This window comes from Solanum dulcamara, chromosome 5, assembly GCF_947179165.1.
Source record: "Solanum dulcamara chromosome 5, daSolDulc1.2, whole genome shotgun sequence".
Classification (NCBI taxonomy): domain Eukaryota; kingdom Viridiplantae; phylum Streptophyta; class Magnoliopsida; order Solanales; family Solanaceae; genus Solanum; species Solanum dulcamara.
The window spans coordinates 8,358,697-8,430,785 of NC_077241.1; positions in this window are offsets into that span (position 1 = coordinate 8,358,697).

A 72,089-nucleotide genomic window follows, 5' to 3' on the forward strand; every position below is an offset into this window, starting at 1 on the left:
AGCATGTTTTCTTGTCGTTGATTTCCTTATATTATGAGATAAGTATCGGGTTGACCAATGATGCCTACCAGTATGTGTTGTTTGTACTGATACTAATCTTGCAATGCCACCTGGCATAGTCTGGTTGTAGGGTTAGTGATGTTTCTAAGGTGAAGAAGAAGATGATTCTCCAATAGCTTCTACTCTTCCTTCCTTATGGTTAGAGCTGTGTCATTACTTTATTTATGCTCTAGAAGCTCTTGTACCTATTTAGACTAATATTCTTGGGGGTGATAAAGTGTTTTTCCTGTAAACAAACTTGGAGTTTTAAAATTTTTATTTATGGTGTTTTCACTACTCTTTTTGGCTACTAATGGCTTTTTGGTCAAACTTCCGCATGTATTTTGTAAGGGTTCTCCTATCTAGGTGTTAGAGTAGGTGCCCACATCGCCTGGTGGGTTGGATTGTGACATAACTCAATATAATAAGGGGTCGTTTGGTACAAAGATTAATAATGCAGGAATTAGTAACGCAGGAATTAATAATGCAGAGATTAGTAATGTAAAAATTATTTTTTATCAAGTGTTTGGTTCATTCTCCCACCTAATCTTGTGTTTTATTTTTAAAGGGAAAGTAAGCAAATAAGGAAGCATATACTAGTTAATTAGTTAACATAGTTATAGTTTTTCTAATTTACAATTCGCGATTAACATTTAGCGTTAATTACTGTTTGAGTTTGTATAATTTGCACGTTTGTATAATTCGAAATTTGTATAACTTTTGTATAATGTAATTTTGAACAATATAATATGTATAACTGTTTAAAGTTCAAATGTGTGTGTTTGTATAAATTCGTTATTTTGAATTTATACAAAAATAGTTCAATTATCTGCGAATTATACAAATTCGCAAATTATACAAATGAGGCAGCTTAAACTGTAGTTATAACTCTAAATGTGCAAACTATAGCTAAGGAGCCTAATTAAGTTTATTATAGTGGTTATTTGCGAAATTTCTCCTTATTTAAAGCTCTACAAAAATCTTCTTTCCAATTATATCCATGAATTATTATGAGATTTTCTATTATTTAATTATCTTTATAATATTTAAAATTAAGGGGTCCTAAAATATATAATAAGAGAAAAATATAATTTAAAAATTAAGGAGTCCTAAAATATATGGTAAGAGAAAAATATTTTTTAAAAATTAAGAAATTCTAATATATATGATTAGAGGAAAATATATGATGAAGTATAACGTTAATAAAAATTGTCGTAATTTTTGGGCAAAAAAAATCTCTACTCCTGGAGGAGTGGCAGGACTCTTTTTTTTTGTTTTAACTAATCCTGTTCATAGTTTGAATTCAATTAAAATTTGGTATTCAGTACTCCTCTTTTTTTTAGCTAATCGTATTCTGCATTTAGGTACAAAGTGCAAAGTTCTAATTTCACTGAAAAATTGTAAGTAACGTCTCAAAAGGCAAACAATTCCAGATAAGATAATGAAGAACTACAAAACTAATGTTCAACAAAAGATATAATATCAAGATTGACCAATTCCAACATCTCATTCTTCCACCTCAACCTCATTGTCAGCAATGTTGAAGTACATCAACTCATAAAATAATTGTATGTAGTGTAACATTAAATATATTTTTTTATAAATAGATTATTTTCCTTATCATTTTATATGAATCAACGTTATGTACAGTACGTGTAAGACACTTATTCTGAATTAGTTATTAAAAAATGTAGTTCCTTTTTAAGGGGCAGTTTAGTTATTTTATTGCCCTATCTAAGTATTATTAAACCTGATATTACTAATTCCTAGATATTCTTGGTATTAGAAAAGACTACATATAGTGTATTAAGTGTAACGATCTATCCCCGTCGTTATGGATTGGCCAAGGGAAAAGGAATTTGGGCGAGAAAACGTCGAGTAATAACTTCGGAAATTCGAGCCTAGGTCAGACTTGGATGAATTCTGAGTCAGACGAGATCTAGGATGGCCTGGTGAAAGGTGGGGGATCGAATCAGTGATTTGATTAAATTAGCTGACAGCCAAGATGATACAGAGCATTTACGACTTCACGGAATCGCATTTGGTGAGTACAATTCTCGAAATTTGATTTGGCGTGAAGCGTATGATTTAAGATGCCATGAGATGAGGATGTGTTGTGAAATAAGAGTTTGGATCTCAAGTTCTGAGCTCTCTATTTTCGTGCAACTCGCCAGAGCTAGAATAATCACGCCAGAGTGGGGCCCCGCCATAGCAGGATGGTCCCGATATGGCAAGACAGATGGGACTTAAGTTGGGAAAAATCCCAAACTATTTATTTTATTCCAACTTCATTCTTGAAGGACAAAAAATGACCTAGGGCGATTTTCTATTGGTTTCTACCGCAATTTGTGCCAAAGGTAAGTAAATTACTCGTTAAACTTGTAAATTGATTTCTAGAATCCATAATCTATGGTGGGTAATCTTGAGGGATGCTTTTGGATTGAAAACTAACGGTGGAAAGTAGCCCTAGGATGGGGGTTACGATCATGGATTTGGCCTAGGATGAGAATGTGTTATAATTCATACTAGTTAGGCCATTTTGTTGATCATTTGTTTTTATTTACTCTTTTAGACCAAGAACAAGAACAAGCGGAACGAAACCGTAAAGGGAAAGCTCTTGCATCTTAGAGTTGTTGAAGCTCGAATTCGAGGAAAGTGATGATTTTGTTTCTCTATGTGTTTCATCTACTTGCTAAATTACTTCATTGTATGCATATGTGTATATGAATAGGGAAGCATGCTATGAACTATGTGAAATGATCACTACTGGTCTGTTTTGTGATGAACCTTTTCTTGATGATATAATGTTGACTAATGTTGGTAAATTGTGATTGCTTTGTATGTTTAGATCGGGTGTCACATTCCCATATATAATTGGATCGAGTGTCACATTCCAACACACATTTGGATTGGGTGTAAAATTTCGACATAAAACTTAGATCGGGTGTCACATTCCGACACAAATTAAGTATTTTTCGATCCCATGAGAGGACCTTCATGTGAAATTTCATGATATTGAAATTGATGGACTGTGATCTTATTGAGTAATATTTAAGATGAAAATGATTAAGTTATTCTGTATATATGTACTTATTATGTGGGGTTTACTTGTCCATGACTCGTTTACTAGCTAGCCGCGTGATTCTACCAATACACTGTTGATTTGTGTAATGATACTACACTTGCTCTGTCTTTGATGAGTACATGGCATATTCAGTCGGCTGCGAAGAGACCTCTCTTAGAGAAGTGATAGTATTTGAGTTAAAGGGTGAGTTATTTCTTCTAGGCTGTCGTAGACTCTCTTTTATTCATAGTCCTTCTTCCGGGAGTTAGACTTCAGACACTATTGTTATGTTTCTTTCGGGGTTGCATCTCTTTTTCTAGACTTGCTAGTTGTTTATAGTTTTGGTATAATTGACTTTCAGTTCCTAGGATGATTTCCACATGTTTGGGTTGATAACTAGACAATTTAGAGTTTATGGGAACTCAGCCTATGTTTTGTTGATTAAACCTGCTTCCACCTTTTAAAAATTGTTTATATCTTGCGATTGTTGTTAGTTGGGTTATAGTAATGGTTCTCCTACCGGATGATTAGTGTGAGCACAAGTCACGGTGGGTTCGGGGTCGTGACAAAGTTGGTATCAGATCCATAGGTTCATTGTTCTTATCGTAGCAAAACGAGTCTAGTAGAATCTTGTGAAATGGTATAGAGACGTTTGTACTTTTCTTCGAGAGGCTACAGGACTATAGGAAAAGTTTCTCTATCTTCTTTCCTTTATGCTATAACATGAGTCCATTTGGTATCTGGTGATCCAAATTGGTATCTAACTTCTTTCACTCTCTTGTTCGCATATAGTTAACACTCGCTACAATGGTGTTCAACCCATAGCTTCAGTTGAGCCGGAGTAAGATCTAGTCGCATGAGAGCGCGACTAAGGTAGAGGAAAGAGAGGAAGGCGCGACAGAGGACGAGGGAGAGAAGCATCCACCAGGGTGGAGGTTCCGCTCCTCAAAATGAGTTAGATGAGAACTTCGAGGTTGAGAAAGAAAGAGTTGCTGAACAAAAAGAAGACACCCAAGTTGGGGTTGCCGGTCTTTCCCCTCTGGACCCCATATTAGTGCAGCAGATCATGACTTTTCTAAGCGCATTGGCTAGTACTGGAGCCATTCCCACCATGCCTGCAGCACCAGCCCTGTTGCTCGTCCATTTGCAGCTACAACACCCTTGGTACATGAGATAGTAGGAACTGATGCCTTTTTCAAACCCCTCATGAGTCTAGTCATGACCGGCATAGAACACACCATGCTCACCAAGTTTTTGAAACTTAAGCCCCCGGGCTTCCATGGCTCTAAAAATAAGGATGCCTACGAGTTTATTCTTGATTTCTATGAGAGATTGCACAAGCTAGGCATAGTACATCAGCATGGGGTAGAATTTATGGCTTTCCTGCTGTAGGGCGAGGCCAAGAAATGGTGGAGGGCTTATGTGGAGTGTCACTTGCCAGTGTTGCCCCCACTTACTTGAGTCTAGTTTCATGCCTTTTTACTGGAGAAATATGTGTCACGCACCTTGAGGGACCATAAAAAGAATGAGTTAATGGCCTTAGAACAGGGTGGTATGTCAGTGACTGTTTATGAGGTAAAATTTCATGCGCTGTCTAGGTATGCTACTATGCTGGTAACTACAGAGGAAGAGAGGATCCAGTTGTTTATGAAGAGGTTGAACCTCGAATTGCAGGTGTTATCAGTGCACATGACTTCTTCATGTCAGAGTTTCAATGAAGTCACTGATTTTGTGAAGAAGGTAGAGGGTGTGAGGAAATATGGGAGCACAAGGCTTTGGCTAAGAAGCTCAAGAGAACGGGTAATTATCAGGGATCACATTGTAGAGGGTCAGGCAGGCCGATAATTGCAGCCTGAATGATTCAGTTGGGCAGACTTCTACTGGTAGCTTTTTAGGTACTTCACAACAACATCAGGCCCATGAGGGTCAAGGAACATCATTTCCATATAGCAGGCCATTTTTTGAGCGCGGTTGTTTTAATTATAGAGATCTAGGTCATAGAAGGAGAAAATGTCCTCACCTCCGTACGACAGTTTCAACACCGCAGCAAGCCATAACAGTAGTACCCAGAAGCAGGGGAGGCAATGGTAGAAGAAGTCTATTGAGTGGGCGAGGAGGAAACCTAAGAGGCCGTGGGGATGAGGTAATAGTAGTGCAGGTCGAGAAGTAGCACACCAGGCAGGGAGGTGGCATGTCAGGATGACCGGGCTCAATTTTATGTTTTTACGAGCAAGACAGAGACAGAGGCATCTGACGTAGTAATCACAGGTACTATTCTTGTATGTGACCGGATGACTACTATTTTATTTGATCCGGGGTCTACTTATTCTTATGTGTCCATAAAATATACCTTGGGTTTTGATGCACTATGTGATATACTTGATAACCATATCCATATTTTTACCCCTGTTGGAGAGTCGGTCATAGTCACCCATGTTTATTGCACTTGTTTTGTGATGTTTATGGGTTTCAGACTTGGGTTTACTTAGTGATTTTAGACATAACCGATTTTGATGTAATCTTAGGCGTGCCTTGGTTGTACCCCTATTTTGCTTTACTTAATTGTAATGAGAAAATTGTGGCTCTAGAGATCCCAGAAAGGGAAAGGTTAGAGTGTAAAAGGGTGTACAAGCCTAAGCTAGCTAAGGTCATATCCTTTCTCCAGGCTAGAAATATTATAGGGCAGGGTTGTTTGGCCCATCTAGCTCATATTCGAAATGTAGATGTAGATTCTTCTCCTATTGAGTCTATTCTGATAGTGTGCGAGTTTCCAAAATTATTTCCTATAGACTTGCCTGGTATGCCTCTTGACAGATACATAAACTTCTGTATTGATTTAGATCCAATCACCCGTCCAATCTCTATTCCTCCTTACCGTATGGCTCTAGTAGAGTTGAGAGAGATTAACGTTCAAATCCAAGGACTTCTTGATGAGGGATTCATTTGTCCCAGTGCTTCTCCATGGGGTCTTCCAGTGCTTTTTGTTAAGAAAAAATATGATAGCATGAGAATGTGCATTGACTACCGACAACTGAATAAGATCACCATTCGGAATAAGTATCCCTTGCCACATATTGATGACCCCTTTGATCAGTTGCAAGGTGAATCAGTCATTTCAAAGATTGATCTCAGGTATGGGCATATCAATTGAAGATCAGGCCAAAGGATGTGCCCAAAACAAATTTTAGAACCAGGTACGGACACTATGAATTTTTGGTGATGTCTTTTGGACTGACCAATGCACCTAAAACCTTTATGAGTTTGATGAATGGGGTTTTCAAACTATATCTAGATTTATTCATTATTGTGTTTATAGATGATATCTTGGTGTATTCAAAGAGTGAACATGAACATGCAAATCATCTTCGTATTGTTCTAGGTGTTCTGAGAAAGCAAAAGTTGTACGCAAATTTATCTAAGTGTGAATTTTGGTTTCCTTTAGTTGCCTTTTTAGTCCATGTTATTTTAAAGGAAAGGGTAATGGTAGACCCACAAAAGATTGAAGCAGTTAAGAACTGAGCTAGGCCTAGGTCTACGAATGAAGTTAGGAGTTTTGTAGGACTGGATAGTTATTATAGCTGGTTCGTGATGAAATTTGCTTTTATTGCTACTCATTTTACCAAACTGACTAAAGAGGAGGTTTCATTCGAGTGTACTGACAAATGCGAAGAGAGCTTCCAAAATTTTAAGACTCTTCTGATCACATCACCTATTTTGATATTGTCGGTCGAAAGTAAAGATTTTATTTTTTATTTTAATGCTCCACATTCAGGTTTGGATGTTGTGTTGATATAGGATAAGAACGTTGTAGCCTATGCTTCATGGAAGTTGAAAGTGCATGAGAAGAACTACCTGACTTATGACTTGGAGTTGACAACGATAGTGTTTGCCTTGAAAATCGAGAGGCATTATCTTTATGGCATCAAGTGTGAGGTGTTTATTGACCACTATAGTTTGTAGCATGTATTCACCTAAAAAGACATGAATTTGAGATACTGAAGGTGGATGGAGTTTCTCAAATACTATGATGTCACCATCCAGTATCATCCAGGTAAGGCTAATATGGTAGCAGACGCATTAAGCTGAAAACCGACTAGAATAGGAAGTCTAGCCTATATGGGAGCCTGCAAATGGCCCTTGGCTTGAGAGATTCAAGCCTTGGAAGCCAAGTTCATGAGACAAGGCAGCTTAGAGAAGAGTGGGGTGATGGCCAGTATTTATCTAAGGCCCACTTTTATAGAGGAAATTAAGGTCAAACACTTTGAAGATGTAAATTTGAATGAGATTAGAGAAAAAAATTTGATGGCCAAGGCCCACGATTCAGCACTTGATGCAGGCGGGGTGCTCAACTTTACGGGATGGATTTGTGTTCCCCGGGTTGATGGAATAATTCAGAAAGTTCTGTCTGAATCTGATGGTTCATGGTACTCTATTCACCCTGGAGTAACCAAGATGTACCAAGACTTGAAACGTCTATACTGGTGGACGGGTATAAAGAAATACATAGCCGAATATGTATCCAAGTGCCAGAACTGCCAAAAGGTGAAATATGAGCACCAAAGACCTACAGGGTTAGTTCAAAGAATGCTCATTCTTATATGAAAGTGGGAGATAATAGCAATGGACTTCGTGGTGGGACTTCCCAAGACCTTGGGGAAGTATGATTCCATTTGGTTGGGGGTTGGCAGGTTAAAAAAGTCAGCACACTTCATTTCGGTTAAAGTAAACTATAATGCATAATAATTGGCAAAGATTTATGTGAAGGAGATAGTAAGGCTGCACGGGGTGCCCCTTTCCATAATTTCAAACCGTGGTACACATTTCACCTCTAAGTTTTGGGGAATGTTGCATGAGAAATTGGGCACTCAACTCACTTTCATCATGGCCTTTCATCCACAGACTGACGGGCAGTCAGAGAGAACTACCCAAGTGTTGGAAGATATGCTGAGACCACGTGTGATTGACTTTGAGGGATATTGGGATAAGTTTTAGCCCTTGTATGAGTTCTCGTACAATAATAGTTCCATTCCAGTATTAAGATGGTGCCCTTTGAAGCTCTTTATGTTAGGGGATGTTGATCTCCCATAGGATGGTTTGAAGATGGAGAGGTAGAGCCATAGGAGGTAGACTTAGTGAAGGATGTTCAGGATAAGGTAAGAACTATCCAAGCTATGCTTCTAGCAGCTCAGAGTCGTCAAAAAGAGTATGTTGACAGTAAAGTGAGGAATATGACATTCTAGGTAGGTGAGTAAGTGCTCCTAAAAGTGTCACCCATTAAGGGGAAAATGAGGTTTGGTAAAAAGGGCAAGCTCAGTCCTCATCTATATTGGCCCCTTTGAGATTCTTGACTGTGTAGGGCCAGTGGAGTACAGATTCTCCTTACCACCTAGATTGTCTGGAGTACATCTGGTGTTTCATGTGTCGATGCTAAAAAAATACCATGGAGATGGGAGTTACATCATCAAATGGGACTCAGTTCTATTAGACAAGGATCTTTAGTACGAGGAAGAGCCAGTTGCAATCCTTGATTGTGATGTCCGAAAATTGAGGACTAAGGATATAAATATGGTAAAGGTGCAACGGAAGCATCATTTCGTGGAGGAACTTGGGAAATCAAGAAGTACATGTTAGACAAGTATCCTCAACTATTTGTCGAAGCATGTATTACTCTATCTCTACTTAGCCCTATTTTCCCTAGTTGGTCACTCGGGGATGAGTGATAGCTAATTTGGTATATATTGTAATGACATGTCTCCGTGGTTATGGATAGGCCAAGGGAAAAGGAATTTGGGATAGAAAACTTTGGGTAGCAACTTCAGAAATTTGAGCCTAGGCCAAACTTGGATGAATTCTGAGTCAGACGAGTCTATGGTGACCTGGTGATAGGTAGGGGATCTAACCGGCGATTTGATTAAATTAGATAATATACGAGATGATACGTATCATTTACGGCTTCATGAAATTACATTTGGGTGAGTAAAAACTCTAAAAATTTGATTTGGCGTGAAAGATATGATTTGAGATGCCATGGAATGAGGGTGTGTTGTGAAATAGAAGTTTGGATATCAAGTTTTGAGTTCTCTATTTCCATGAAACCCTTCAGAGCATAAATAATCCCACTAGAGTGGGGTTTCCAGAGCAGGATAGTCCCACTATTATGGGACAGACGGGACTTAAGTCGAAAAAACCCTAGAACAGTTTATTTTATTCCCACTTCGTTCTTGAAGGACCAGAAATGACCTAAGACGATTTTCTACTGGTTTTCATTTCAATTTGTGACAAAGGTAAGTAAATTACTCCCTAAACTTGTAAATTAATTCCTAGAACCCATAATCTATGGTGGGTAATCTTGAGGGAGGCTTTTGTCTTGAAAACTAACGGTGGAAAGTAGCCCTAGGATGGGGGTTACGATCATGGATTTGGCCTAGGATGAGAATGTGTTATAATTCATACTAGTTAGGCTATTTTGTTGATCATTTGTTTTTATTTACTCTTTTTAGACCAAGAACAAGAACAAGCGGAACGAAACCATAAAGGGAAAGCTCTTGCATCTTAGAGTTGTTGAAGCTCGAATTCGAGGTAGGTGATGGTTTTATTTCCCGTATGTGTTTCATATACTTCTAAATTACTTCATTGTATGCATTTGTGTATATGAATAGGGAATCATGCTATGTACTATGTAAAATGATCACTACTGGAATGTGTTGTGATAAACCTATTCTTGATGATATAATATTGACTATTGTTGGTAAATTATGATTGCTTTGTTGTGACACCCCAGAATTTTTTTTGCTAAGATTCGAACATTTTTTCACGATCTGGGTAGCCCACGACCTATTAAATTAATGGTCGTCGAGTCTTCTTTCCAACGCCACCAAGAATGTAAATTTTAGAGTTCGGGGTCGAAAGATATAGCGATCCTAAAATGAACTAGCACAGTAGAGATTTTCAGGCCTGGGTTGCAATTGCTGGAAAACCGGGCTCGGCGCCGCAGTGGTGCGATGCGCCACTATCGCGCCAGAAACATGCCTCAGTAGTTTGGGCTCTAGCGCGGCGCGCCACTAAAAGGTGTGCAGGGTTTTTCAAGCCAATTTCCAAAACCCAGAAAATATTGGCCTTGGCTCTGTAAGGGCGCGACGCGCCACTATCGCGCTAAGAATGTGCCCCAGTAGTTTGGTCTTTGGCGCGGCACGCCACTATGAGGTGTGCAGGTTTTAGGCGTAATCAGTCTGGCGCTGCAAGGGCGCGACGCGCCACTATCGCGCCAGGTGCATTTTTAGCCTATTTATAGAACTTTTGAGGAGGGGTAATTTGGGAACTTACCCAAATTATATATGTATCAGCCCTAACACATTTTGAGATCATTTTCAATCCCTCACTCTCTCTCTAAAAGCCCTAGGAGCTTCTCTCTCTCTCTCTCTTCTTCATCTTCTCCATTTCCAACAAGAATGGTCCAAGAGCTTCAAGATTTTTGTTCTCCATTGAAGACCCAACACAAGGTTTTCTTCAAAGTATTCAAACAAGGTATGTAAGGCTAACCTAAAATATGGATCGAGTTCTTCCATATTCCCCTAGATGTGTTGGTTAGGAGTTGTGAAAGAGTTGCATCTTTTAGAAATGTTTTCTTGAAAGTTTTTCCTAAACTATGGAATATTTTTAGATATAAATGGTTGGTTGATGATTTTAATGACTTGAGTTACTAAATAGTTATCTTTCATATTTTTGACTACAAATGTATCTTTGTATATAGATTTATAGATGTTGACGATATTCTTGAGTTGAGTTTTGTTGAGAGTATAGATTCATGTTTCATTCACATGAACCCAAGATGAGATTTCTTTGGTCATAATTTGTCTTGAGTTGAGGTGGATGGTTTTGTGTATATATGTATTGATTGGAATAAAAAGAATGAATTAGATAGTTAAGAATGTCCTTTTTGCTTCTATAAAATGAACATAGAACTAAAATAAGGATTTTGGAGTAGATGTTTGACGATTGATGTGATGATGATACTTGACAATGATGTGATGATAATGTTTGATGATGATGTGAATGATGATATATGATGATGATGTGATGATAATATTTGATGATGATGTGAATGATGATATATGATGATGATGTGATGATGATGTTTGGTGACGATGTGAATGAAGAGGTGATGTCGATGAGGATGTTGTGTGATGAAGTGGATTGGAGTCTAATGTGATTTTGTGGTATGTGAGGTGCATAATTTGAGTAGATTGGAGTCTTAGAAATATTTTGAAAATAAATGATCTTTTGAGGAGGTGCTTTAAATAAATTATTTGTGAAGCTTTTTGCATAAACTATTTATACACTATTTTGAGTCTAAAGAATTATTAGTTTCATCTTTGATTTAGAAAGGAGTTTAAGTATGAGTTGAGTATGAGGAGCCTTTAAATGAGTTGAGTATTTTTACATTAAAGTATCTATTTTGAGTTTGAGTTGAGGAGTTGAAATTATATTTTAATGTACATAATATTTTCTGCATCCATTGAGTTGAGATTGTATAAATTTTTAAAGAAAGAGTTTAATGATTTGAGATGAGTCGATTTGAAAGAAGGTCCAATGAGACTTGTCATTATGAGTTAATTGAGTTGAAATGAGAACAGAGTTGATGAGGTGGCAATGTGGAGTTCCACATAAAACTAGCCGTGAGGACTTGTTTGAGATAATTGGAGGAGTTTTATGAGCATGGAGTCATGGGAGGAGTATCGAGCACCGAATTGGGCAAGAGTATAGTCCATACTCGAACCCAATACCTATTTTACCAAACGTAGGGGGATTGAACCGTTAAAGTCGGATGTTTCCCCGAGAGATTTGTCCTGAAATGATAGGACTTGACTAATCGATGGTATCCATGATTAGGGAGGCGTTCATGCCCTAGAAAGGTATGGACGGACGTGGCAACAACGTCTGATTGTTGTACTATTACTGGCTCATAAGTGATGGTTGTCGGATAAGAGAAACTCCCATTTAGGTCTACTCTGAGTCAGTTGAGTTGAGTGAGTTGCTATATGCTTATGAGTTAGTCCTGTCTAAACTATTTCTTGTTAGACTTAGGACGCTTGAGTGAGTTGTTACATATTTATTGAGTTGAGTCCTTTGAGTTGAATTGTAAAACGTTGCATAATTTAATTTGTATATTTACTGAGTTGAGTCCTTTGAGCTGATGGTTGAGTTGAATGTTGAGTAGATTGTATATGGTCGGATTAGAATAGTTGAATTGTGATTGGATTGAATAGAATGGTATGTGACTAGATTGGATTTGATTACTGAGTTGATTGTTGAGTTGAGTGTATATAATCGGAGTGTACATGATTGAAAGGGATCGAATTGTAAATGATTTGGTTGAACTGTATTATACATAATTGGATTGGATTGTATGGTATTTGATTGGCCTCTGTCTAAACTGTATCCTTACTTTAGATTTACGATGCTTTATTTGAGTCCCTCTTATCTTTCTAATTTGAGATATGTGGACCGATGTTATTCTTCCTTAAGGTATGTTTCATTCTGCCATTTTACATACCAGTACATTCCACGTACTGACGTCCATTTGGACCTGCATCATTTCATGATGCAGAGACAAGTTTAAGAGATCGTCAATAGGAGCATCATTGGGGATCTATTCGCACCCAGCGTATTGGTGAGTCCTCCCCTACATTCGGAGGACACCGTCTGTGTATTCTTGCATCGAGTTAGCCCTTTTCATTTTGATTTGAGGTAGCCATGAATATGTCATTGGCACCAATTAGATAGTAGTGATAGAGGCTTCATAGACTAGATAGTGATGAGTCGATTGAGTATTTCTATCCTTGAGTATTTCTTGTCAAACTATTTTTAAATGACAAATATTTTAGTTGATCTGTCGGCCCATGGTCTTTATTCTTTAAGTTGGATGGGTTATTTGAGTTGCCCGCTAAATTACTCTTTATTTTTAAACTTTCCGCTGAATGAATGAACGGATGTGTGATCAGGCTATGTGGTTCGCTTGGGAGCCAGAAATGGTTTCTAAGTGTCGGTTACGTCTAGGGTACCCTCCCGGGGCGTGACATTTGTATGTTTAGATTGGGTGTCATATTTTGACATATAATTGGATTGGGTGTCATGTTCCGACATACATTTCGATTGGGTGTCACGTTCTGACACAAACCTTGGATTGGATATCACGTTCCGTCATAAATTAAGTATTTGGAAGTCCCATGAGAGGACCCTTATGTGAAATTTCATGATATTGGAATTCATGAACTGTGATCTTATTGAGTACTGTTTGAGATGAAAATGGTTAAGTTATTATGTATATATGTGCTTATTATGTAGGGTTATTTATTCATAACTCGATTACTGGTTAGCCGCGTGATCCTACCAATACACTATTGATTTTGTGCACCGATACTACACTTACTGTGTCTTTGTTGAGTACAGGGCATATTCGCCGGCTGCGGAGAGACCTCGCTTAGAGGAGTGATAGTATTTGAGTTTAAGGGTGAGCAATCTCTTCAAGGCTACCATGGACTCTCTTTTATTCATAGTCACTCTTCCGAGACTTAGACTTCAGACACTATTGTTATGTTTCATTCGAGGTTGCATCCCCTTTTCTGGACTTGTTTGTTGTTTAGAATTTTAGTACGATTGACTTTTAATTCCTAGGATGATTTCTGCATGTTTGGGTTGATAACTAGAAAATTTTAAGTTTATGGGAACTCAGTCTATGTTTTGTTGATTAAACCTGCTTTCGCACCTTTAAAATTATTTATATCTTGTAATTGTTGTTAGTTGGATTGTAGTAATGGTTCTCCCAGTAGAGGATTAGTGTGGGTACCAGTCACGGTGAGTTTGGGATCGTAACATTAAGTTATTCATGTATTAGGTGTGTTTGAGTTGAATTGTGTAATCCAATATTGTATTGAGTGGTCTAAATTTTGATACCAAAACTATTTTAATCAATACATCCTATCAAATGGCCCCAAAGTGATAACCATCCAAACAAGAAGTTAGTCACTACAAAGAACCATAGATAAAAGGACAAAAAGGAGACAAATTAAAGGGATAAGAAGAAGAATATATTGTAGGGTACTGAAAACTTTGCGTTATAATTTAACATTCAATTTTGTATGTTTTCATTACATACGAGATAATGTACAAGTATACTCAACTATGATTAAATTTTCAGCAACACACCTTAAGTTAATTAAGTCTGTTTTAATTTTTTTTCTTTTTTGGATTTTTTTTTTCTTTCATTAGTTTCTTATCTTTTCACTTTTAAATATTTTTAAAAAAATAATGTGTATTTTTTAAAAAAAATAATGAAAAGTGTCCTTTACTTTTAACATTTTAATTTTCTTATGTTTTATTTATTTTTGTTCACTTATTTTGATATTCATTCAAAATTAACTTATTTTAAATACAGTGCATTTGAAATCAAATCAAAAAGGAAGACCAAGAAAATAAAAGGAGTAAATAAAATCAATATAAAAATAAAAGAGAAAAGACAATGAATGAAAGTAAAAAGGAAATTAAAAAAGGTTTAAATACAAGAATTTTTTTAAAAAAAAATTACGTGTATTAAATTAATTTAAATACAAGATAAAGAAAATAAGAAGATTTAAAAATAATTAAAAACTTTTAAAAAAAACTAAACAAAAAATTTAAAAATAATTTTAAAAAATAAAATAAAAAAATAACGTGGCAGGTACGTGTGTACAAACACAACCAACTTACTTGGTTGAAGATGCCATGTCAGCATAAAAGATGCATAAAAGGTGTATGAAAATGTGAAAAAATGAGTTTAGGGTGTAATAATACCCTAGTTAAGTTAAAGTGTGTCGCTGAAATTTCGGTCATAATTCAGAAAATACTTGTGCATTATCCCTAATTTAGCATCCAAGTTTGTATATTAGTATTTTTATTGTTTAATAATTTAAGCTTCGTCTTCATATTCTGAATTAACTTTATTATAAAAAAACTACATAATTTGACATATATCCATATCATACATATTAATTCAATCTATACTTTTAAATAATTGTCTATTATCTCACTATTCATTAATTTTGTATTAGATTTGAAGTAGATACATTGCGATACATCACCCCTTAAAAATAACTTAAAATAGAGTCATACACACTCAATTATCTCCCTAATTTACTCATTCACTTCAAATTAGCCCCTCTCTCTCCTATTCCTTGTGTTCATCACCCAAAATACTTTTTGATCAGTTTAGACTTGATCATGACATTGCTTTTCGCCGGTGTTTTCTTGATATCTATTGGAGATGTAGTATCATTATGTTTTTGTGGCTCACCGGGTTTTGTTGGTAAGGACAAGAGCAGCGAGGAATGGAAGGTTTTTCGTTGTTTGGTGGAGTTTTCACTGGAGATGGTGGTTTCATGGTGGAGCTGGTTTCGGGCCGGAGAGAAGAGAGACAAGAATGAAAGAGAAGGAGATATGATAGTCAAAATATATATCTGATTAGATGTAAATTTATATGATAAATTATAGACATGTATCTAATTAAAAATTCATGTATTTGATAAAGTGTATATGAATCTGAGTTAAGATTATATGTATTTATGAAGAGAGATTTCTGACGGTAAAAAAAAGAGGAAGAAATATGAAATTTTTGATTGTTTTTTAACAAGAAATTCAGGGAAGAAGCAGTGAAAAGATTTTTGATGCTAAAAAAATGGGAACTTTTTAAAAATTCTTGAATTCCTTTTTTGGATCAGTGATATGACAAATACTTATATGCATGATCTGGTTGATGTGTTTCTGTTAGATCCCATTTTTAGATACACATATACATAATTAGATGTATATGAGATATATGTACTCGGGACGTGCATACATATATCTAGGAATCAAAATATGACAGAAATTATACAATTAAAAATTCACAAAAAATAAGTAATTAACCACTAAATTAGTAAAATTTGTACTATTTGCCTTAATTATTTGTTCTTTGTTTGTTTTACCATATCACTTTTTTCTTGTCTAATGAGTCAAAAGAAATTGTATAACTGTGAAACTCTTAGAATTCCAATTTTAAAAAAATATTACATAGTAGGTGAGTTTATTTTGTCTAATAGCAAGCAATACATGTTACGGAAAAAAAGGGGGAAAGTGTGTCCTCTGTCAAAGGCATAATATATAAACATGTCATTTAATTTAATTTTAATCGATATTTATATCCTTAAATTTTGGGTATGCACAAGTATATACTTGAACTTGTATAAAGTTTACAAGTAAACGCACACGTCCTACGCGATATATACAAATCCATTCAAGTGTTTATATTTCATGTGAATAATCACGTAGGACATGTGTGTCTACTTGTTCAACTTTATATAAATTTAAGTGCCTACTTATACAAACTCAATTTTGCTCCTTAATTTTTAGTGTGATATCATATCCTTTTTTAAGTACACTTTTATCTTAAAAATTTTATGTTATTTTTAAAAATAATATAACGTACACACAATAATTTTTTTTATACATTTATTATTAATTAACGCAATAACACGTGTAAAACATACATACTTAACTAGTACTCAAAATAATCCAATGGATCATTTCAATATATTTTACTATTATTTTCTTTAAATTTGAAAATTATTGTTTTTTAATATTCTTACCTCGATGTGGTATAATACACACTTTCTCACCACATCTCATGACTCAAAAATTATCAACTACAGAGTATAAATCATGAATCAGGATAGCAAATTTTATTTTTATTTTTTTAATTAAAAAAACTTAAGATCTCCTACTAAATTTGGGTTTTAGGCCAATTATTCTTGAGCCGCCCTTCTTGAAGTGATTCCAAAGCAGCACACTTCCAAAAGAATGAAACAATCACATGAGTTTAGTTGGAATCCTTTTGGAGTAAAAATAGTTTGCTCATCAAATTAATTAACTAGGGGTGTTCAAGGTTCAATTTGGATTGATTTTTAGTTATTTGCTTTCGCATATCGCTTTGAACTTCTTAGCTTTATCGGACCTCTTTTTATGTTTTTATTGAGTCGAGGGTCTTTCGAAAACAGCCGTCCTACCTTGATAGGAGTAAGGTCTGCGTATATTTTACCTTCCCCAGACCCCACGTTGTGGGATTTCACTGAGTTATTGTTGTTGTATTTTTTATAATTGTAATTATTATTGTTTTTGTCGGTTTGTTCTATTTTTATCGGGTTTTTTTAATATAAAAGATATGACAGTATACTTTCTATCATATATTAGATTTATTATATGCCACCATAACACTGCCAAATCGATGACACTTCAAGAAAAAAAATATATATATATGCATAGACTTTTATGCTTTTAACACATTTGAGTGCTCGGTCAAAATAATTACAGTCATTTATTAAAATATAAAGTATAAAATATTTTATATATAATATATTATATCAATATCTATCTATAGATAAAAGGATAGATAGATGGATGAATAGATAGCTATTTTATCTATTATTTTGGTTGACGGATATATATTGTCAAATTTCTTTTTTTGTGTGTGTATATTCATTTGGTATTCAATATTTACTAGTTTGACTAATTTTAAATTGTGACTCAAACAAAAGATCGATAAATGGGGAATCACTCTAACAAAAAATTTATCAATTTTTAAGAATCAAATTCAAAATATTTTATTAGAAAAAAAATATATTATCCTTCTCACCAGATATCTAGGTGATATCTGGTGAGAAAACTAAAATAATGTAATATCTTTCATTAGTAAAACAAAGAGAAAAGTAGTAGTGATTCTTTGTCGATTCTATGTAAGGATGTGGTACAGTAGATAGAACTGCTCTTCCATTAATCAAAGATTTCAGATTTGAGTTCTGAATATAAAGTTTTTTTTTTATAGATAGAGTTTTTCCTCAAATAAAAACTTATGCGGTGCGAATTCAAATTAATCGAGCTTCAATCTAGATGCTAAATGAAAAGATATTGATATGTTTATTCAACTCTATGTCATTTTCCTTCTACCATTACTTGACTTCCAGCATTATATCTATATTCAAATAGACAGTCCATCGTCAAATCTGACTCAAACAACATATACTATATAGCAAAAGGAAAGACGTACTAATTTATCAAAGAGTTAAGGTGGGATCCAATGTTATATATGTTAATAAACTATATTGGAAAATATTAAACAATAACAGAAACTTCTGAAAAATAATAAAAACAGAATCTGGAAATTTAATGCAAGAACAAAATCGAGCCCACTGACTGCACAGTGTGTCCTTAAGGAAATTATTCCCCTCAAAGTACCCGAGGTTTTGGAATCTTTTCTCCCAGGATAGAACGATTTACTCACCAAAGTAGAGGTACTGCAAATCTTTGATGACTTCGAACCACTTGATGGCAGTATTTCACACGAGTTTTAGGAAGTGCAGAAAGAAGAAGAAGATGGTATATATTCAAAATTTCGTATGGAACATTCTGAGGATTAACAGATATATATATATATATATAGACTGTTTACACCTTTTAAGAAAAGGCACCTGTTGGGAAAAGGTTTGCCTGTTGAGGAAAGGTTTGCAACTTTTCGGACAAGGTTGCAACCTTTCAAAAATCCATTGGAAAAAACGGAAGGAAATTTTAAATTAATCCGGGAAAGAAACGGGTCGCGGGTCGCAGGTCAGGATTTTTTCCACTTAATTAATTAAATAAATAAATAATATTAATTAATTAAAAATTTAAAGAAAAATTGGTCCAAAAAGATTATCAATCAATCATATCAATTGACCAAATCCAAATCCAAATCCAAATCCAAATCCGAATCCGAATCCGAATCCGAATCCGAAGCCGAAGCCGAAGCCGAAGCCGAAGCCGAGCCGAGCTGAGCCAAGTCGAGCGAGCGACGACGACGACGCGAGGGGAGACCTTCTTCTTGACCCTTTAGCAACATGAAGGAGTGCTTCTACTTTTAAATAGGAGACTTTTCATTTCCACCACCTATGTGGGACCAAAACTTATTTAATAAAGCAAGAGAAAACATATCATTTCCTCTCCACTTCTTTTTCCCTCAATTTCTCATTCAACCTATCAATTAAACCCAACAATCCCCCACATGAATGGGGAATGTCTACAAGATAAAGGAATGCACGGATAAGTGTGTGATATACAAGCGAAGATTAATTGCATCTGGATGAGTAGGTTTCCCTTTGAACTTTCCATAGTGAACTTATATAGGATATACTCGATCAATCGGTAGATGCGATATCTTTGAACCGTCGAACTTTGTTGTATAACTAGACAACATAAGTCACACAATCAATCATCAACCATCTATGGTTCTCACGGTTGTGTTCGTTTCAGCCATGAACACCGCCTGGTTTCGTGAATGCATAGAGAATGGGCCTTTACTGTCATTCCCCTTGAAGCGGCTTATACTTCACATTCACATAGGTGATTTCTAAACGTGTAGTCCTATAGACACACTATCTAGTCATTTTCCGTCAGATTTAGATAATCATTAAAAAACCTTTAAATCTTTATTAACTCATTAAAAAGCCTTAAGGTTTTATCCTTTGTTTCTGAACATTGTCATCATCACGAGAATGGGTTGAGTTATTTGACAATGTTGAACCGTCAATCATAACTTTGTTTGATCTCTTTGAGCCTAGTTCTTGGGATCTCCAGTCTACTAGGTAGAGTTACCGCCATGTTGACTTGTCCTAGGCCTTAACCCCATTCCCCTCGATGATCTTTCAACAACCTCTCTAGATAAGCCTTTTGTTAGTGAATCCGATATATTATCTCTTGACTTTACGTAGTCAATAGTGATAACACCACTAGAGAGTAGTTGTCTAATTGTATTGTGTCGCCGTCGAATGTGACGCGATTTTCCATTATACATAACATTTCCTGCCCTTCCTATTGCCGCTTGGCTATCACAATGTATACATATGGGTGCCAAAGGTTTGGGCCAAAATGGAATATCTTCCAAAAAATTTCGAAGCCATTCAGCTTCTTCACCAGCCTTGTCTAAAGCTATAAATTCAGACTCCATTGTAGAGCGGGCGATGCATGTCTGTTTTGATGATTTCCAAGATACTGCTCCTCCACCAACGGTGAAAACATATCCACTTGAGGATTTAACTTCAGATGATCCGGTGATCCAGTTTGCATCACTATATCCCTCAATTACTACGGGATATTTATTATAATGTAAAGCATAGTTTTGGGTGTGTTTCAAATACCCTAAGACTCGTTTCATTGCCATCCAATGAGTTTGATTAGGATTATTCGTGAATCGACTCAACTTGCTAATAGCACATGCTATATCTGGTCGTGTACAATTCATAATATACATCAAACTTCCCAAAACTCGTGCATAGTCCAATTGTGAGTCACTTTTACCTTCATTCTTTTGAAGTGCAAAACTTACATCAATTGGAGTTTTTGCAACATTAAAATTTAAATATTTAAACTTATCAAGTATATTTTCAATATAATGTGACTGTGATAATGCTAGACCTTGTGGAGTTTTATGGATCCTAATTCCTAAGATTAAGTCAGCAACCCCTAAGTCTTTCATGTTAAATTTGCTAGCAAGCATACGCTTCGTAGCATTTACATTGGCAATGTCTTTACTCATTATCAACATGTCATCAACATATAAACAAACAATGACTTCATGATTTGGAGTATTTTTAATGTAAACACATTTGTCACACTCATTAATCTTAAATCCATTTGCCAACATTGTTTGGTCAAATTTTGCATGCCATTGTTTAGGTGCTTGTTTAAGTCCATAAAGTGACTTAACAAGTTTGCACACTTTCCTTTCTTTACCTGGAACTACGAAACCCCCAGGTTGTTCCATATAAATTTCTTCCTCCAATTCTCCATTTAAGAAAGCCGTCTTAACATCCATTTAATGAATTTCAAGACCATATACAGCTACAAGTGCCACTAACACCCGAATAGATGTTATTCTTGTTATCGGCGAGTATGTGTCAAAGTAATCAAGACCTTCTTTTTGTCTATAACCTTTGACCACAAGTCTTGCCTTATATTTATCAATAGAGCCATGAGCTTTCATTTTCCTTTTAAATATCCATTTTGATCCTAAAGGTTTATTTCCAGGAGGAAGATCAATCAATTCCCATGTATGGTTATTCAAAATTGATTGAATCTCACTATTGATTGCCTCTTTCCAAAATGCTGAATCAGAAGAAGACATTGCAGCTTTAAATGTTTGAGGCTCATTTTCAAGCAAGAATGTCACAAAATCTGGTCCAAAGGAAGTAGATATCTTTTGACGTTTTCTACGCCTTGGATCCTCTTCGATTGGTTTACTTTCCTCTTGAACTTCTCTTGGTCGTTTAGATCTTTCACTTGAGGATTCACTTTTAGTTTTATACGGATAAATATTTTCCAAAAATTCAGCATTATCTGATTCAATTACCGTATTAACATTAATTTCAGGATTGTCCGATCTGTGAACCAAAAATTGACAAGCTTTGCTGTTTGTAGCATAGCCAATAAAAACACAATCCACGGTCTTTGGTCCAATTTTTACCCTTTTGGGCAAAGGAACTTGGACCTTTGCTAAACACCCCCATACTTTGAAATATTTCAAGTTGGTTTTTCTTCCTTTCCATAGTTCATATGGAATAGTTTGTGTTTTGCTGTGGGGTACTCTGTTGAGTATTCGATTAGCTGTAAGGATAGCTTCCCCCCACAAGTTCTGCGGTAAACCGGAACTTATTAATAAAGCATTCATCATTTCTTTTAATGTTTGGTTTTTCCTTTCCGCAACTCCATTTGATTGAGGTGTGTAGGGGGCAGTAGTTTGATGAATAATTCCATATTCTAAACATATCTTTTCAAAAGGAGATTCGTATTCTCCACCCCTATCACTTCTAATCATTTTTATCTTTTTATTCAATTGATTTTCTACTTCGTTCTTGTATTGCTTAAATGCATCAATTGCTTCATCCTTACTATTAAGCAAATATACATAACAATATCGAGTGCAATCATCAATAAAAGTTATAAAATACTTCTTTCCACCACGAGTTGGTGTAGACTTCATATCACAAATGTCTGTGTGAATCAATTCTAAGGGACTAGAATTCCTTTCAATAGATTTATAAGGATGCTTAGCATACTTAGATTCAATACATATTTGACATTTTGATTTATTGCAATCAAAGTTAGGCAATATATTTAAATTAATCAGTTTTCGCAAGGTTTTATGATTGACATGTCCTAAACGTGAATGCCATAAATTATTTGACTCAAGTAAGTAAGAAGAAGCTTGAACTTTATTATCATCAACAACCATTACATTTAGTTTGAAAAGACCCTCAGTAAGGTAGCCTTTTCCTAGATACATTTCATTCTTACTGACAACTACTTTGTCTGAAACTAGAACACACTTGAATCCATTCTTGATAAGAAGGTCGGCAGACACCAAATTCTTTCGCATTTCTGGAACATGATACACTTTGTTCAGCGTCACCACCTTGCCGGATGTCATTTTCAGAAATACTCTCCTATATCCTTCAATCTTTGCAGTTGCAGAATTTCCCATATAGATCGTCGCATCAGGTGCTGCAGGGGAATAAGTAGAGAAGGCTTCTCGGACTGCACACACATGCGAAGTATCTCCCGAATCAAGCCACCATTCTTTGGGATTACCTACTAGGTTGCATTCTGATAGCATTGCACACAGATCATCAATACCTTCTTTATTTTCCACCATATTGGCTTGTCCCTTTCTCTTATCCTTTTTCGGAAGACGACAATCTGGAGCTTTGTGTCCAACTTTCCCACAATTATAACAATTGCCCTTGAACCTTTTCTTGTTCTGCTCCTGATTCTTTCCAAAAGGTTGCTTCCTTTTCTTATTCTTTGGAGCAGCATCTTCAACGATGTTCGCTCCCATAATTGTTGAATTTTCACGCAACTTTTTTTCTGCTGTTTTGTTATCTTCCTCAATCTTGAGATGAATCACAAGATCTTCCAACTTCATTTCCTTACGCTTGTGCTTTAGATAATTTTTGAAATCTCTCCACGAAGGAGGCAATTTTTCTATCATCGCAGCCACTTGAAATGCTTCATTAACTACCATACCTTCAGCAATAAGGTCATGAAAAATAAGTTGTAGTTCTTGAACTTGGGTTCCAACAGTTCTGCTATCTATCATTTTATAGTCTAGGAACTTAGCAACCACAAATTTTTTCAAGCATGCGTCTTCAGTCTTGTACTTCTTCTCAAGTGCATCCCATAATTCTTTAGAAGTTTTCATAGCACTATAGACATTGTACAAATCATCATCCAAAGCACTTAGGATGTAGCCCTTGCATAGAAAATCTGCTTGTGTCCATGCCTCAGTAATCATAAATTTTTCATTGGCCGGCATATCAGCAGCGGGCACAGGAGGATCTTCGTTAGTGAACTTCTGCATACCAAGAGTGGTAAGCCAAAAGAACACCCTTTGCTGCCATCCTTTGAAGTTGGCTCCAGAAAATTTTCCTGGTTTTTCTGCCGGTGGCACAGAAGTGCGGCTTGTTGCAGCAACAGTTGCAGAAGTAGTAGCAGTATCACTTACCATTTCTTTTCACTGTCAAAATAGACAAACTGTCTTAATATTTCAGAATATCAGACCTTTTACAAAAACAACGACGAAGTTTTTATACTCTTCAAATCGTTGTACAAGTAAGAACTTTAATATTCCAACGAAGTTTTTATACTCTTCAAATCAGAATATTTATTTCATACGGAGTAGAAAACCACACAGGTTTTAGTCTCCAAAGACAAAATACAGTTTGATTAGAAAACAATAATAATAATAATTTCCTTAAGATTGTTAGTAAACTGTATTGGAAAATATTAAACAATAACAGAAACTTCTGAAAAATAATAAAAACAGAATCTGGAAATTTAATGCAAGAACAAAATTGAGCCCACTTACTGCACAGTGTGTCCTTAAGGAAATTATTCCCCTCAAAGTACCCGAGGTTTTGGAATCTTTCCTCCCAGGATAGAACGATTTACTCACCAAAGTAGAGGTACTGCAAATCTTTGATGACTTCGAACCACTTGATGGCAGTATTTCACATGAGTTTTAGGAAGTGCAGAAAGAAGAAGAAGATGGTATATATTCAAAATTTCGTATGGAACATTCTGAGGATTAACAAATATATATATAGACTGTTTACACCTTTTAAGAAAAGGCACCTGTCGGAAAAAGGTTTGCCTGTTGAGAAAAGGTTTGCAACTTTTCGGACAAGGTTGCAACCTTTCAAAAATCCGTTGGAAAAAATGGAGGGAAACGGGTCGCGGGTCAGGATTGACCAAATCCAAATCCAAATCCAAATCCGTAGCCGCCGAAGCCGAAGCCGAAGCCGAGCCGAGCTGAGCCATGTCGAGCAAGCGACGACGACGACGGCGCGAGGGGAGACCCTCTTCTTGACCCTTTAGCAACATGAATGAGTGCTTCTACTTTTAAATAGGAGACTTTTCATTTCCACCACCTATGTGGGACCAAAGCTTATTTAATAAAGCAAGAGAAAACATATCATTTCCTCTCCACTTCTTTTTCCCTCAATTTCCCATTCAACCTATCAATTAAACCCAACAATATATATATATATATATATATATTTTATGCAGCTCTATAGCCACCTTATAATGAGGGAGTTTATTCGAACTCCATTCGGCGAAAATTTATACTATTTATACATGGTTAAAATAAATATCATGTGTTGCATTGTATCAGAATTTACACACACATATCATGTGTTGCATTGTGTTCATCTAGGAAGCCATTAGAGACCATAGGAAAAGCTTCAGAAGAAGATATTTTGGGAATGACTTCAACTGCTTCATTCAGATGATTAAGGTACTATATATATATATATATATATATATATATATATATATATCAATCAGCTAAATCTCATCATAACAGACTAACAGAGAGTGCCAGCTGGATAAATCAGCTAACTAACCATTCTAACTAACTGACTACTGACTATCACTAACTAACTAATACGATAATTGTAACTACCATTCTGATATTCAATACTCCCTCTCAAGCTGGAGGGTCAAGGACGTTAAACGCTCCAAGCTTGCCAAGTAGATGCTTGTGCTGGATGCCAGTAAGGCTCTTGGTCAGTAGATCAACCTGTTGTTCTTTAGTATTCACATAGACAGCCTTGTCAGTTCCTTATTTGATTTTGTCTATAACAAAGTGACAATCAATCTCAATATGCTTGGTCCTCTCATGAAAGATTGGATTCCCATCAATTTGGATTGCAGATTTGCTGTCACAAAAACATTTTGGTGGGTCAATATGTACATTCAACTCCTGAAATAACCCCTTCAACCAATTAACTCTGTTGCAGCTGCATCAAGGCTTCTATACTCAGCCTCTTCTGAGATTTTGGACATAGTTTGCTGTATCTTTGATTTTCAAAAAATTAAAGAGTCCCCAAACTTGACTGCAAAATCAGTAACTGATCTTTCGGTGTTTGGACATGCAGCTCAATCAGAATCACACCAATAAGAGAGTTGTTGAGTGTGTCCAGATTGCAGCAATATGCCTTGCCCAGTGCATTCTTTAGGTATCTAAGACATCGTAATGCAGCCTCCCAATAAAACTTCTTGGGCATATGCATAAACTAACTCAAGGTCTGCACTGAGAAGCTTATATCATGTCTTGTTATGGTCACATAGAGTAGTTTCCAATCAGTCTTTGATAAACACTGACATCACTCAATGGTTCAACTCTTGTGGTATTGGTGGCTATATCATACCCCTGTGTAGTGAGTTTTTGGTTAAACTCCAAGGGTGTAACAACTGGCTTTGATCCACTCAGTCCCATTTTAAAAATTAGCTCCATTAAATACTTCCTTTTATTTAGTAATACACCTCTTTCAGAGAACTTCAATTCCAAGGAAATATTTTGGTTCTCCCAAGTCTTTCATTTTGAACTTATGATTGAGGACATGTTTGGCTTTCTCAATCAAAGCATTGCTATTGACAGTGATCAGGAGGTCATCAACATATACTAACACAATCACAATGTCATATTATTCCTTCATGGTAAAAAGTGAATAATCATGATTACTTTGTGAGAACCCTGCATCCACCAAAGCATCTGTTAACTTGATATTCCATTGTTTTAAAGCCTTCTTCAAGCCATATAATGATTTCAACAACTTGCATACTCTAGTCTCCCCCTGGATTTTAAAACCTTCTAACATTTCCATGAACACCTTTTCTTCAAGATCACCTTGCAAGAAGGCATTGTAAATATCCATCTGCAATAGGTTCCACCCTCTAGAAGCAGCCGGAGCTATGACAGATCTTACTGTTACCATCTTGGATACAGGAAAGAAAGTGTCATGGTAATCTAGGTCTTCCCTTTGAATGTATCCTTTGGATACAAGCCTTTCTTTGAACCTTTTAACCTTACGACTTGATTTGTATTTGATTTTGTAAATCCACTTGGATCCCAATGTATTGTTTCCAGCTGGTAATGGTACCACCTTCCAAATTTTGTTATCCTCCGGGGCTTGCACTTCCTGTTTAATGGCATCTATCCATCTTGGGTCCTTGGCAGCATCTTTGAATTAACTGTGAAAATTTTGCCCATAGCATTGGTACCTTTTTGATGTCTTCTCATAGGAGATGCAATTTGCAATGGGGTATAAACTAGTATTTCCTTTCTTCTTGACAGCATAGTCTTTCATCCATATGGGTTCCTTCACTTGTCTAGTTAATTTTCTGATACATGGAGCTGGTGTTGTGAGCTTATGTGATTGTGTTATTGTATCCCTTGTTGTATGTTCAACATCTTGTGTACTATCAGTCACAAGATCAGCATCTTTTGTATTATCAGCCACAAGGTTTGGGGGTGTTGTATTATCCTGAACTTCATCAACTGGTAATCACTACTTGCAGCATCTGGTGCATGGGGAAGTTCTGCAGATCCAGATCCACTAACTTCCACTCTTCCTTGATCATCTGAGACATTCATTAATGGAGTGAATTGCACCAACTCCTACTCCACGGGCACGTAATGACTCTCCAGTAATACTTCATCTTTCTACTTCCTAAACGGAAATGTATTTTCTCTGAATTACACATCCCTGCTGATAAAGAAAAGGTTGGTGGTGACATCTAACAGTACGTATCCCTATTATGTCTCTGAGTATCCCATTAGGGCTGCTTCTCTAGCTCTTTCTACAAATTTATCATGCTTGATCAAGTTTGTAGCATAACACAAGTAATCAAACACTCTGAGATGCTCAATGTGGTTCTTCTTCTTATACATATGCTCATAAGGAGTGTGTCCTTGTAGCACCTTGGAAGGTAGCTTATTAATAAGGTAAATTGCAGCCTTTACACGTAGACCCCAATATCTAATAGGCATACCTGCTTAGAATCTCAAGGCCCAATCTATGTTCATGATGTGTTTGTGTTTCCTTTTAACCCTTCCATTTTGTTGTGGTGTGTGAACACAACTACTTTAATGCACAATTCCATGTTCATTTAACAAATCATTACACTAAGTATTGAAGAATTCAGTTCCTTATCGGATCTTAGAACTTTAACAGCTGCAGCAAATTGATTTCTCACCATAGACAGAATTTTTTTAATGCAACTATGACTTCAGACTTTAACTGCAATAAGTACACCCAAGAAATCTAGTATGATCATCAACAGCTGTCAGAAAGTAGGATTTCTTATCAAGTGTTGCAGTTTTATAAGGGGCCTATAGGTCCAAATATACAAGTTGAAATGGATATCCACTTCTTGAACTACTATTTGGGAACTGAAATCTAGTTTGTTTAGCCTGGGGGCATACAGAACAATTCTCATGTACATAGAGACTACATTTACCTTTTATTACATCTACTTGTTCCATGACAGACTTGGAGGGATGTCCCAGTCTCATATGTCATAGGTTGTACTTTTCTGAATTGCATCTATTATTGTTGCTTCATTTATTCCTGCAGACCACTTATTTATTTTTCTCTCTCATATCTGTTTCTTGGCTCCTCCTAACCTAAAAATGTACAGTCTATATTGTTCCTTACCAATCCCTCTCACCTTGCCACTGAATAGATCATGAAATATACAAAAATCAGGGAAGAAAGAAACAAAGCATGATAGTTCCTTGGTTAGCCTTGACACTGACAATAGATTAAATCTAAAGTTAGGCACAAATAGCACATTCTTCATGAAAGACTCATCAAACACATGAGCCTCTCCTATGTATGTGATGTCTGCTTTATCTCCTGTAGAAAGGTGTACCTTATCATTTTTGGACTATTCTACTTGCTCAGATCTTAAAATATTTTCTAAGCTTGATATGATGTGGTAAGTAGCACCAGAATCCACTATCCATTCATTATAAGGAATATGTGAATGAAAGCATGTAATGGTACCTAATGGATTCATAGCTTGTTGTCCTTCTGTAGCATCGTTGCTTAGCATATTCAGGATCTCTTGATATTGATGTTCACTGAAGTATTGGCCCTTTGCTTCCCATAGCCTTAGCTCCAGGGTTGTGACTGTCATAAACATTTGTTCTTAAAAGGAGTACCAACACCATATACATTGTTCATGTTTGCAGCAGACTGACCACCAAACTTTCCACCTGTAGAGAACTATGGAGGTTGAGGTGATTGACTGTAAAGTCCCTTGGTATTGAAATTTCCATTTCCACTTCCAGAGTTAAATCTTCCTCTAGACTTATAGTCATCGGGATAGCCTATGATCTTCTAGTACTGCTCCTTGGAATGTTCTCTCACATGACAATGCTCATACCTTAGGAAAGGTTTCTTTCCTCTGTACGCCTGGTCTCTGCTAGCTTGAAGGACAATAGGATCATTAACCCTATATTGACCACTAGCTATTTGAGAACAACTGATTTTCCTTTCACTTTCATCCTCGGATATCATATCATAAAGTTGACTCACGATAGGAGCAATTGTCTTCATTAAAATCTGCTTTCTAGTTTGATAATATGAGTCATTCAAGCCATTCAAAAATTGTAAAAGTCTTTGGTCTTGCAGGTGATTATCATATTCTTTTGATTTAGGGAAATCATATTTAGGAGTCGCAATTATAGTGTTGTACTCATCCCATAACTCCTTGAGTTTAGAATAGTAAACAGATACAGAGTTAGTACCTTGTGTATGATTAGTGATTTCTCGATGCAGTTGAAAGACTCTCACTTGATTTACCTTGTTGAAGCATTCTTCCAGATCCTCCCAAACGACATTAATACTGGATCCAAATATGATTTCATTCTGCAAATGCTTCGAGATTGAATTCATAATCCATGAGTGTACTATCGCATCACACTTCTCCCATGCATCACACAAATTTTCACTGAATTTCTCCTTCCTGCAAGTTCCATTGACGAATCTCAATTTGCCTTTTCCAAGTAAAGCATGAAGATTAAGAGAGAGGGAGGGGGTGAATTTGAAATTTATTTCCTTAGTCGACTACTCAAGTCTGAGAATCGATTATCCTGTAAGTTAGTCACAGTAATAATAAGCAAAAGACAAGTGCAAAAATATAAAAGAGACAAAAGTTTTATCCTGGTTCGAATTACCAATATAGTGCCTAGCCCAGCCCCTTTGGGTTACAACAGTTTCCTTTAGAGTTTGAGTGATTGGAAAGGTACAATTGTAGAATGGAATAACTTAGTGTGATGTGCAAATCAGATTTCCTTGACTTGACGTCTCCTCTACTCGTATAACCTATGCTAGAGATAGTTTTCTCTTTTCTGTTATAATTGTAACCTTAACAGAACACAAAGCTTTCTGAAAGATGAGAGAAAATAATAGTATAAGTTCAAGTGAAGTGAGTAACTATCTAAATAGACGAGGGTGACTTTATATGGCTGATATAAAATCGACATATTTGCTCTTAAATGAAAACCCAAGGGATTTACTATCAATCAAGGATTTGTATGGATCCCTTGATTGATGATGCACGTCCATATCAGATATGTTCGTGTGATTTCTTCTTCCTTTATTGGAATGGTTCTCTGCCTTGTACAGAGGTCTTCTTCTTGACTGGCACCTTGATCTTCAATCAGTGAGAGGTAAGTCTTCTTTCCTTTCTTGATTGTTATCCTTAATAAATCTTCAATCAGAATCCGTGAATCTTTAATTAGTGAGTGGTAGTACTTGTTTCCTTCCTTTCTTGATTCTTGTTGTCTTGATTGGCATCCTTAATTTATCTTCAATCAGTATCCTTAATCAGTGATAGGTAATATCTTTATCTTTTTTTCCATTGCTGGTCCTCAAGCAGTGACTGAATTTCATACATCTTCTTCCATGTAAAGTTGTCAACTTTTTTCCTTTTGGTTTCCCGCAAAAATGAGTCATTATCGAAATAAATTAGTGCTAACAATATCCTTCTTTTTGATAATGACAACTAACTATGTAACTTTTGCTTTTTAACTTACGTTAACTGATTTCTTTTGATTGTATCTTCAGTCTCCCCCTGAGTTGTAGCTGACTCCTTTCGTGTCATAATTATCTAATTTTCTCCACCTTTGGCATAATCAAAAAGGAAAACAACGAATAGATAGAGGAAAATAACAAAGATATCCACACATTCATGCAAGCCAAAACTTAAAGCAATCCAAAAAAATGAGGAAGTATCCTCAATATTACAAACCAAAGTAAGGAGGGACATATCCCTCGCAAAAAAAGTCTTAAAAAATGGAGATAGAGTTTTAGCGACGATCAAGGAAGTACTTAAGAGTGTTCAGAACATTCCTACAAAATGTATTGTAGTATTCTTCAATATTTTTTAAGAAATTTGAGTAAGAGGCCAGGACGGAGACTGCAAGATCATTGTTGGAAGAGTCGGCTCCAACTTTGACTGAGTCAACTTGTTTGATCAACCTGTTGACTGTCCTAACCCCATCCTTCTTCAAATTGTCCAAAGACAGCCGCAGCTTACCAACATTAGTACTTGGTTCCCTGCATACCTACAAAATCTTACCAATAGATTCCTGCATAGAAAGCATACCAGATTCTAGAGTAGCCAACCGTAGTTTCAGTTCCTCTACTTTTAGAAGAAGAAGGACAGCCGAATCAGCAGAGACCCTATAGACTGTAGGCGCATCCATCTTTGCCTTCATAGACTCCTTCGTATGCCATTTTTTCTCAACAAGAACATATCCCATGCTTAAGAAAGTTCTAGTATCATACGTGGCAGCGACCTCAATAGGCTTGTACGGAGAGAGATCAAGCAGGGAGTCGACTATGATGCAAGAGACAAGCAACCCATACGGATAACTGGTAGAGGAATTAGGATCGTTGGAACTTTCCCATATATATTTTGTAATCCAGGTAGCCCAGTTAATTCTGTACTTTTTTAGGAGGCAATAAAGAACAAAACATCCCTATTAGATATGCTACTGAGAGAGCCCTTTCTGGGAACCAGAGTAGTAGCAATAATATGGGCTAAAATATGATTTTTAAAATAGAGAGAGGACCAAAATCAGATAGGTCACAGTTTCGCTCAAAGACAGTAGCTTTAGCTTCATCCAAAGTAACCTCAAAATTATCAAGCCAGACACCATTCATCCCAGAAAATTAAAAACCAAACACTTCTTTAAACAAAAACTCATTAACAACAACACAATTTTCCAAGACTAGGTTTCCAAGATCCCCACTTTCTTTACAGATATGTAAATTTTGCATAGAATAAATGAACAAGTTCCTCACAGTACTCAAGACCACACAACCTCAATAGAAGAGAGAGATTTTGAGTTCTGAAGAAGGAACGGTGAGATTCTTCCACTTGTTCTAAGTTGACTACCCATGCATGAACTACGAGTCTTTTCTTGAAAGCTTCGAACTTGCGCTTTTGATCGATACCCCAGAACTTGTGCATGTCCTCTGTAGCGGGGGATACTTTAGGATCAGGTCTCACTTTTTTGGGTTCCTTTTTTTTGACAAAAGGAGGTCGCTTCTTGGAGGTGGAAGCTTTGCCAGGAGACTTTGCTTCAGAAGAGTTGCAGGAGAGGGACATGAAATTGATTTAGAAAGACCCAGACTTTTCAGTAGAGGGTTTCAAAGTGGACATAGATCTTGTTCGAGTCATAGTGAGAAGAGAGAAGTTTTGAGAAAAGAAGAAGAGGGGAGTTCTATTTAAGAAGAAAGAGAGGTACTGAAAGGGTTTGATGGAAATCAAAGTGATGGCTGATGAAAGGACGGAAATGAAAAGAGTCGTCTGAATAAGGAAGGAAAATATTGAGGTAATTATTAGACATGCAGAGGAGTACACTCAAAAATTTAAAATAAAAGAAATGCGGAAAAGTAAACATGAAACATTTACACTTAATTTAGAAAATTAATGATGCCAAGACTTTTTCTAAGGAAACAAAACCTTTCCTCAGGCTTCGTAAAAATATCAGCGAGATGATTTTCGAAATCAATAAATTCAAGCAAAAAATATTCATTTTCAACATGATCTTTGATAAAATGATGTTTAATATCTATATGCTTGGCTCTAGAATGATGCACATTGTATTTAGATAAAATAATAGCACTAGTATTATCACAGAAAATAGGAACAACTTCGTAAATAAATCATAATCAAGTAATTGATGCATCATCCATAATATTTGTGTGCCACAACTTCCAACAACAAGATATTCAGATTCAGTGGTTGACAATGCAACTGAAGTTTGTTTTTTATTATGCTAGGAGATTAAGGATTGTCCTAGCAGTTGACATGTTCCACTTGTGCTTTTTTCTTCATTCTTATCACCTGCAAAATCAGCATTTGAACAACCAATTAAATCAAAATTTGATGAGTGAGGATAACATAGTCCCATCTCTGATGTTCCGATGAAATATCGTATAATTCTTTTTACGACAGTGAGATATGACTCTTTTGGAGAGGATTGAAATCTTACACATTTGCACACACTAAACATAATATTCGATCGACTAGTTGTTAAGTATAGTAATGCGCAATCATTTCGTGATATAATTTTTCTCCACGTCTTTTCTAGTATTGTCTATTTCGACACATGTTTGTCGGACTCATAAGGGTTCCAAAAGTTTTTCCTTTCTCCATTATGCACTTTTGATTAACTCGTTTACACACTTACCTTGACTGATAAAGGTTCCTTTTGTTGTTTGCTTAATTTGTAATTCGAGAAAGAATCTGAGTTCTCCCATAAGACTCATTTCGAATTTTTCTTTCATAATATTTGCAAAATTCTCACAGGGAAAGGTTAGAGCTTCCAAAAATGATATCATCAACATAGATTTGGACAATGAGTAAAAATTAAATCATGTTTTTTTGTAAACAAAGTGGTATCAATTTTTCCTCGTTGAAAATTGTTGAGGAGTAATAAAGAGCTCAATCGTCCATACCAATCTTTAGGGGCTTCTTTAAGACTATAGAGAGCTTTAGAAAGTTTTAAAACATAGTTAAGACATGAAGGGTTTTCAAATACAAGGGTTTTTGAAGAAATACTTCTTCATTTATGAAACCATTTAAAAGGCACTTTTGACATTCATTTGAAATAATTTGAATCTATTAAAAAAAGCGTATGTAAAAAGAATGTGAATAGATTCTAACCTTGCAAAAGGAACAAATGTTTCATCATAGTCAATACCTTCTTGTTGTAAGTATCCTTGAGCCACCAATTTAGGATTATTCCTGATTACCTTTCCTTCTTCATTCAATTTATTTCGAAAGACCCATTTGGTTCCTATTCCAGAATAATTATTTAGTCCCTATTACAGAACAATTCTTTGGTCTTTTAGTGAGGACCCAAACTTGATTTCTCTCAAATTGGTCAATTTTTTCCTTAATGGATTGTACCCATGATTTGTCTGTTAAATCTTCGTCAACATATTTGAGCTCAATTTGAGATATTAGGGCTAACGATGCTTGATTCTTTAATGAGGCTCTAGTCTGCATTTTTTCATTTGGATCATCAATGATAAAATCGTTTGGAAAACTTGCACTATGCCTCCATTCTCTGGGAATAATTATTTTCTCTGTTATGATAGTTGACTAATCTTTAGTGTTAGTTGACTCTATTTGAGTATTGTTATCTGTAACTTTAGAAACATGTTAAGACGATGGAATTGGCAGAGAAATTTCCTCCTCAGAGGCTAATATATATCAGAAACCTGCATACTTGGACTAGTATCATCAAAAATAACATGGATATACTCCTCAAAACTCAAAGTTAGATTATTAAAGACTCTAAAATCACGACTGAAAGGAGAGTATCCAAGAAATATACCTTCATCATTTCTGGGATCAAAATTTTCTAAATTATTCTTATCATTATTATGAATATAGCATTTACAGTCAAAGGGATGAAAGTAGCTAATGTTAGGTTTGTTTCCTTTACACAATTCATATTTCAATATGGGTCTGATCAAACACATGCTCAAAGTATGATAGGCAGTACTTACCACTTTAGCCCAGAAGTGATCTGGGAGACTTCGATCGAGCAGGAGAGTTCTTGCAGTATCTTGGAGAGATCAATTTTTTCTTTCTACAACTCCATTTTGTTGTGGTGAACGGGGAGATGAAATTTTTTGAGTGATCCCATGTTTATTGCAAAATTCCTTAAAGGATTTATTTTCAAGTTCTCCTCCGTGATCACTGTGAATGGTAGAAATGAAATAACCTGCTTCTCTTTGAATTTTTTCAAAGTTAGTAAAAGCTTCATGTTTATGCGACAAAAAAATAACCCAGGTAAATCGAGAATAATCATCGACAATTACAAAAGCATATCTTTTACCACTAATACTTGTAGTTTTAATTAGTAGGTCCAAATATTACCATATGCAAAAGTTGAAGTGGTTTAGAAGTAGTTACAATATCTTTAACCTTGAACAATGTACAAGTTTGTTTACTATGCTGACATGAATCACAGATGTGGTCTTTTTCGAATTTGAGTTTTTGTAGTCCAAGGACTAATTCTAGCCTTAAAAGTTTTTCTATAGCATGTATGCTTGCATTTCCTAGCTTTCTATGCCAGATCCAAGGAACACTGACATAGTTGTGAGACAAGTAAGTGTAGGTAGATCTACATTATTTAGGACATAGATGTTCTCTACTCGATCTCTAATAATTGTGATGTTCTTTTCTGTGCTACTGATGATAATTTAACAGCGTTAAACCATACATCAAATCCTGCATCATATAGCTAACTGATATTCAGAAGATTGTGTTTTAGTCCATCTACCAGATAAACTTCAACTAAGTCACACAAAGGACTTATAGTAATTGAACCAATTCCAGTGATTTCTCTTTTAGCATTTTCACTGAATCTAACATAGCCTCCATAGATTTTCTCAACTTTCTTAAAATTCTCTTTCTTGCCCGTCATATGTCTGGAACATCCACTGTCAATTACCCATATTCCTTTTTTATAGGTCTTCTTTGAATGTTTCTGCAAAATAATGATTCAGTTTCACTTTTGTACCCAAGTTTTCTAGGGTCCTTAAAGGTTAGGATCAAAATCTTTTAGGTGCCAAACCCATTTTCTGGAAGAATAGTTCTTGCAGTTAAATGATTTGTGTACAATCTTTCCAAAAGTATAACAACGAGGTTTGAAAGAAGATTTAGCACTATAAAAAGATAAATTATGAGAAAGATTTTGAGAATATCTATTTGAACGAACTGGGCTACAACTTGTTGACTTCTTACTTTTATTTAATAGCATTTTGAGTTCACCAATTTTTTCATGGAGTAAGTCGACTTCCACTTGACTTACTTCTAGACAAATTTGCCAGTTCTTCTTTTCTTTAGCGAATTTGTTATATTCATCAATAACCTTTTGAAGTTCATCAACAATAATGTCTAAAGAATATTGTAAATCAATGCCATTTTGACAAATGGAATTTCTTACCTCACTTTACTCATCTATTTCCATAAAACAGATGCTCGTTGTCTCTGCAGAATCTTCTTTTGAGATATCTTCCTCACTCCAGGCTCCAAGAGATTCTGGGTTTTCATTTCTACAATAGTTTTTCTTCTTTATATTAGGAAATTTTTTCCTAGTGTGACGTGGTTTCCCACAATGATACATCTGTCATCATTTCTTGAATAGTTGTTTCTGAAATAATGTTGAGGTCTTTGTCCTCTTTTTCTCAACATTTTTCAGACTCCTCAATTTATGAGAGTCATTCTTTCATTATTTGTTTCATCAATTTCTTCTTCAGTCTCATGAACCTCTGCATTGAAAGCAACAACTTTCTTCTTCTCATCATTATTGTATCTATTAATATGGTTTTGTTCATACGCCATGAAGTTTCCTCTCAGTTCATTTTAGGATATTTTTTATAAATCTCCATCTTCAAGAATGACAGCTTTGGTTTCCTAAGATTTAGAAAGAATCCCGATGAGATTCCTAACTTGCAGTCCGTTTGAGTATAACATACCAAGAGATTTGAGTTCACATATGATTTTACTGAATCTTGAAAATATGCTTTCAACATTTTCATCATCTGCCATTTTGAACAATTCATGCATACTCACTATATAGCTGAAGTGTGCTTCCTTCACTTTGTTGGTTCCCTCATATGTAACTTTGAGTTTTTCCCACATCTGCTTAGAAGTTTCGCAAGTTGAAATTTTGTTGTATTCATCTCTACTAACTATACAGTACAATAAACTTATGGCTCTAATATTAGTTTGAATTGCCTCTTGTTGTTCCTTTGTGATGTCAAAAGATTCAAGATCTAAATCCTTTTTACTGATCTCCTTCTCCTTTAGACCTATAATATGTTTTGGTCCTTTCTTCATTACCACCCATGCTTGAAAGTCATTTAATTAAACAAAGATTCTAAATCTATCTTTCTAGTGGCACTAGTGTTGTCCGTTGAAATAAGAAGGATGATTTGAAGAGTGTCTGTCATGAAGGATTGCACCTGGAATTTGGTAATTTACCATAGATATTTTCTCACGTGTGGTTAAACAAATAAAATGTGAGGACCTGCTCTGATACCAACTGAAGATTAAGAGGGGGTAAATTTAAAATTTAATTCATTAGTTGACTACTCAAGTCAGAGAGTCAATTATCCTACAAGTTAGTCACAATAATAATAAGCAAAAGACAAGTGCAAAATTATAAAAGAGATAGAAGTTTTATCCTGGTTCGGATCACAGATATAGTGCCAAGTCCAGTCCTCTTGAGTTACAAATATTTTCTTTAGAGCTTGTAATGAGTGAAAGGGTACAACTATAGAATGGAATAATTTAGTCTGATGTGCAAATCATATTTCCTTGACTTAACGTCACCTCTACTCGTATAACCTATGCTAGAGATAGTTCTTTCTCCATTTTGTTACAATTGTAAACTTAACACATTACAAATCTTTCTGTAAGATGAGAGAAAAAAATAGTACAAGTTCAAGTGAAGTGCATAACTATCTAACTAGACAAGAGTGACTTTATATGGCTGAGATGAGATCACCATATCTGCTCATAAAGGAAAACCCAAAGGATTTACTATCAATCAAGGATTTGTATGGATACCTTGATTGATGATACACGTCCATATCAGATATGTCAGTGCAATGTCTTCTTCCTTTCTTAGAATGGTTCTCTGTCTTACACAGAGGGCTTCTTCTTGACTAGCACCTTGATCTTCAATCAGTGAGAGGTAAGTCTTCTTTCCTTTCTTGATTGCTATCCTTATTTGATCTTCAATCAGAATCCGTGAATCTTTAATTAGTGAGTTGTAATACTTTTTCCTTTCCTTTCTTGATTCTTGATGTCTTGATGTCTTGATTGACATCCTTAATCTATCTTCAATCAGTGATAGGTAGTATTTTTATCTTTTTTTCCATCGCTGGTCCTCAATAAGTGGCTAAATTTCATACACCTTTTTCCATGTAAAGTTGTCAATTTTTTCCTTTTTGATTTCCTGCAAAAGTAAGTCATTATCGAAATAAATAAGTGCAAACAAAGCAATCCTCATTAATCTACTCCAAAGACCGTAGTTCTCAGTTCTTGTTAACTGAAAATGAATAAGCATGGAACCATGTGTAGTTGATGGTTATAGAAATATCAGGTTTTTGTGATCGATTTGTTCTTCAATTTCCCCCCATATTAGCTTCGAGATTTTTAGAGAACTTAGGATCAAATAGTATTGCGGAAGCGAATTAATCAGGTAGCTCAAATTTGGATCATGAGCTTTGATACCATATCAGAATTCATACACGCAGATCATGTGTTGTAATGTGTTCATCTAGGAAGCCATTAGAAAGCATAAGAAAAGTTTTAGAAGAAGATATTTTGGGAATGAATTCAACGGCTTCATTCAAATAATTAAGGTCATATATATATATATATATATATATATATATATATATATATATATATATATATATATATATATACACACACACACATTGGTCATCTACACCTCATAATAATTGACTAACAAACTCTAACAAGAAAGTTACAGCTTGAGTACCAACTGACTTCTGACTATCACTAACTAACTGATACGATAGCTTTAACTACCATTCTGATATTCAGTACTATGTGTGTGAAGTTGATTTTGAAGCAGCATTTTGTAAACCAACATTCACCACTCTTAGAGGAGTTAAAAAGTTTTGGAGAGTTTATGTTTAAAAAAAAAGGAAAAAAAAGCAGTGGTCAACAAATCGGTTATCTATGCACTCCAGCAACAAAACCCATAACATATACTCCCTCAGTTTTATTTTTTTTCTCTAATTTTGACTTGATCTAAAATTTAAGAAAGTAAAAATCAATTTTCCCTGAATATGAATTTTAATTTATCTAATAAGTGGATAAAATACTCTCTTCTCTCGTCTACACCATGCACAAACCCTATTGATGGCTACAAACCCTAATCCATGGTATCATCGGCCATTGATCGGTGGGTCAGCCCATTACATTAGCTTCTACTTCACAATTCCCCTTCCTTACTCGTCCAAAAGCTCCACAAAAAACCAACTCCCAACACTCTTCTAACCTTTTGGTACCCTCAATTCCACTCCACCTCCTATTATGAACTATGCTAGCCTAATTAACAGCATAATCCTCAATACCCTTCTAAAAGTGACTTCAAATTTGTGATCCAATTTTTATTTTAAAAGTGATTTTCGTTGATGGTGAAATTACTAAAAATGAAACATCATGCAAGAATGTTATAGAAAATATACAATACACAATAATTGATAAGTTCTCTTATGGTTGGCCGAACCTTGAAAATCTAAGGAAATAAATTCCAAAGTAGTGTGGGATTAAAGGTGACTATCGCTAGGTATCTTTAGAAATAGACATATATTGATGTGATTTGTGTTACTAGAATAATTCATCAATATTATATCCAGGAATGTCTATTATATCAAAGCTTGTGAAGATCTATCATATCATATGATACCTCTGATTTATGATGCTAAATTCAAAATTGAAGAGGAGCCCACACAAGCGATGACTTAGGTCTCTTTTCCTAACTTCTTACCTACTTTCTTTGTTGGAGAATCACCTTTTATATTCACTTCACCAATAGAAAAATCTCTTTACTTAAACATGTCATTGGTTAATAAAATCAGACCTAGATATGCTAGGGTTAATGTTCAATTTAATCTTATGACGGATCTACAAAAGACTGTTAAAGTGGAGATAGAGAATAAGAAATTGGGGAGAGACATATTAAAAGAGTGAAAATACACTATTAATATGTTACCAAAGTACAATAAGAAATGCAAACTACAAAGACATGGTGAAAAAGAATGCAAAATATTACACCTAGAAGTACGGAAGGAGACTGTGGATACTAAGAATAAAAGAGACCCTGAAATGGTTCAGGCACAACCAAGAAAAAGATTCTCTCCATCCAAAGAAAAAAAACTCTTAGAGTAGTAGAAAAATATGAATTCTAGAACCCCACTAAGGATAGTCCAGAAGACACCTAATATATTTATCAATGATAAGCCTATTAATAATGACATTGCAGGGAATTCAGTTCGAACCTACAATAAATTTGATACTCTTTGAAAAAGAAATTAATAGAAAGAACTTGGGAAGGGAAAACAATTATGAGAATAAAATTGGTGATCCAATAACATTTAATAAAGATGTAGACATCAACACTTAGTCACATATCAAGAAAGAAAATTCTATCATATTTAGCTATTCTAGCACCAACCCAATAATAGTAAAGAGAAAAGGTACTCTATCAACAAACTACATAAGATAAAGACATATAATAGAAGAGATGAGACGACAAAGGAGAACAATGAAGAGGGAAAAAAGAAGGTGCATGATTCAGCACAACCAACACAAGAACATGAACTAAAATAAACAGCTAATATAGGAATAAATTTCTCAAAAAAAGGCAAAAAATAATTTGAGTCAAAGAATTAGTGTACCTACACTTATGGTCATTTTATAATTTTTTACCTCTTTTTATCTATTTGTGTGGGGTCCATCCCATTAATTGTTTAGTTAACAATTGCTGCTACGATTGTTGTCAAAAGTTGTAGCTTAATTTTTCGAAGTCATAAAAGGGTTGCTGTCCATTTTTTCCTTTGTCAACAAAATACAACTAAAAACTTTCATCTTTGAATTTGGGTAGGTTTGGTGAACAAAAGAAGAGTTCATTCACCCCTATAAATAAGAGCTCTTAGCTCATTTGATATATACATCTAGAGAAAAAAATTATTTAGAAAGTTGTGAGATTTTCATAGACTATATATAAGAAAATAGTCTATGAAGAAAAATAGAGTGTGAGCGATATTTTAGTAAGGTGGTAAATCAAAAGAGTGTTATTCCTTTTGAGAGTGTGGTAGTTATTTTGAGTATTGTACTTGTGACTATATGGTGTAAAATTTCTTACTATAGTGATATCAGTTGCTCCTCTTGACCCATAGTTTTTTTCCTTATTTAAAAGAGTTTCAACGTAAATTCTAGGTGCCATTATTTTTCCATTTTATTTCCACTATTTTGACCATTTATTTTTGTGTTAGTCCATATTTTCCCAACAAATTGGTATCAGAGCAAGGTTTTATCTGAGTATACTCTGTGGTTGCAGCATAGTTTAAACTTCTACATCAAAAAAGATTTACTTTGATTTGCAATAGTTATATATTTTTGGGGAAAAACTATGGAAGCCAACACTAGTAGAATGGTTATTATGAACGGTGTTAATTATATCATTTGGAAGGAGAAAATAAAAAATTTATTTTATGTCAAAAAATTTTATCAACTAATTTTTACCACTGTAAAGTCTGATAATAAAATAGATAAAGAGTGGAATCTGTTGCACAGACAGATTTGTGGAGTTATTAAGCAATAGGTTGACGATAATGTGTTGAACCATATTTCTAGAGATACACATACTCGTATCCTATGAGAGGATCTTGAAAGCTTATATGCTCGAAAGACTGAAAATAATAAAATATTCTTAATAAAACAAATGTTAAGTTTAAAATATCATGATGGTTCTCTGATGACAAATCACCTGAATAACTTTCAGGGAATCATGAACTAATTATCTGCAATGGGCATCAAATTTGATGAAGAAATTCAAGAATTGCTTCTACTTGGTTCCGTACTAGACTCTTGGGAAATATTTAGAACTTAATTATCAAATTCTGCTCCGGATGAGGTGATCTCAATGGATTCTGCCAAAAGTAGTGTCTTGAATGAAGAGATAAGAAGAAACTCTCAAAGTTCTTCTTCATCGGATGTCCTGGTAACTGAATCCACGGGGAGAAATAAAAATTGTGGTTCTCAGAACAGAGAACATAGTAGGTGAAAATCCAAAGGCAAACTTAAGGATATTGAATCCTATTATTGTGGCATGAAAGGATACACAAAGAACATCTGCCGAATAATAAAGAGGGAGAACAAAGATAAAGAGGAAAACAAAGAAGATGGCAATAAAAATTGCCTAGCCACCCTCTCCTCCAAAGATCTTGTTACAGTGCTTGATGCAGAGCTAATAAATATTACTTGTAATGAGTTAATATGGATTGTGGACACTGATGTCACATCTCATGTGACATCAAGGAAGAATGTTTTTCTCTTCCAATATTACTGGCGACTTTGGAACCTTGAGTATGGGTAATGAGAATGTATCTACAGTGATTGGTGTTGGTACAATTTCTTTGAAAACTAGTAATAGAACTAAACTAGTTTTGAATAATGTAAAAGATGCACCTGATGTTTGTCTGCACCTAATTTTTATTGGTTTTTTATATTTGGAAAGATATGTTAGTACCAATGATGGTAGAAAGTGGAAATTGATTAAGGGTTCCTTAGTTGTGGTTCATGATAACAAACATCGTGGTATATACTGGACTGCAGCTTCTACTTGTGCCAATATGATGAATGTCGTTGAGAGTGATAACTCTTCAACATTGTGGCACAAGAGGCTTAGCCACATCAGTGAGAAAGGGCTTAATGTTCTAGCCAAAAAGAAATTATTGCCAGATTTCCAAAGTGCTAAATTAGAAAAGTCTGAGCACTGCTTGGCTAGAAAACAAAATAGAGCTTCCTTTAAGTCTAATCCTCCTTTAAGAAAGACAAAGTTGATTGAGTTGGTGCACTCTAATTTGTGTGGTCCAATAAAGACAAGGACTCTGAGTGGTGCACTCTACTTTGTCACCTTCATTGATGACTGCTCAAGAAAGCTTTGGGTCTATGTCTTGAAGGTTAAAGACCTAGTGTTGGGTGTGTTTAAACAGTTTCAGGCTTCAGTTGAAAGAGAAACTAGAAAGAAACAAAAATGTATTTTTACTGATAATGGTGGTGAATATTGTGGACCGCTTGATGAATACTATAAGTATCAAGGTATTAGACACAAAAGACTCCTCTTAAGACTCATTAGCTTAAGGGATTGGCTGAGAGGATGAATAGGACCTTGATGGAAAGAGTTAGATGTTTGCTTTTTGAAGCAAAATTGTCGAATTTCTTTTGGGATGAGGCCTTATTGACCGCTGCATATGTTATTAATTTATCTCCTGCTGTTGCTTTGCAAAGTGATGTTCCAAATAGAGTTTGGTATGGAAATAATGTTTCCTATGATCATTTGAGAGTATTTGGTTGCAAATATTCTGTACATGTGCCGAAAGATGAGAGGTCAAAGTTAGATGCAACACAAGGCAGTGCATTTTCATTGGATGTGGCCTTGATGAATTTGATTACATGCTATATGATCCAATTGAAAAGAAGCTTGTGAGAAGCCACGACATCGTCTTCATGGAGAATCAAATTATTGAAGATATTGACAAAACAGAAAAGTTAGAATCTTCAAGTTTTGATGGCGTAGTCCACACTGATCAAGTTACTCATAAAAATATGTATGACGTTGGTGGGTTTGATGATTATGGTGATGCTCAAAATCAAATCTTGGATCAATATGTTAATGTTGATAATAACAATGATGTTATTATTGATGATGCTCTTTCTCATGAAGTTGTGGATGAATCAAATATTTCAGTTAGAAGGTCCACAAGACAACATATTCCTTCCTTTCGTTATGCACCTAATGAGTATGTATTACTCACTAACGGGGTGGACCTAAGTGTTATGAGGAGGCCATGAAAGACTAGCATAAAGATCAATGGATTGAATCCATGCAAGATGAAATAAAATCTTTTCATGAGAACCATACTTATGAGTTGGTGAAATTGTCTAACGACATTAGAGCTTTGAAGAACAAGTGGGTGTTCAAAGTTAATATTGAAGAGCGCAGCTTGAAGCCCAGGTACAAAGCTAGATTGCTTATTAAAGGATTTAGTCAAAGAAAAAGTATTGACTTTGACGAAATATTTTCTCCTGTTGTGAAAATGTCCTCCATTTGTACAGTTCTTGGTTTGGCTACTAGTCTTAATTTAAGATGGATGTGAAGATGTCTTTTCTTCATGGTGACCTAGAAGATCAGATTTATATGGAACAACCTAAGGGATTCAAAGTAAATATTAAAGAAAATTTTGTGTGCAAACTCAAAAAAAGTCTCTACGGGCTAAATCAAGCTCCTACATAGTGGTACAAGACGTTTGAATCTACTATGAGATAGCAAGGCTACAAAAAGACTTCCTCAAATCACTGTGTGTTCGTACAAAAATATTTTAACGATGATTTTATCATCCTCTTACTATATGTGGATGATATGTTGATTTTGGGCAAGAATACTTCCAAGATTGATGAGTTAAAGAAAGAATTGTGTAACTCTTTTGCCATGAAAGACTCGTCTCAGAGATGAAAGGAAGATTTATCTGTCATAAGAGAAGTACATTGAACATATACTGGAGAGCTTCAACATGAAGAATGCTAAGTTTGTTAGCACACCACTTACTGGTCATATGAAGTTGAGCAAGAAAATGTGTCGCATTGTACAGCTTGGGAGGAAAAAAAGAGCATGGCCAAAATTTTATATTCCTCCATTGTCGTATGTCTAATGTATGCAATGGTATGCACTAGACCTGATATTGCTCATGCACTTAGTGTTGTCGGTAGGTTTCTCGACAATTCAGCAAAACAATATTGGAAAGTTGTAAAATGGATACTCAAGTATATGAGAGGAAGCTCAAATAAATATTTGTATTTTGAAGGATCAAATCTAATTTTGAAGGGCTATACAGATGCTTATATGACAGGTAACCATGATAATAGAAAATTTACTATTGGATATTTGTTCACCTTTTCAAGGGGAATTATATCATCGCAGTCGAAGTTGCAGAAGTCTGTTGCACTATCTACAAATGAACCTAAGTATATTGCGGCTACTAAAGTTGGCTGACACAATTTCTCCAAGAGCTTTGCATGTATCAAAAGGAGTATGTCGTCTATTGTGACAGTCAAAGTGCAATATACTTGAGCAAGAACACAATGTACCATGTAAGGACAAAACACATAGACATGAGATATCACTAAATTCGAGAAAAGATAAAAGATAATTCTATGCAGGTTAAAAGGATCTCTACAAATGAGAATCCTATAGATATGCTGACTAAAGTGGTAACAAGAAACAAGTTCGAATTGTGCAAAGAACTTGTTTGTAACACCTCCCAAAAAGTTTCCCTAAGATTCGGACATTTCTTGTATATGTGTAGGGTCGAACTTAATTAATGTGAAGTGTATGCATGACTTAGGATGAGTTCCCAAGTAATTAAAGAGTGTTAAAGGTGATGTGGGGTCATAAAGGATCCCAAGAACCAAGCAAAGTCCAAAAGGATTCATCTTGGGTAAGTTGTTGAGGGAGTTTGTATAAGGGTCGACTTCTAACGGCCATATCATTTGAAATATGACGATCTGGGTGGCCCACGACCTACTAAATTAAAGGTCGTCGAGTCTTCTATCCGACGCCACCAAGAATGTAATTTTTGAAGTTCGGAGTCAAAAGCTATTTAAAGCATGGGTTGAGTCCACCTATATGCCCTACACCTTCTTTGAGATTTATTGTTCATAAGAATGAAGTTTATTGATAGAGTTAGGTCTAAATAGGTCATTTTCATCTATTACCCTAATTTCTATTATGTTGATGTTGTGGAGTCAAGAAAGTGATGTGCTACATGTTGGTATGAGTTGATTGAGATGAGAGGTTGAACATATATTGTTAATTTCATAGCTATGTTGATTATGATAAAGAATATTATTTTTCTTAAATATGTTGCTTATTCTTGAATTTGTTGATTTAAAACCTTGGAGTTGTGTTGATTCCCAAAAGGATTGTTCAATGAATAGAGGAGCAATTGGATAGATTTATATGTTGTTATAAATGCATATTTAATCTACTCTTGAAAGATGTGATTGGGATTGATCGGATAGTATGATTGGGAGAGATTTGATTGTGATAGAGTTGATGAGTTGACAAGGTTTTAAATGAGACTTGTCGATATGATTTTATTGAGTTGATTGGATGGAGTTTTATAAGCATTGAGTCTTAGGAGGAGTATCAAGCGCCGAGTGGGTAAGAGTATAGTCCATACTTGAACCCCATGAACTATTCCGCCAACGTAGGAAGGGATTGAAACGTTAAAGTCGGATGTTTCCCATGGGATCGAACTGTTAAAGTTGGATATTTCTCATTTTATTATCCTGAAATGATAGGACTTGACTGATCGATGGGATCCATGATTAGTTGATTCATTTATACCCTAACAAGTATGAACGGACGCGGCAACATCGTCAGTTTGTTGTACTATCACTGGCTCATAACTGATGGTTGTCGGATAAGAGAAACTCTCATATAGGTCTTGATAGTACTCTGAGTTAGATTGAGTTGAATGGTATGTGATTGGTCCCGTCTAAACCATATTCTTGTTTAGACTTAGGACACTGGATTAAGTTGTTATTTATCTTGAGTTGAGATTTCGAGTTGATTTGATTCTTCCTTGATGTTTGTTTCATTCGGCCATTTTACATACTCTTACATTCCATGTACTGACTCCATTTGGCCTGCATCATTTCATGATGCAGAGACAGATACTAGAGATCATCAACCGGCACACCGCTGAAGATCTACCCACTCCTAGCTAGTTGGTGAGATCTTCCTTATAGCTTTGTTTTGTTTCTGTTATTTTGATTGTTGGTAGCCATGGACTTATCATTGGAACCTCCTAAATTGTTGATAGAGGCTTCATAGACTAGAGTGTGGGAATGTTGGATTATTCTTTTGAGTAGTTCTACTAAAGCTGTTTGTCGATTTGATAGTTGTTTAGCCTTCGACCCTAAATTATGAATAGTATTCCTGTGATTGAGTCTTTCGCAGAGAGAATGTAATTGAATAAAAGTGTGACTGGACCAGGTGGTTCGCTTGAAGGTCATAAATGGCTTTCGAGTACCGGCCACGCCTAGGGTACCCTCCCGGGGCGTGACAAACATGGTATTAGAGCACAGAGTTCAATTGTCCTAGGGAGTCTATAAAGCCGTGTATAGTAGAGTCTTGCTTATGGGTTTGTTGTGCACCACACTTATAATCCGGAGGCTATAAGACATTAAGAATTGTTTCACTTCTTTCATACTCTGAATTCGTGCGATAGAGTTACACTCTATAAAACTTCCTTTCTAATTCGTGCATTTATACGTTACAGATAGTGCCTCCTAAACGTACTTCTATCCAGAGGAATGCTGATAACGCAGAGATGCCATAGTCAGAGGTATGCCCATTGAGGGATAGAGGCCGACCGGCGAGGTATGCGGAGGCACCTCAAATGCCTACTACTCCACCTGCACCAACTCCGGAGACAGATTTTCGAGGGGCGATTGCCATGCTCACTCAATTAGTGGCTGCCCGAAATGGTAACCATAGTTCGCCAACTCTTATCTCTAGTTCCCAAGAGCCATCTGCTGCCACCAGAATTAGAGACTTTTTGAGAATGAATCTGCCGGTATTCACGGGGTCTAAGGTTGATAAAGACCCCTAAAATTTTATTGATGAGATGTGGAAAATCCTGAAAACTATGCATGCTACGGAGATTGAGGGGGTTGAGTTGGTGTCTTACCAGCTCAAAGATATGGCAAACATTTGGTATAACCAATGGGAACAAGGTAGAGGTGATGATACTGAACCTGCTATGTGGGATGAATTTGAGGGAGCCTTTCTTGACCATTTCTTTCCCAGAGAATTGAGGGAAGCAAAGGTGGAAGAGTTTGTGAATCTGAAGCAAGAAAGTATAACTGTTAAGGAGTATAGTCTAAAGTTCATCCAACTATCCAGATATGCTCTAGAGATGATCCCAGATGTGAGGTCGAAGATGAGGAAATTTGTCTTCGGCTTGGGAAGACATGTGAAGAAGGAGTGCAAAGCGGCATTGTTAATCTCCAACATAGATATTTCAAGATTAATGGTGTATGCTCAACAGGTGTAGGATGAGAAAAGGAGAGACAGAGAGGAGCATCTGAGCAAGAAGGTAAAATTAGCGGGGCATGAGAATGAACAAAGGCAAAACAAGGGCAACAGGTCTTTCTTCTAGAAGAGGCCTTCCAACTATGCCTCATCTACCGCCTGTGCACCTATGCCGCAGAACAGGTATGATCGGCAGGGACAAAGTCGCCCAAATTTTAGACCCCAAGATTCTCAATCTCAGGTTAGCGTGGGTCAAGGTTCGAAAGGGAAGCCACCATGCGGAAAGTGCGATAAGCTCTACTTAGGAGATTGCAGAGAGGGAAGGGTTGCTTGTTATAAATGCAGCCAAATAGACTATTTTCAGAGAGAGTGTCCAACAGAGGGGAACAGAGCCCAGTATTCTACCACCGCACCACCTACTAGAGGTAATTAGAGGGGAACTACTTCAGGTTTGAGCGGAGGTACAAATTGTCTATATGCCATGGGTAGTCGCCAAGATCAGGAGGACTCCCCAAACGTCGTGACGGGTATGATTCGAGTCCTTTCTCTTGACTGTTATGTTTTGATGTATCCAAGTGCCACCCTATCTTTTGTGACTCCTTACGTGGCTAGTAAATTCAATAAAATCCCTGAGTGTCTCTTTGATCCTTTCAGTGTAGCTACTCCTGTGGGTAATTCTGTCTTAGCTGAGAGAGTCTATAGAGATTGCACTGTGTCAATTCATCACAGGGATACCTTGGCTGACTTAGTTGAGTTGGACATAGTTGATTTTGATGTGATCCTTGGCATGGACTGGCTTTATGTCTGTTATGCTTCTATTGATTGTAGGACTCAGATTCTTAAGTTCAAATTCCCGAATGAGGCTGTCATAGAGTGGAAGGGTAGTCTTGTCGTGCCTAAGGGTAAGTTTATTTCATACCTTAGGGCCAGAAAGCTAATCTCAAAAGGGTGTATTTATCACCTTGTCCAAGTGAAAGATGACAGTATTGAGTCTTCATCCCTTGAGTCGGTTCCAATTGTCAATGAGTTTCCTGACGTCTTTCTTGAAGATCTGCCTGAAGTCCCTCCTGATTGGGAGATCAACTTTGGGATTGATGTCCTTCCTGATACCCAGCCTATCTCAATCCCTCCATATAGAATGGCTCCGGTTGAGTTGAAAGAGTTATAAGAACAGTTGAAAGACTTGTTAGATAAGGGATTCATTAGGCTGAGTGTCTCACCATGGGGTGCTCCGGTCCTATTTGTGTGAAAGAAAGATGGTTCCTTTAGAATGTGTATTGACTACAGGCAGCTGAACAAGGTCACCATAAAGAACAAATACCCTCTCTCCAGAATAGACGACTTATTTGATCAACTTCAGGGTGTCACTTATTTCTCAAAGATAGACCTAAGATCGGGCTACCATCAGTTGAAGGTGAGGGAGTGTGATATCCCAAAGATAGCTTTTCAGACTCGCTATGGCCACTTTGAATTCTTGGTGATGTCCTTCGGGTTGACTAATGCCCCCGCAGCTTTTATGGATCTCATGAACCAAGTATTTAAACCATATCTTGATATGTTTGTGATTGTATTCATAGATGATATCTTGGTTTACTCCAAGAATGAGGAGGAGCACGCCCATCATCTTAGAGTCGTCTTACAAACTTTGAAAGACCAGGTATTGTATGCAAAGTTCTCCAAATGTGAATTTTGGCTTGCGTCAGTGGCTTTTCTAAACCACATTGTATCTAGAGATGGTATTCGAATTGATGCTCAGAAGATTAAGACAGTGAAAAATTGGCCCAGACCCGCATCCCCGATAAAGATCAGGAGCTTCTTGGGTTTGGCCGACTATTATCGAAGGTTTGTAGAGGGATTCTCATCCATATCATCGCAATTGACCAAGCTGACCCAAAAGAAGGCTAAGTTCCAATGGTCTGATGCTTGTGAGGAGAGTTTCCAGAAATTGAAGACCAAGCTAACTACTGCTCATATTCTAACTTTGCCCGATGGAACAAAGGGTTTTATGATCTATTGTGATGCATCTAGAGTTGGTTTGGGCTGTGTACTGATGCAGAGGGGAAAGGTGATAGCCTATGCTTCAAGACACCTTAAGGTTCATGAGAGAAATTACCCAACTCATGACCTTGAGCTGGCAGCTGTGGTATTTGCCCTTAAAATTTGGCGCCACTACTTGTATGGAGTGCATGTTAATGTGTTCACCGATCATAAGAGTTTACAATACGTCTTCAGCCAGAAGGAACTCAATCTGAGGCAGAGGAGATGGCTCGATCTACTCAAAGACTATGATATGAGTATCCTCTACCATCCAGGTAAAGCTAACGTTGTTTCTGATGCTCTTAGCAGGTTGTATATGGGTAGAACTACCCATCTAGAGGAGGGAAGGAAAGAATTGGTGAAGGAGGTACATAGGTTAGCTCGATTGCGAGTTCCTCTTGAAGAGAACAATGAAGGAGGAGTTAATGTTCAGGATGGGTATGCATCCTCACTTATGACAGAGGTAAAAGAGAAGCAAGACCAAGATCTCATCCTTCTCCAGCTGAAGGAAGTTAGTCATAAGCAAGAGGTGATGGTTTTTACCAAAGAGGGAGATGGTGTGTTGAGGAACCAAAATAGATTGTGTGTTCCGGATATCGATGATGTTCGAGGAAGAAATATGGCCGAAGTGCATAGTTCCAGATACTCTATTCATCCTGGCTCTACAAAGATGTATCACGACTTGAAGAAAGTTTATTGGTGGAGTGGGATGAAGAGAGATATCACGGAGTTTGTTTCCAAGTGCCCGAATTATCAACAGGTAAAAGTTGAGCATTAAAGGCCATATGGGTTAGCTCAAAATATAGAAATCCCGGAATGAAAATGAGAGATGATTAATATAGACTTTATTACAGGTTTATCGAGGTCCCGAAAGCAACATGATTCAATTTGGGTGATTGTGGATAGAATGACGAAATCAGCTTACTTCTTGGCAGTTAAGACTACTGACACCACAGAGGATTATGAAAAATTATATATACAAGAGATTGTCAGGTTGCATGGGGTCCCCTTGTCTATCATCTCAGACCGAGGAGCTTAATTCACTTCCCAATTTTGGAGATCCTTCCAGAAAGGACTGGGTTCAAAGGTGAACCTTAGTATGGCCTTTCATCCCCAGACATATGGCCAAGTGGAGCGCAGTATTCAAACATTGGAGGATATGTTGAGAGCTTGTGTGCTTGACTTCAAAGGAAATTGGGATGATCACTTACCTCACATAGAGTTTGCATATAACAATAGCTATCATGCAAGCATTCAAATGACTCCTTAAGAAGCTTTGTATAGGAGGAGGTGTAGATCGCCAATTGGGTGGTTTGAAGTTTGTGAAGTTGAGTTGATTGGGCCTGATTTTGTTCACCAAGCCATGGAGAAGGTGAGAGTTATTCAAGATAAGCTAAAGACAACCCAAAGCCGCCAAAAATTTTACATCGATGTGAGGAGGAGAGACTTAGAATTCGAGGTGGATGATTGGGTGTACTTGAAAGTGTCACCCATGAAGGGTGTCATGAGGTTTGGAAGGAAGGGAAAGCTTATCCCCCGATACATTGTTCCTTACCAGATTGCGAGGTGGATTGGGAGTGTCGCCTATGAGTTGGAGTTACCCCCGGAGCTCATCTCTATTCATCCGGTATTTCACGTTTCGATATTGAAGAAGTTCTTAGGTGATCCCTCGTTGGTAGTCCCCATTGATATTATTTGAATTAAGGATAGCTTATCCTATGAAGAGGTTCTCGTCCAAATTTTTGATCGCCAAATTTGCAAATTGAGGAACAAAGAGATCGCCTCAATCAAAGTCCTTTGGAGAAATCAGTTTGTTGAGGAAGCCACATGGGAAGCGGAGGAAGATATCCCCATCTATTTATGCCTACCGATGAGAATGTTGGAGGTAATGCCTACTTTCTTGACTTGAATTCATTTGTGCATTTTGAGTTTGGATAGTAAGTTAATTGAGAATTTGATTGGTTGATTGGCTGAATTCTGATTGTGATTTACACCTAGATTCCATTCTTGGTTTACTCGTCATTCGAGGATGAATGATCCCAAGGGGCAGATATTGTAACACCCCCCAAAAATTTTCCCTAAGATTTGGACCTTTCTTGTATACATGTAGGGTCGAACTTGATTATTGTGAAGTGTATGCATGAGTTAGGATGAGTTCCCAAGTAATTAAAGAGTGTTAGAGGTGATGTGGGGTCATAAAGGATCCCTAGAACCAAGCTAAGTCCAAAAGAATTCGTCTTGGGTAAGTTGTTGAGGGAGTTCGTATAAGGGTTGACTTCTAATGGCCATATCATTTGAAATATGACGAAATAGGTGGCCCACAACCTATTAAATTAAAGGTCGTCAAGTCTTCTATCCGACGCCACCAAGAATGTAATTTTTGGAGTTCGGAGTCAAAAGATATGACGGTCCTAAGACGGACGGGTATTGCAGGAATTTCAGACCTGGGTGATAACTGCTGGAAACCTGGGCTTGGCGTCGCAGTGGCGCGATGCACCACTATCGCGCCAGGAATAAGCCTCAGTAGTTTGGTCCCTGGCGCGCCACGCCACTAGGAGATGTGTAGGATTTTTAAGCCTATTTTCCAGAACCTAGAAAATATGGGCTTGGCGCTGTAAGGGCGCCACGCGCCACTATCGCGCTACAAAATAGCCTCAGTAGTTTGGTCCCTAGTGCGATGCGCCACTATTGGGTTGCAGGGTTTTTAAGCCTATTCGACTTAGCACTGTAGTGGCGCGATGCGCCACTATCGCGCCAAGAGTGTTTTTGGCCTATTTTGCAGATTTTTAAGAAAGGGCAATTTGGGTATTTCTCCAAATTATATATACACAGCCTTAGAACATTTTGGGACCATTTTCAGTACCTCTCTCTCTCTAAAAGCCTTAATATTTCCCTCTCTTCTTCTTCTTCTTCTCCAAATCCTTCTCCAACAAAGAGTGCCTCCAAGAGCTTCAAGAATTCAAGCCTTCCATTGGAGACCCAACGTCAAGGTTTTCTTCAAAGTCTTCAATAAGGTATGTAAGGCTATTTAAAGTATGGGTTGAGTCCACCCATATGCCCTACACCTTCTTTGAGATTTATTCTTCATAAGAATGAAGTTTGTTGATAGAGTTAGGTCTAAATAGGTCCTTTTCATCTATTACCCTAATTTCTATTATGTTGATGTTGTGGAGTCAAGAAAGTGATGTGCTACATGTTTGTATGAGTTGATTGAGATGAGAGGTTGAACATATATTGTTAATTTCATAGCTATGTTGATTATGATAAAGAATTTTATATTTCTTAAATATGTTGCTTATTCTTGAATTTGTTGATTTAAAACCTTGGAGTTGTGTTGATTCCCAAAAGGATTGTTCAATGAATAGAGGAGCAATTGGATAGATTTATATGTTGTTATAAATGCATATTTAATATACTCTTGAAAGATGTGATTGGGATTGATCGGATAGTATGATTGGGAGAGATTTGATTGTGATAGAGTTGATGAGTTGACAAGGTTTTAAATGAGACTTGTCGATATGATTTGATTGAGTTGATTGGATGGAATTTTATAAGCATTGAGTCTTAGGAGGAGTATCAAGCGCCGAGTGGGTAAGAGTATAGTCCATACTCAAACCCCATGAACTATTCTGCCAACGTAGGAAGGGATTGAAACGTTAAAGTAGGATGTTTCCCATGGGATCGAACCGTTAAAGTTGGATATTTCTCATTTTATTATCCTGAAATGATAGGACTTGACTAATCGATGGGATCCATGATTAGTTGATTCGTTTATACCCTAACAAAGTATGAACGGACGCGGCAACAGCGTCAGTTTGTTGTACTATCACTGGCTCATAACTGATGGTTATCGGATAAGAGAAACTCCCATATAGGTCTTGATAGTACTCTGAGTCGGATTGAGTTGAATGGTATGTGATTGGTCCCGTCTAAACCATATTCTTGTTTAGACTTAGGACACTGGATTAAGTTGTTATTTATCTTGAGTTGAGATTTCGAGTTGATTTGATTCTTCCTTGATGTTTGTTTCATTCAGCCATTTTACATACTCGTACATTCCATGTACTGACTTCATTTGGCCTGCATCGTTTCATGATGCAGAGACAGGTACTAGAGATCATCAACCGGCACACCGTTGAAGATCTATCCACTCCCAGCTAGTTGGTGAGTCCTTCTAGTTTTCTTAGGATGCCGAGATCTTCCTTACAGCTTTGTTTAATTTCCGTTATTTTGATTGTTGGTAGCCATGGACTTGTCATTGGAACCTCCCAAATTGTTGATAGAGGATTCATAGACTAGAGTGTGGGAATGTTGGATTATTCTTTTGAGTAGTTCTATTAAAGCTGTTTGTCGATTTGATAGTTGTTTGGCCTTCGACCCTAAATTATGAATAGTATTCCTGTGATTGAGTCTTTCGCAAAGTAAATGTAATTGAATGAAAGTGTGACTGGACCAGGTGGTTCGCTTGAAGTTCAGAAATGGCTTTCGAGTACCAGCCCCCCTAGGGTACCCTCCCAGAGCGTGACATTGTTGGCATGAGCTCTCTCTGATAAGACGAAGACACCTTCTTTCAAGTGCATGGGACTGGAAGGGGAGATTTGTGAAGTCTATCCCATTAATGTTTTAGTCAACAATTGTTGTTGCAATTGTCTTCAAAAGTTGCAGCTCAATGTTTCAAAGTCATAAAAGGGTTGTTGTCCATTTTTTCCTTTGTCAACAAAAAACAGCTGCAAACTTTTATCTTTGAATTTGGATAGGTTTGGTGAACGGAAGAAGAGTTCCTTCACCCCTATAAATAAGAGCCCTCAGCTCATTTGTTATACATCCAGAGAAAAAAATTATTTAGAGAGTTGTGAGGTTTCTATAGACTATATATAAGAAAATAGTTTATAAAGAAAAATAGAGTGTAAGTGATATTTTAGTAAGTTGGTAAATCAAAAGAGTGTTCTTTCTTTTGAGTGTGTGGTAGTCATTTTGAGTGTTGTACTCGTGGCTCCACGGTGTAAATTTTTTTACTATAGCGATATCAGTTGCTCCTCTTGGCCCATGGTTTTTTCTCTTATTTAAAAGGATTTCCACGTAAATTCTTGGTGTTATTATTTTCTCAATTTATTTCCACTATTTTGATCATATATATTTTTGTGTTAGTCCACATTTTTCCAACATTTTTACCCTCCCAAAATGATTTGATTATATATTTGTGACTTCCATGTATGGGCTTCAGGACTCCTGAGATAATTAGATGTGTTTTGGGTGAATTTTTGAGTTTTGAAATTTTGGAACTTGAAAAGTTGGACCAAAGTCAAAATCTGAGGTTCGCAAGGTCGAATTTGGTTTTGATGATTACACTAGGTATAGATGGTGATTTATGACTTAGTTGGAGGTTTGATATAATTTTTTAGGCAGTCGAAGGGCGTTTTAGACCCTTGGGTAGATTGTTAGCTCTTCTTAAGCTTAAGTTGACCACGATCAATATTTATCTAGATGACCCCTAAATGGTGATTTGATGATTTCAACAGGTCTAGAATGTATTTTATCATCTATAAGCACCATTATTTGTAGTTGGGAGGTTCTAAAAGAGTCCTAAGGCTTCATTATAAAGATTTGGTTGTTCTTGGCATCACTGATATCTCAGTTGGGTAATAGGACCTAGAAGTATTTGATTCCATTTTCAGACTTTGACTTCCTATTTTGATTTTGGGAGATTTTGAGCTCGGATTGGAGAGACTTTTAAAGATATGTTTAACTATAATGACCTTGAGGGTGATTTTCGAAAAACACGCGTGAACAGTAACACGCGTGAACAGTAACTTTTTGGGCAGAAAATGCCCCTTTCTTCCCATTTTAATATTTTTCATCATTTGTTTGAGTTCTTGAACTCCTTGAGGTGATTTGAGAAGAGATTTTTGAGGCAAAGTGTTGGGTAAGTGATTTTTGACCTAAAACCTTCATTTTTCATTAAGTTTTTGAAGATTTTAACTCTTAAATTTTAGTTTCAAACCCCAAAAATCTTTGTTTCTTCCCTAATCCGAATTTAAGGAAAGTTGTGATTTTCAACTCATTTTGAGCTCTATTTTTATGGGTTTTTCAACCATGAGTTCCTTATTACCAATAGAATGGGATTGTTCAATAAATTTCCAGATTTGACCCTTTTCGAAAATAGCTAATTTTTGGACCATTTTACCCCCGGTTCCGAAACATATCAATATGGGTGTCATTGGACTCCTTGTGACGTGTATGTTTCATTGTTGATAGTGGGTTGTCATTCCGGGCGCTGAATTCGAGAGTTGCTTGTCCGGTGGAGGTATTCGAGTGCGGCTTCGGCAATTGAGGTGGGTTTGGCTATCTTTCTTTGAGATTGAGATGGGGTAATTAGTCATTCATATGTTATAGACTTTGGGATGGGGTTGTAGTATGAGTTGAGAATGTTATATATATTGTGATGTCCGTGTGGAGGCTTATTTATTAATGTGTTGCCGTGACGGGGTTTATTTGTATTACATAGCCCGTGTGGGGGCCTTATTTGTTATCTTATTTGCTTTGAGAGCATGTGAATTATGATTTGCCTAAGAGAGAGGCTTGAGTATATTATTTGACTTGTGATGCCGCCTGAGAGATTGAGTTGGGGGTTTTAAGCATACTTGAGTATTGAAATATTGTTGAGAAAGGGGTGAATATTTAAATGAAAGTGTGTTCTCCCCGTTACTATTTATTGAGGGTGAATAGCATGTGTAGGTTAAGTTTTGAGAACTTTGAACCTTATACCACATGTGAGTTGATTATTACTTCCATGCATATGTGTTTTGATGCATTCATCCTCATTCATCATATCATGAAACATGGGAAGTTGAGAAATATGGAAATTCTTTTTGAGAAAGAAAATGAAACACCTTTAAACCTTTGTATCTTGAGTCCCTGACCGAGGCAGTTTTCCGGCAGGGTAGTGGATGCATTGTGATCCCAACCTTTGTATCTTGAGTCCCTGACCGAGGCAGTTTTCCGGCAGGGTAGTGGATGCATTGTGATCCCTTGACCACGAGGAGGTGGCAAGGATAATGAGATATTGTGATTGAGGTATATGGTCTGCGAGACCCCCATGGGTCCTGCTTGGTAGCACAGCTCGGCAGGTGTATACGACAGGCTGTGCGATAGTTTTGATTCCACTATACCACCACATCATTGCATCATCATATTGCATTGCATTGCATTGATATCTGTGCTGCTTGAATTATATGATTAATTATGATTATGAGCTGTTATTATGGGTTTACTTTACTCGCGTCAATATATATATAAACTGGCGGTACCGATGCCGAAGTGGGACTTTTCTGTATGCAGGTGGAAGTGTTCCGTAGTTTATTTCATAGGTTTGATTAATTTCTTATACTCAGTCAGCTAAAACCTACTGAGTACATGTGAATTGTACTCACCCCTACTTCTGTGTCCCTTTTTGATGCAGATACTAGTCGGGATACCCCACGTGACAGTTAATATTCTAGCGGATTGTGTATTCTCAGATTAGTGGTGAGGTCCCAGAATTCGGATCGTCACTAGTCTATCTTTATTTTTCAGTCTTTTGTATCATTCAGAGACTTATGTTGTATCTTCAGATTCGAACCTTGTATTAGATGCTCTTTATACTTATGACACCAGGTTTTGGGATAATTTCTTCATTGTTTTTTTTCTTTTTATTTAAATCGTGGCATCACTTTCCCCTTTGGGAGTCTTGTATGAGTTTTATTTTTAGGGTTACACATCAGATTGGGTTTTGAGATGTGTGCCATCATAACCTCAGTTTTTGGGTCGTGACATTAACTTTGTTCATAAGGGTAAGATTCTAACCCTCTATTTGTTTTTTCCCATTAATTTGTTGATTATTTCGTCCATTAATCACATACAAATAATAGAATTTTTGGATATTTCTCCTAAAGTTAAAAAATTATAATTTGGTGATTTGAGGGTCAATTCGAATCAGATAAAATTTCATAATTAATTTTGAAGAAAAAAATCTAAACTCGACATCGGGTTTCGAGCTTGATTTTTACCAGAATATTTATATTGCAATATGGGTGTTGATGGACTCGTATTCTAATCTGGATCATGATTTTGACAGGTTAGTAGTATTTCAAGGCATTATGTAAAGGAAAAGCAGAGGTGTGAAGGTTCATGGCACATTTGCTCAACTTTCGAGCTAGATTATTTATCAGACTTAGTTTAGGTGATAGCTTGTTGCATAAATTATGTTATGGGTTGGAAAAATGATGGGATTGGAGTATTATGAAATTGAATTGTTATTGTGGAATATGAGTTTGGGATTTAACTAATAGATGATTTATGACTTTGATGTGTATGTTTGTTGAATTTTACTCCGTTTCATACATCTTATCATACATCAGGTGTTATTTTACCTAAATAGGCATTTTGTTGAAAATAATCTGCTTATTTTGAAAGTAAATTTATAATTTGAGAATGCTTGTAAAATATGATATATATGTGGTGAAAAGATATTCATATTTATATTTGTTGCATTTGAAACTTTCATATTCACTGTGATCATGCATATGTATTAATTTTCATGGATCACAGGATTGGTACTATAGAAATAATGTGTTAAGGAATATTTATATTCAATGGTAAATGTTTCTAGATGATTAATTATGATATAATACATAAATTGGCCTTTAAACTTTATCTTATGACCTCCAACTTTCATAGTGCATAAATAGACACTTTAACTATTCATTTTTTAAACAAAAAAATACGCGAATCCAACCTAACAAAATGCATGAGTGAGACGCAATTCAAGTGCGTCAAATGAAATTTTCGAGGCCCATCAACGGTAAAAAAAAAAAGCGAAAATGACAATATATATATATTTCAAATCAAAATCCCATTTTCTTTAATTTCTTTTTTAAATTATAAAATACGTGTAAATTTTTTAATTATGTGGCATCCACGTGGGAGCGTTTGTATATCACGTATTTTGGTTGGTGGATTCACGAATTTTTTTATTTAAGAAATGATAGTTAAAGTGCCTATTTGTATTATGCCATTAATTATTGACGATACGGAGGAAATTATTGAGTATCACATCACATGAAGGGGTCGTTGGTTTGGATACACGTTATATTACGATAAGTTATGATGGGATAAGTTATGATGGATTAGTTATGCTGAGAGTAGTTTTTATTGTTTGTTTAGTTGTTCATATTCAAAATTATATTCATTGCATAATTTCTAAAAATAAGTTGTTTGTTTACCAAAATACTCTCCACCTTATTTGATTTCTTTTTTACATTGTTTTTGCAAGCTTTAGTTATTCATTCCTAAAAATTAAAATTTTCATCTTATTTAACTTAAATATTTTTATTTATGCATTTCCATGATTGTGCCATTTGTTTTTAAAATTAAACTTTCATCTAATTTAACTTTAAAATAAAACGTTCATCTTATTTAGCTTTAAATAAAATTTTCATCTTATTTAACTTAAAAATAAAACTTTTCTCTTATTTATCTTAAAAATTAAACTTCTGTCTTATTTAATTTAAAAATAAACTTTCATTTTAAGTGTATTAAAGTAAGAGAAATTTTATTATTAAAATTATCTACATTTTAGAGTTATCTATATTTTAATTGATATATAAAATATAATTTTTAAGTTAGTAATAAACTATTTAATTAAAAATATGTAATTTAGCAGTGGAGTGAACATTTTAAAAGGAAATCAAAATATAAATAAACATAAGAATTAGACAAATAAATTCAACTTATAATTTATTCATAAATAGAAATTGTATTTATAAAATATAATTCTTTAATAAAAAAATATATTATCATAGAAAAATGATTAATTCAAGTATGAATGTTATTATAAATGTATTTTAAAATTATGTTAATATACATGAATATAAATGTGATGATAAAAGAGAGTTTAAGGGGGTATTTTTGTTATTTTACATCTTTATCCCAAGATAAGTTATCTTGAATTTATTATTTCACCCTCAGGAAGGGATAACTTATTCCGGTATTAATAATTAATCCTTCGATAAGTTATCCCAGTCTTTGCAACCAAATAAGGGATTAAAGACTACTCAAAATTATTTCGGAATTAACTTTTCTTATCCATCACACCAAACGATCCCGAAATGAGTCTGGGTGGAATATATGGACCTCGCGAGTCCTCAATATGTCTCACCTTACATCATGCCAATGTATAAGAGGTGTATACTAGTAGAATCATTGTACTTCGCATTTTGAGAAAATGAACAACATAGGTTGCTGATGAAGTAGTTACTTTCCTCCATTAATGGAGGTTGAGCTTCTATGAAAGAAACAAATCTTAAAGAGAAGAATTATGAGAAATATATTTTATTGAAGAAGATGAATGAATTGAATAATCAATACAAAGTGATTATGTGTATATATACACATGAATCAGCTAAACTAATTAAGCTAACTAACTTGACTGTGACAGCTAGCTAACTAACAAACGTTTAACCAACTAACTATGATTCTAACTAACTCTAACTCTCGTTCTAACTAACTCTCACCACCACCACCCCCTTCAAGTTGGAGGTGAGTTGATCGTTTTACATCCTATTTTTACAAATAAGGCGCAACGTCGTGGGACTCATAAAAAACTTAATTTAATAATTTAAAAAGAAATTTAAAAAAGATATATTATTTTACGGAGTCGCCACCAAATTTTAGGATAATTAGAAAATCAATTAATTAATTAAGAAAAATAGTCAATGAAACCATTAGATTCTAGATAAGGGGTTCAAATGATCCCGAAGAGAAGGTATTAGCATCCTTCAGAATCCACAACTATGGATTCCGACTGAACTCATTTTTTTTCAAATTAAGGAGATAAAAATACACAAGTATAAACATAAAACATATACAAAAATAAAATAAAGCAATAATATGAGAAACGGCCTAATATTGTTCAACTTTAATAATATACACAATAACGAATAAATTATTCAAACTTTATTCGAATAGTTTCCTCGGTAAGGAACTCTGGGTTGGGTACCTATAAACACACTTTGTAACAACCACTAAAACATTCTATGTCAGTATTTCAATTCTCGATGAAAATGATACAGTACTTGTATTTTGGGCATACCTTTTCATATGATGATCCACATTAGGTGAACCAAATTTCGGAGTAACCACACCATCATTACCTACAACTTTTGTGAAGACCATATGTTAATTTTTGGAGGTTAAGTAGGTCCAATAAATTAATTATTGTAAGACAGTGTGTTGTGACGAAATGGAGTGTTTGTAGAGAAAATTTCATATCTCACTGTAGAGTGCTCCAAATTGTTTTGATTCTTAAATGACATAAAACTAGACTTCTATATCTACAATTCTTATGAAGACACCAAATCCTAATAAGAAATTTATCTTGTTCAAACGCAGCTCCAAAAAGAGTATTCTGTCAAAGATAACTCATTTCACCTACCATGGAAAGATCTAGATACATTTCACATCACTCATGACATCAATAGTCCTCCATTTGACATCACCAATGACATCAATATTTTCCATTAAATTTTAAGATTTTTCTTTATAATTATTTTATTTATTGTTAGGTTCCTCCTTCCCACTTATAAATACCCACCTTATTTACTCATTTTATTCATCAAGCTTTTTTAAGCAACTCTTCTCTATATATACTTATTTATTCATTCTCAAATATAGTTTTAGTTTTAGTAGTATAAAAATACTACTCTAGTGATTCTTATACTCCGGATAGTACACAAACTGCTCCGGCGAGAAGAAAAGGCTAGTGGTCCAAGAGTGTTTTAATTCGGAGTAAAGCTTTGGATTTAAGGTATGTAAGACTTTCATAGCATTGGATTGAGTTCGTTCATGCACTCAATATTTAAATTATTTATAATTGAGTTATAGTTGAGTTTTATCCAAATATTGAATTCTAAATGAATTAATTCTTCTTTAATTAAGTTAGATATATTTATGCATTGATATTATTATTATTATTATTATTATTATTATTATTATTATTATTATTATTATTATTATTATCTCTTATATTATTGGAATTATTGTTCATGGCTACTTTTCCATTAATCCTAATTGATTTGATGTTCATGAATATTTTTACATATGTTTTGAATAAAGATGTTGGCGTTTAATATTTTTATTAATAAAAAGAGTGATATGAATTAATACTATATATGTATTTTATTGAATTTTGAAAGAGCAAAAGAGTTGAGTTTGAATGAATTTGAGAAAATGATGTTTTGATGAGATGTAAATGATGGTTTTGAAATATAATGATTGATGAAGAGATAATGACATGAGTTTGATGATTTAAATTAAAGTCTGAGACTAGATGATGAGATTAATATGAGCACATATTTTGGGAGTAGTATTAAGCACCGAGTTGGGTAAGAGTTTAATTGACTCAAACCCCAGAACTATGTAGTTAGCGTAGGATGGAGGCTATGCCTCTTAAGTTCAAAAAAGAGGACTTTGATGAGTGGATCCAAGATGGTGATGTCCTTTACCCTAGCAAGATAATGGATGTATTTGGCAATTACATCGCTTCGTTGTATCATCGCTAGCTCATAAGTGATGGTTGTCAGTTAGAGAAACTCCCAACTGAGTAAGCATTTCTTATTATTATTTTAAATTTGCATTACATATTAATGTTGAGATGATATTGAGTTCTGAGCTAAGTTTTCCTGAGAGAAATTTCTTTACATATGTCCTTACCTTCCTGCCATTTTACATACTCGTACATTCCACATACTGACGTCATTCGACCTGCATCATTTTATGATGCAGATACAGGTGTTAGAGATCCTCAACAGGCGCATCGTTGAAGATCATTATTTTTCAGCTATTTGGTGAGTCCTTTTTGTATTCAGAGGAACTCTCTATCCTTTTATTATTTTTGAGTATTAAGTTTCTTTTAAGGTAGTCATCGACATATCATTGGCACCATCTAAGAGATTTAGAGGCTTCATAGACAAAGTTTGATGATGTAATTAGAGTAGTTCTTAAAAACTATTTCTAAGAATTATCTATTTTTCCTTTGATGTTGATGATGACAAGCCCACATTAGTATTCTTAAGTCTTCCGTTGATGAACAAATGAGTAATGAGACCAAGTGATTCTCTCGAAAGCCAGAGATGGTTTCTGAGTGTTGGTCACGCCTAGGGTACCCGCTCGGGGCGTGACACACTTGGTATCATAGCCCAGAGTTTAAGATTCCTAGGGTATCTTTGAAGCCGTGTCTAATAGAGTCTTGCTTATGGGTGTGTCGTGCACCACACTTATAATCAGGAGGCTATAGGACATTAGGAATTATTTCACTTCTTTCATAATCTTAGTTCGTGCAATAGAATTTAACTCTATAAAAAACTTCCTTTCTAATTTGTGCGTTTCAAACATGCCTCCTAAATGTTCAACCAGTCAGAGGAACGCTGCCAGCACTGAGGTTCCACAGTCAGAGATGCCTCCACAAAGAACTAGAGGCCGACCTACAAGGTCTACTGAGGTACCCCAAATACTACTATTCAGACCACTCCTATTTCAGAGGAGGATTTTCGAGGAGCGATTTCTATGCTCATCCAGTTGGTAGTTGCTCGAAATAGTATCTAGAGTTGACCAACTCCTAGCTCTAGTTATCAAGAGCCATCTGCTGCCACAAGGATTAGAGATTTTTTGAGAATGAATCCGCCGATCTTTACGGGTTCCAAGGTTGATGAAGACCCCCAAAATTTCATTGATGAGATGTGGAAGATACTAAAAGCAATGCATGCTACAGAAATTGAGGGGGTTGAGTTGGTGTTTTATCAGCTCAAGGATGTGGAAAATGTCTGGTATAACTACTGGAAGAAAGTAGAGGTGAGGATGCAGAGCCCGCTCTTTGGAATGAGTTTGAAAGAGCATTCCTTGATAACTTCTTTCCCCAAGAGCTACGTGAAGAAAAAATTGAGGAGTTTGTGAACCTCAAGTAGGAGAGTATGACTGTAAAAGAGTATAGTTTGAAGTTTATTTAGTTGTCCAACTATGCCCCAGAAATGATTTCTCATATGAGGGTCAAGATGAGGAAGTTTATCTCTGGCTTTGGCAAACATGTAAAGAAAGAATGTAAGGCAATACTAATGATTTCTGACATGAATTTTTCTAGATTGATGGTGTATGCTCAGCAGGTTGAGGAGGACAAGAAAAGAGACCGAGAAGAACACCTAAGCAAGAAGGCTAAGTCTATTGGGCATGAGAATGAGCAGAAGCAAGGGAAAGGTAACAAGTCCTTCAATCAGAAGAGGTCTTCTAATTATGTACCTTCCTCAACAAATGTTTTTACACCTAATACCAGGTATGATCAGAGGTCGCTGAGTCACTAAAACTTCCGAGCTCAGGGTTCTCAGTCTCAAATAAGTGTGGTTCAAGGTTCTAGAGGGAAACCACCATGTACTAGATGTAGGAGGCTCCATTTGGGAGAGTGTCGTATGGTCACCAATGCTTGCTACAGATGTGGAAAGACAGGTCACTTCCAGAATAAGTGTCCTTCAAAGAGACAGGGAGATAGAAGTAGTAGAGTTCAGTTTTCTTCTGCAGCTCCACAAAATAGAGGTAATCATAGAGGTGCAGCTTCAAGTATAGGTGGGGGAACCAACCGTCTGTATGCTATGGGTAGTCACCAAGACCAAGAGAATACACCCGATGTTGTTACTGGTATGCTCCGAGTCCTTTCTTTTGATGTGTATGCATTACTTGATCCGGGTGCTACGTTATCTTTTATGACTTCTTACTTCGCTAGTAAATTTGAGATCCTTCCTGAGTGTCTTCTTGAGCCTTTTAGTGTGTCTACTCCTGTTGGTAAGTCTATCTTAGCTGAGAGGGTCTATAGAAATTGTACTGTGTCAATCTATCACAAGAATACCATGGCTGACTTAGTTGAGTTGGACATGTTGGATTTTGATGTGATTCTTGGCATGGACTGGCTTTATTCTTGTTATGCTTCAGTTGATTGTAGGACTCAAATTTTCAAGTTTCAATTTCCAAATGAGCCTATCTTAGAGTGGAAGGGGAGTTCTGTAGTGCCTAAGCGTAAATTTATTTCCTACTTAAGGCCAGAAAATTAATCTCTAAGGGATGTATATATCATATAGTCCGAGTCAAAAATATTAATCATCACGCTCTATCTCTTGAGTCAGTTCCCATTGTGAATGAGTTTCCTGAAGTCTTTCTGGAGGATCTACCCGGAATCCCTCCTGATAAAGAGATAGACTTTGGTATTGATGTCCTTCCTAATACACAACCTATCTCCATTCCTTCTTATAGGATGGCTCTCGCTGAGTTGAAAGAGTTGAAAGAACAACTAAAAAACCTCCTAGATAAGAGGTTTATTAGACCAAGTGTCTCACCTTGGAGCGCTCCTGTTCTATTCGTGCGAAAGAAAGATGGGCCCCTTAGAATGTGCATTGATTACCAGTAACTAAATAAGGTCACTATAAAGAACAAGTATCCTCTCTGCAGAATAGATGATTTACTTGACCAACTTTAGGGTGTCACGTGCTTCTCTAAGATAGACCTCAGATCAGGCTATCACCAGTTGAAAGTAAGAGAATGTGACATCCCGAAGATGGCTTTCCAAACCCGCTATGGTCATTTTGAATTTCTTATTATGTCCTTTGGATTGACAAATGCTCCTGCAGCTTTTATGGACCTCATGAACTGGGTATTCAGGCCATACCTGGATACGTTTGCAATTATCTTTATCAATGATATTTTGGTCTACTCTAGAAGTAAGAGTGAGTATGCTAATCACCTTAGGATTGTCGTTCAAACTCTTAAGGAGAGGGAGTTGTATGCTAAGTTTTCGAAGTGTGAGTTTTGGCTTGAGTCTGTAGCATTCCTAGGCCATATTATATCTAGTGATGGAATTCAAGTTGACACTCAAAAGATTGAGGCAGTTATGAACTGGCCCAGACCCACCTCTCCAACCGACATAAGGAGTTTCTTAGGTTTGGTTGGTTACTACAGGAGGTTTGTTGAGAAATTTTCATCCATATCCTCACCATTGACTAAGCTGACTCAGAAGAATGTTAAGTTTCAATGGTATGATGCTTGTGAGAAAAGTTTTCAAGAGTTGAAAGCTATATTGACTACTGCTCTAGTGTTATCCCTACCCGAAGAAATTGATGGTTTTGTAATCTATTGTGATGCTTTCAGAGTTGGGTTGGGATGTGTATTGATGCAGAAAGGTAAGTTCATTGCCTATGCCTCCAGACATCTTAAGACTCATGAGAGGAACTACCCCACTCATGACCTTGAGTTGGTAGCTGTGGTATTTGCTCTTAAGATCTGGCATCACTATCTTTATGGTGTACATGTGGATGTGTACACAGACCATAAGAGCTTATAGTATGTATTCAGCCAGAAGGAGCTAAATTTGAGGTAGAGGAAATGGCTAGAGTTGCTCAAAGATTATGACATGAGCATTCTCTACCACCCAGGTAAAGCAAACATAGTTGCTGATGCTCTTAGCAGGTTATCCATGGGAAGTACAACCCATGTGGAAGAGGAAAAGAAGGAGTTGTCAAAGGAAGTGCATAGACTTGCACGTTTGGGAGTTCAACTTATTGACTCTAGTAAGGGTGGTACAATAGTCCAAAATGGAGATGAATCATCTCTAGTTGCAGAGTGAAAAAAAGCAATATCTGGATCCCATTGTTCTTCAACTAAAGGATGACGTTCACAACCAGAAGGTAATGGCTTTTACCAAAGGGGGAGATGGAGTGTTGAGATATCAAGGAAGATTATGTGCTCCAAGTGTTGATGGCATTTGGAAGAGAATCATGAAAGAAGCCCATAATTCTAGGTATTCCATCCATCCAGGTTCAACAAAGATATATCATGACTAGAGAGAAGTATACTAGTGGCGTGGAATGAAGAGAGATATAGCAGAATTTGTGTCCAAGTGCCCGAATTGCCAACAAGCTAAAATTGAGCACCAAAGGCCTTGTGGAGTGGCTCAGAATATAGAGATCCCGGAATGGAAGTGGGAAATAATCAATATGAATTTCATTACCGGTTTAACACGAACCCGCAAATAACATGACTTTATTTGGGTGATTGTGGATAGGATGACCAAATCGGCCCATTTCTTACCTGTTAAAACTACGAACACTGCAGAGGATTATGTTAAACTATATCTTAGAAAGATTGTTAGACTACATGGAGTTCCTTTGTCTATCATCTCAGATAGGGGAGCTCAATTCACTACTCAATTTTGGAAGTCATTTCAGAAAGGTTTGGGTTCAAGAGTGAACCTTAGTACTGCTTTTCATCCGTAAACAGACGGCCAGGCAGAGCGTACAATACAGACTTTGGAGGATATGTAAAGAGCTGTGTCATTGAATTCAAAGGTAATTGGGATGATCGTTTACCTCTTATTGAGTTTGCATACAATAATAGCTTTTCGAGTATTCAAATGGCTCCTTATGAAGCTCTATATGGGAGGAGATGTAGATCACCAATTGGTTGGTTCGAAGTTGGTGAAGCTGAGTTGATTGGACCAGACTTGGTTCACCAAGCTAGGGAGAATGTGAAAACCATCCAAGAGAAGTTGAGGACTGCTCAGAGTCGCTAGAAATTCTACACTGATGTTAGGAGGAGAGATTTGGAGTTCGAAGTGTACTATTGGGTATACTTGAAAGTTTTACCCATGAAGGGTGTGATGAGATTTGTAAAGAAAGGGAAGCTTAGTCCCCGCTATATTGGTCCTTATCAGATATTGAGGAGGATAGGTAACTTAGCCTATGAATTGGAGTTGCCTCCTGAATTAGCTGCTATTCATTCTGTGTTTCACATCTTTATGCTTAAGAAGTGTTTGGGAGATCCTTCACTTGTTGTCCCAGTTGAGAGCATTGGGGTGAAAGAGAGTTTGAGTTATGAAGAGATTCAGCTCAGATTCTTGATCATCAGGTTCGCAAATTAAGAACGAAGGAAGTGGCATCTATCAAAGTCCTATAGCGAAATCAATTTGTTGAAGAGGATACATGGGAAGCTGAAGAAGATATGAAGGCTAAATATCTTCATCTATTTGTGCCTTCCGAAGACGATGTTCAAGGTAATATTCCTTACTTCTACCTTTGAGTTGATGTGTATTCTTGAGTTCTCATCATTGACCATTTGAGTATCGGAGTTTTTGAGAAATTGATTTATTGATGATATTCATTCTTGATGTCTCCTATTTTCATCTTCATTCGAGGATGAATGATCCCAGGGGGGAAATATTGTAACAACCCCTAAAACGTTGTATGTCAATATTTCAATTCTCGACGAAAATGATACAGTACTTGTATTTTGGGCATACCTTTTCATAGGATGATCCACATTAGGTGAACCAAATTTCGGAGTAACCACGCCATCATTACCTACAACTTTTGTGAAGACCATATGTTAATTTTTGGAGGTTAAGTAGGTCAAATAAATTAATTATTGTAAGAAAGTGTGATGTGACGAAATGGAGTGTTTGTAGAGAAAATTTCATATCTCACTGTAGAGTGCTCCAAATTGTTTTGATTCTTAAACGACATAAAACTAGACTTCTATATCTACAATTCTTATGAAGACACCAAATCCTAATAAGAAATTTATCTGGTTCAAATGTAGCTCCGAAAAAGAGTATTATGTCAAAGATAACTCATTTCACCTAACATGGAAAGATCTAGATATATTTCACATCACTCATGACATCAATAGTCCTCCATTTGACATCACCAATGACATCAATATTTTCCATTAAATTTTCAGATTTTTCTTTATAATTATTTTATTTATTGTTAGGTTCCTCCTTCCCACTTATAAATACCCACCTTATTTACTCATTTTTTTCATCAAGCTTTTTTAAACAACTCTTCTCTCTATATACTTATTTATTCATTCTCAAATATAGTTTTAGTTTTAGTAGTATAAAAATACTACTCTGGTGATTCTTATACTCCGGATAGTACACAAAACGCTCCGGCGAGAAGAAAAGGCTAGTGGTCCAAGAGTGTTCCAATTCGGAGTAAACCTTCGGATTTAAGGTATGTAAGGCTTTCATAGCATTGGATTGAGTTCGTCCATGCGCCCAATATTTAAATTCATTATAATTGAGTTATAGTTGAGTTTTATCCAAATCTTGAATTCTAAATGAATTAATTCTTCTTCTATTGAGTTTGATATATTTATGCATTAATATTATTATTATTATTGTTATCTCTCATATTATTGGAATTATTGTTCATGGTTACTTTCCCATGAATCCTAATTAATTTGATGTTCATGAATATTTTTATACATGTTTTGAGTAAATATGTTGTTTTTTATTATTTTCATTGATAAAAAAAAAGTTATATGAATTAATACTATATATGTATTTTATTGAATTTTGAAAGAGCAAAAGAGTTGAGTTTGAATGAATTTGAGAAAATGATATTTTGAGCAAGATGTTTTGATGAGATGTAAATGATGTTTTTATAAGTATAATGATTGATGAACATGAAATGAGATGAGTTTGATGATTTAAATTAAAGTCCAATGAGACTAAATGATGAGTTTAATATGAGCACATATTTTGGGAGTAGTATTGAGCACCGAGTTGGATAAGAGTTTAATTGACTCAAACCCCAGAACTACGTAGCCAGCGTAGGATGGAGGCTATGCCTCTTAAGTCCCAAAAAGAGGACTTTGATGAGTGGATCCAAGATGGTGATGTCTTTTACCCTGGCAAGATATTGGATGGATGTGGCAACGACATCGCTTCGTTGTATCATTGCTAGCTCATAAGTGATGGTTGTCGGTTAGAGAAACTCCTAACTAAGTAAGCATTGCTTCTTATTATTATTTTTATTATATTTTAAACTTGCATTACATATTGATGTTGAGATGATGTTGAGTTTTGAGCTGAGTTTTCTTGAGAGGTGTTTATTGATATTTGTCCTTACCTTCCTGCCATTTTACATACTCGTACATTCCACGTACTGACGTCATTCGACCTGCATCATTTTATGATGCAGATACATGTGTTAGAGATCCTCAACAGGCGTTTCGTTGAAGATCATTATTTTTCAACTATTTGGTGACTCCTTCTTGTATTCGGAGGAACTCTTTATCCTTTAATTATTGTTGAGTACTATATTTCTTTTAAGGTAGTCATGGACATGTCATTGGCACCATCTAAGAGTATTAGAGGCTTCATAGACAGAGTTTGATGATATAATCGGAGTAGTTCTCCTTAGAAACTACTTCTTCTAAGAATTATCTATTTTTCCTTTGATTATGACAAGCCCACATTAGTATTCTTAAGTCTTCCGCTGATGAATAAATAAGAAATGAGACCAAGTGGTTCTCTCGGAAGCCAGAAATAGTTTCTGAATGTCGGTCACGCCTAGGGTACCCTCTCGGGGCGTGACACAAACAAACAAAGAGAGACAATATAAGATAATAGGCAATAACCAAATGATAACAATATAGCTTACTGAATTTTTTTAAATAAGTGTATGTAATTAATAAATCAAAAGAAGCCATATATTTTACTAACAAAAATAAATCAGCAACATATTAAGACAAATATATCAGTTTAAAATGTCACTAAGCAATAACAACTCTAAAAGAAACAATAGTAAACCACCCAAAAACTAGCTATACGGATCATCAAAAAAACATGAAGTAAACTTAGGAGAATATGGAGAAATCTAGTCAGACCAAAACAATAAACACAAATGACATAATCTAAATGGATAGATAGAAGAAAACAAAATAATAGTGGACCACCATTAATGGAACCATATGACATCAACAGCATAATGAAAGAAATAAACAACTATTATAACCATGACACATAAAAATAATCTATATTACTTTAAAAGTATGAACCTCCAAATTTAAAAGTTAAATTATTAAAATACTTTTTTTTTAAAAAAAAACTAATATCATAATTAGTAAAGAAATACAACCTGCCGCATAAACTACCCAAAACCCCGCGCTTAACTGCGAACGAATGCGCTCCTTTGGAGGATTTTCTTTTTTTAAAAAATCTTTTTCCTCAAGTTCGAGTTGTTGCATTAAAAAGTGACGCTTCCAGATTAACTCATGTATGCACTATTCTCTATTTCTGTGGAACAAAATGCCGTGCTCTTTTCTATTTTTCTCTGGAACAAAACATACAAAGTCATTTGAGAAAGAAATGTTGTACACAACTTTGAGTTCTATCTTGTAAGCTTTCTTTCCATGCACTCAACATTGTTAGTCTTTACTTTCTAAAAGAGATGGTTTATTTAGCAGAATTTTTTTTGCTCAAATTAGTTTTGTCTCAGTTTCGCCATAGCAACAAAAGTGCAAAGAACTTTTATTGCAGATAAAAAATTATAATTACTATAACTATTAGCCTTCCAGAATTTTGCATGACATAATCAATGCATATCAAATTTAAATTAAAAAATAATGTGAGGCCATGTTTATTGTATTAACAACAACGGCTACGGTGCTGATTGGAAAAAAAATACATGAAATGTATTGTAGCAATGTTTGAAAGATGTTTTTACATGGCCAATATTGTTTTCATGAATACCACTGTAAAAGTTACTTTGAGTTAGTTTGGATGGGTGTATAACTAATGGCATATAAGCATAAGTCAAAAGTTAGGAATTCTAACTTATGATTTTTAGATTATTTTTGTTATTTGGCTTAAAAATAAGTGTTTAAAAATAATTTTACCAATTATTTCAATACTACAAAGGTGATCAAAAATTATTTTGACTTAAAAGCCCTAAAATAAGTTGCATACATATAAAAAAAACACAACCTTTAGCCGTTCATGTGTTCTATATCTTGTTTAATTTCTGAAGATCTTGACGTCACTCTTCAACATAAAGTAGCAGTTTTTGACTTAAATGAAAGAAGACACAAATGTTAAAATAATGAATTAAGAAAAAAAATAGGTTTCGATATTCTTACTCCTTCTATTTTATTTGTTAATTTCTCTTTATTTTTATTTTAGTGTAACTAATTATCGAAGATTGATTTTCTCCAGATGACCTTATTTTATATGCATATTATATTATAGTTTGGAAT